Source organism: Scomber scombrus, chromosome 3 (genome assembly GCF_963691925.1).
Source record: "Scomber scombrus chromosome 3, fScoSco1.1, whole genome shotgun sequence".
NCBI lineage: Eukaryota > Metazoa > Chordata > Actinopteri > Scombriformes > Scombridae > Scomber > Scomber scombrus.
In genome coordinates this window covers 34,007,293-34,079,381 of record NC_084972.1, presented here as the reverse complement: position 1 = coordinate 34,079,381, position 72,089 = coordinate 34,007,293, and the positions used below count along the sequence as shown (strand labels likewise).

Here is a 72,089-nt window from a genome sequence, read left to right as displayed (position 1 = left end):
CTATATGAAGCTCAGCACACAGACCCTCGTTCCCTCTCTGCAGGCTGAAAACATGGCTGCTGTTATTAGTGTGTGGAGCAGGATTAATAAAGCCAGAAGATCATGTAACAGCATGTTGTACATACATTACATGAGGCTGCACCCTGAAGCAGAGCCTGTGATGTCACACAGTGGCTCTTATACAAGGCCTGAAATCAGCAGCAGGCAGCAGCCGAATATACAGGTAATATATGTGAGAAGCTGATAGACCAACAAACAGTGTTTATCTAATGAATGGACATTTGGCTGGTGGACAAACAATGTTCATTTTGCATCAGTATCTTAAATATAGAGCCTTTACCTGATGTGTATAAAGGTCAGTGATAAATAAGGGTCGGCAAGATGATCAATTAATAAATCAGTTAAACTAGTTTTAAAAGCAGCATCAGGTTTGTTAAAATGTACATTTAGTACTTTTGTTGGTTTTATATCATTTGAAATGACATTTGCACCATTTTTTACCAAAAGTAAGACCGAATGCTCCTGAAAATGTCAAATGGTGTAACCACAAAAGAATGATAAATATTACATATTTTATCACCTACAGTGTATTTAAGTGGACTTATACAAATAAAGACTTCATTTAAAACATGTAAATGAAAAGAAACATTTTGGGAGTATTTCTACGTTTAAAATTTCAAGCATTTTGTCAATATTGACACTGGGTTACATCACGTCATTGACCCATAAACCAGTATCATGTAACTATTTACAGAGCTGCAGAAACACAATCAGCCTCAGAGTCTGTTTGTCTGATCTGTTCATGTTTCATCTTTTAATACAAAGAATACAATAGAAAAGTTTGTCATTGAACAGGTATACAATGAACTCAGCTCATTTACATTTGAGTTAAGATCACACAGACAGGAGCTCAATATACAATAACATATAAACAGCTCTCAGCACCTGTTTATACACCCCGATGCTGCTTGTATTGCACATAATGAAAAATAAGTAATAATATTGCACATCATAGTACAGGATAGTCTGAGGCCTTAGCTGCAGTGTTTTTCACTTTTAGAAGCATTTCATCCCCAAAGAAATCTAACCTCAGCTGATCATTGAAACGTCCTTAAAGGTTTCACATGGAGTGAAAACATGAAACAAACCTTTCTGGGATTTAAATGTTTTTGTTCTTATGAACACAACAGCATTATTATTATTAATGTTTCTTTCTTCTATAAAGCCGACTGACCTATGACTATGAGAGAAGTTATTCTCCGTCTCCTCCCAGTCACAGTCCAGTCAGCACACCTGCATGAGTCTCATGTTTTACCTGAAAGACTCGTCTTTTATTTATTTATTTAAGATTAATTTGGCAGCAACACTTAGTTCCCACCACAGTGTAAGTGTGTCAAAGTTTATATCTGTAGTCCTCAGGCAGGTAAACAACTTAACCAAGCACTGATAAAAGAAGAAGAGAACAGAAGAGGTGACATAAACAGAAACTGTATATTTAGTTATACCATAGACTGTATGTAAAATGGACATAACAACCGTGACGTCACCCATTGGTTTGTGGACTGCTGCTCGGAGGCCAATAGTATCGGATCTGAGCAGCGCCATCTTGAACATTTCAGGTGCATGCTGGGAAAAATAAAAACACGGATTCTACTTATATGGGCATCAGGAGGAGCATGAGGGGCCCTCCTGAACCTGTGAACCAATCAACCTGTCAATCACGACGTAGCCACGCCCTAATGCATACCCTGCTTTATCGTCACATATAAAATCAGGGAGGCCAAAATGTCCCAAATGAACATCATACTGCATTGAAGAAGGCTTTAAACTAGCGATTGAGACCATAAACACATTTTGAAAACGTTTACTGAGGTTAGAAATCAAGTGAGAAGTTGGTGAATTCTCCATTGACTTGTATAGAGACGGAAGTCCTTTTGACACCAAAACGGTCGCCCCCCTGGTGGCCTTTTTATAGAATGCAGTTTTAAGTTACTTCCGCGTTGGCCTCATTTCAGAGGACCGGAACTCCCCGCCTGGTCTGAACTGGGCTTCACAGAAGTAGAAGGATATGTTGAAATGTGTGACTTACATTAGTAAGTACAGAGTGTGACTGCAGCAGTAAAAGAGTCCAGCTTGGTTTTTTATTCTCAGTTTTCTCTCGTGTTGCACTGTGACAATAAATATAAAAACTTCCACACTGTTAACGACTAAATGTCACTCAGCTAAATCAATATTCACTCATTCATATTCAACAGTGCATTAAGTTTTTATCCGTGGCGTTGCGTGCTACAGAGGATGCAGGTCGTGTTTATTTAAAAGTTTTACATCTGCATAATTGTGCCAACAGTTCTGAACCAGAAAGAGCAGCCGGAGTCCCCGGAGAGTCGGCTCGGGGCTTCGGGGCGCCGGCCGCCACAGAGTCGTTGCTCTATTCTTTCTCAGTGGAGCAGCTCCAGGAAGTGTCGCTCATTGACATCACAGACTTAAATCTTTGGCTCCCAGAAAGAGTTTCTCATACGCTCAAATTATACCAGAATTAACTCCCACAGGTCAGAGGGCAGAGAGCTACTGGAGGGTTCGTTTTTTAACATGCTGGGTCTTATAGACGGATGGATAGATGGATAGATGGATGGATGGATGGATGGATAGATAGATAGATAGATAGATAGATAGATAGATAGATAGATAGATAGATAGATAGATAGATAGATAGATAGATAGATAGATAGATAGATAGATAGATAGATAGATAGATAGAAGGATAGATAGGTAGGTAGGTAGATGGATGGATGGATATACAAGAGTGTACTTGTGCTATACTTTAACCTTCATGTCGTCCTGCCGGGTCAAATTGACCCCGTCTATTTGACTGTTCCTTCCTTCCGTCTGTCCTCCCTCCTACTCTATTTCTTTCCTTCCTCCTCCTTTCCTCCATCCTTCCTTCTTTCCTCCCTCCCTCCTACCTTCCTTGCTTCCTTCTTTCCTCCGTCCTTCCTCCTTTCCTTCCTTCTTCCTTTCTTCCTTCCTCCCTTCCTTCCTTCCTCCCTCCCTCCTTTCCTTCCTTCTTCCTCCTTTCCTTCCTTGCTTCCTTCTTTCCTCCGTCCTTCCTTCCTTCCTCCTTTCCTTCCTTCTTCCTTCCTCCCTCCCTTCCTTCCTCCCTCCCTCCTTTCCTTCCTTCTTCCTCCCTTCCGTTCTCCTTTACTTCCTTCTTCCTCCCTTCCTTCCTCCTTTCCTTCCTTCCTCCCTCCTTTCCTTCTTTCCTTCCTTCCTCCCTCCCTTACTTCCTTCCTTCCTTCCTTCTTTCCTCCCTCCCTCTTACCTTCCTTGCTTCCTTCTTTCCTCCGTCCTTCCTTCCTTCCTCCTTTCCTTCCTTCTTTCCTCCCTCCCTCTTACCTTCCTTGCTTCCTTATTTCCTCCGTCCTGCCTTCCTTCCTCCTTTCCTTCCTTCTTCCTTCCTCCCTTCCTTCCTCCCTCCCTCCTTTCCTTCCTTCTTCCTCCCTTCCTTTCTCCTTTCCTTCCTTCTTCCTCCCTTCCTTCCTCCTTTCCTTCCTTCCTCCTTCTTCCTCCTTCTTCCTCCTTTCCTTCCTTCCTCCCTCCCTTCCTTCCTTCCTCCCTCCTTCCTTCTTTCCTCCCTCCCTCTTACCTTCCTTGCTTCCTTCTTTCCTCCGTCCTTCCTTCCTTCCTCCTTTCCTTCCTTCTTTCCTCCCTCCCTCTTACCTTCCTTGCTTCCTTCTTTCCTCCTTTCCTTCCTTCTTCCTTCCTCCCTTCCTTCCTTCCTTCCTTCCTTCCTCCCTCCCTCCTTTCCTTCCTTCTTCCTCCCTTCCTTCCTCCTTTCCTTCCTTCCTCCTTCTTCCTCCTTTCCTTCCTTCCTCCCTCCTTTCCTTCTTCCCTCCCTCCCTTCCTTCCTTCCTCCCTCCCTCCCTCCTTTCCTTCCTTCTTCCTCCCTTCCTTCCTCCTTTCCTTCCTCCCTCCCTCCCTCCCTTCCTTCCTTCCTTCCTCCCTCCCTCCCTTCCTTCCCTTCTTCCCTCCCTCCCTTCCTTCCTTCCTTCCTCCCTCCCTCCTTTCCTTCCTTCTTCATCCCTTCCTCCTTTCCTTCCTCCCTCCCTCCTTCCCTTCCTCCCTCCCTCCCTCCCTTCCTCCCTCCCTCCCTCCCTTCCTTCCTTGACTCGAGGACAACAGGAGGGTTAAGTATACTTCAATAAACTAACATGTGGACTAGAAGTATAAACCTAGTACACTAGTAGTATATAGATGAGTGGACTTGTTGTTTACTTTTATAAACTTAAAAATGTTCCAATTTAGTCCGAAGAGATATTAAATTAGTAAACTTTCTAATACACTACAAGTACATGTTCCGTAATATACTTGTTATACTTATACTTACACTCAAGCATACTTAATAAAATGAACTTCAAGTATACTACTTCTTGCTAAAGGATGATATGACACAACGCTTCTTTGGATACACACACACTGAAGTTTCTTCCTAGTGTAACTAACATCTACCCATAAAAAACAGATTTGTGTTCAGCTCAACACTAAAAAAAAAAAAAAGATCACATGTAAATGATCCGTGATGTTAACGGTGAGCGAGGTTCTGAACCGGAGCCGAGGTTCAGCTTCATGGTGTGAGCTGCTTTAAGTTTTTATACCCGTTGTTTTGCGTCATGTGACAGAAAGAGGTCAGAGATGAGAAATTACACTGTGTGTGTGTGTGTGTGTGTGTGTGTGTGTGTGTGTGTGTGTGTGTGTGTGTGTGTGTGTGTGTGTGTGTGTGTGATGGGCGGAGCACGAGGGGGAAAAAAGTGTGTGTGCTAAGGGGGGGGGGGGGGGGTGTTGGGGGGGTGCTGCAGGTGTTTTCACAGCTGCATATATGAACTTTTGTCAGCGTGTGTACATACTCGCTGACGTACGTCCTTAATGTGTCGACACACACTCGTACACACGTGACTGAGGATTTTAAAAAATCATCAGTTTCACCCAAAACTCAAATTTATAGTCTAAAAACTAACAAATCAAAACATTTCTTTATTAGATTAAATGTAAAAACTTTAATCTGAGACTAATTCTGACACTAGATGGATAGATGGATAGAAATAAGATGGATGGATGAATAGAGATAGATAGAAACTTTATTCATCCCTTTAGGTAAATTAAATACAATTAAATAAATAAGTAAAAGAGAAAAGCCAAAAAACAAAATGTAATAATAACCTCTTAACTCCTTGAGGGCATAAAGACAGAAGAATGTCTTTACTGAGCAAACTGACTGAAAACACACATCCTGCCTCACGCTTCTCATCTTATTCTGAAAGCTGAACCATGAAGATCATGTTTTTACTACTTTTACTGTGTGTGTGTGTGTGTCTGTGTGTGTGTCTGTGTGTCTCTGTCTCTCTGTGTGTGTGTGTGTGTTCCTCTGTCTGTGTGTGTGTGTGTGTGTTCCTCTGTCTGTGTGTGTGTGTGTGTCTCTGTGTGTGTGTCTCTGTGTGTGTGTCTCTGTGTGTGTGTCTCTGTGTGTGTCTCTGTGTGTGTGTCTCTGTGTGTGTGTGTGTGTGTGTGTGTGTGTGTGTGTGTAATACCCTTGATGAAGCTCTACATCAGCAGTATTTTTACAGGCCGGTGATTGGAGCCGCTCTCAGGTTTCATGCTAATTGTAGTAAAGAGCAGTGAAAACATGGCTCAGGTTCTCCGTGTTGAGACTTAACAACGACGCTGCTGTCACTCGTCTCACTGCGAGCTTCATCCTGATGGTTACACCATATTTATTAAAGTCACTTCCAATGCTCGTCTCAGGTGTCACTATGAACAGTAAAGATGTTTTCCTCTCTGTAATCATTCCTCCTGTTCATACTGACTATTAAAACCTTCAAATGTGCTTCAATGTAAAGTGATGGAGGACAAAATCCACAGTGTTTCCACACAGTCATTATAAAGTAGATGATCAGCTTCTATTGAGCTTCATCAGTGTGAGTTAGTCATATCAAATGATATCTGACACATTTACAGTGTTTTTAGCATCAGATTCCCTCTTAGTGTTTCCTGTTGAGCTGTGGTGGAAGTATAGTAACAAAAAGACTTTATACTAAAAACACTGGAACGTTGAAACATAGAAGATGAAGATTTGACTCATTCAGACGACTGAAGCTTCATATTAGCTTCAGATCAACTTTTAAATCCATGTTTCCACAGAAGGAGGACTGTGGGTTTAGTCCTCCATCACTTCCATTGTAAACATTATGAAGGGATCTTCTAATGGTCAGTATGAACGATAGACTGTATATTAGAAATGGACGTAACATCCGTGACGTCACCCATTGGTTTGTGGACTGCTGCTCGGAGGCCAATAGTATCGGATCTGAGCAGCGCCATCTTGAACATTTCCGGTGCATGCTGGGTAAAATAAAAACAGGGATTCTACTTATATGGGCATCAGGAGGAGCATGAGGCGCCCTCCTGAACCTGTGAACCAATCAACCTGTCAATCACGACGTAGCCACGCCCTAATGCATACCCTGCTTTATCGTCACATATAAAATCAGGGAGGCCAAAATGTCCCAAATGAACATCATACTGCATTGAAGAAGGCTTTAAACTAGCGATTGAGACCATAAACACATTTTGAAAACGTTTACTGAGGTTAGAAATCAAGTGAGAAGTTGGTGAATTCTCCATTGACTTGTATAGAGACGGAAGTCCTTTTGACACCAAAACGGTCGCCCCCTGGTGGCCTTTTGATAGAATGCAGTTTTAAGTTACTTCCTCGTTGGCCTCATTTCAGAGGACCAGAACTCCCCGCCTGGTATGAACAGGAGGGATCATTACAGCAAGATAAACACACTAAATGATCATTTGGGCTGCTGATTGACGTTGAGTGTGTCATCAGATTGTAACTATGACAACAACACCTGGACTGATGTGTGTTTTTTCTGTGTTGCAGATCGATGCCACGCATAGAAAGGAAGGAATGAAAGCCATGACGGAGACTTTCTATGCTGCTATATTTGGATACGATGAGGTGAGAAACAGTTTGACTCGCTTTACTGAACTAATAACAGAAATAATAATAAATATTAAGGAATCTCACTTTTAAACAGTTCAAACATCTGTCAGTAAATGTGAGTTTGTTGGTTGTTTTAAGAGCTTCCAGATGTTATCTTCACACTGCAGTCAGACACCACAAACTGTTAATAATGTGTGTGTGTGTGTGTGTGTGTGTGTGTGTGTGTGTGTGTGTGTGTGTGTGTGTGTGTGTGTGTGTGTGTGTGTGTGTGTGTGTGTGTGTGTGTGTGTGTGTGTGTGTGTGTGTGTGTGTGTGTGTGTGTGTGTGTGTGTGTGTGTAGGGGATCCTGGCTGATGACACTGTGCTGGCAGCAGCTCTTTGGAGAAACCTGTTCAACTATCAGTGTGATGACCCCAAACAGCTGGAGGACATGGTGGAGTACGTTCGCAAGCAGGTGCGTTTGTTTTCGTCTGGACTCGCATATCGATACATGTGATATATGTTTCCTCTTTTATAAGAACTTGTCTTCAGAAACGTTCTTCTTCTGCTTCTTTGTCGTCGTTCTCTCTGCTGCAGATCAGGGCTGGTTTATTTTCACTGTCAAATAGTGAAATCTGAACAAGAGAAGAAGATAAAAGATTTAAACTGTAGATAAAAACAAACCTCAAATCACAACTTAAGTTTATAATTTAGACAAGGGCAGAAAAACAAAACAATATAGATCTTTTTGAAGAAGAAAGATCGACTCACATCAACATGTTGTGTAGATGTAAAGTCCCGAAGTGCATTTACCAAATTTTAAGGTGCTTTTACTTTATTTCAGTATTTCCACCTTCTGCTACCTTGTAGTTCTACTCCTCTATGAACTTTTTAGTTTACTACATTTATTTGAAAGATAGTTTATTTAACATATTCTTCACATCCATCAGCTCACATGCCTGAGTAACACATAATGCTATAAACGTAAAATAAAGGAAATATTAAAAGTGTAATGTTAAAGCTGTTTTACCCGTTTCCAGTTCACCCACCTGCTGACCTCCTCACCTCCTCCTCTCTCTGCTCGCTGTGTATTTTCTTTCCCTCCGTGAGACTAAAAACACTCTGAAACACCTGCAGGCCTCCATCTGCTGCCGGGGGACAGTTTCACAACATGTGTACTTTGTGCTCAAGTTATTCGGAAGAAATTTACAATGAAAAACAAATATAGAAAATCAACCTTATCCTTTTAAAGGAAAGCTTCACAGTTTTTTCCAGAGTGTCTTAAAGCAGCAGTCAGGTGGTTTCCTCTCTGTAATCATTCCTCCTGTTCATACTGACTATTAAAAGATCTCCTTAAATGTGCTTTCAATGGAAATGGTGGAGGAATAAATCCACAGTGTGTCCACACAGTCATTTTACCTTTATGTTTACCTGTGTCATCCTCCCGGGTCAAATTGACCCCGTCTGTTTTGACTGTTCCTTCTTTCCTCCCTTCCTTCCGTTTGTCCTTCCTCCCTTCCTTCCTTTCCTTCTTACCTTCCTCCCTCCATTCCTTCCTCCCTCCCTCCTTTCCTTCCTTCTTCCTTCCTTCCATCTTTCCTCCCTTCCTTCTTTCCATTCCTCCCTTCCTCCTTTTCTTCCTTCCTTCTTTCCTTTCCTTCCTTCCTTCTTTCCTTTGCTCCCTTCTTCCCTTCCTCCTTCCTTCCATCTTTCCTTCCTTCCTTCCTTCCTTCCTTCCTTCCTTTCTTCCATCTTTCCTTCCTTCCTTGACTCGAGGACAACAGGAATGTTAAAGTAGATGATCAGCTTCTATTGAGCTTCATCAGTGTGAGTTAGTCATATCAAGTGATATCTGACACATTTACAGTCTTTTTAGCATCAGATTCCCTCTTAGTGTTTCCCTGCTGAGCTGTGGTGGAAGTATAGTAACAAAAAGACTTTGCTACTAAAAACACTGTAACGTTGAAACATAGAAGATGAAGATTTGACTCATTCAGACGACTGAAGCTTCATATTAGCTTCAGATCAACTTTTAAACATGTTTACACAGAAGGAGGACTGTGGATTTAGTCTAGTTGATTGTAACTGATTATTATATGATTGTTCATTGTGTGTAAATTAAATAACTCCTGTATTGAGGTGTGTGTGTGTGTGTGTGTATTTCGGGGGTCTGACTGTCCCTCTTGTCTCTACAGATGCAGTACATCGACGCTCTGGACGGAGAGGACCTGATGCTGACAGGCGAGGTGAAGTGGCGCCCTCTGGTGGAGGAGAACGCACAGAGCATCCTGAAGGTGGCCACACCCACATACAACGACACCGGACTGTGAGACGAAGACAACCAACGTCCTCTTCTTTCTGTCCTTCTCTATCACCTCTTTATTTCCTTTTTTTTTCTCCTTCTCAGTCCCCTCCTCCTCCTCCTCCCTCCTTTTTTCTCCTTCTTATAATCATGTACTCAGATGGAGCACATTTCTCTCCTCCTCCCTACGTATAAAGTGGGATTTTAAATGCTGTCTTTATATCTCTTTTCTCCTCTTGTTCTCCCTCCTCCTCTCCCAGATGATTTGTCCACCGTCTGTTTCTGAGGAGACAGTTTAGTCAGGATAGAGGTTCAGGATTATTTTTGCAGCCTGATTTTCACACATAAAACCCAACAAACCAGTTTAAAGACTGGAGACGCCATTTATCGTCATCCTGTCGGGTTTGAGAGCCTCCACCGCTTCCTCTCCGCAAACCGCCGAGCGTAAAAAAACACAGAAGAAGAGAAAGAACAAGACGCTCTGTATTTATATTTTTCTTGTTTTCTTTTTCAGTGAACGCCGCTCTGTATTTATATTGTATAACTCCATGTCTACACTCTTCTCCTGCAGAGGGGTTCAGCTCAGACTTCTGTCACCGCTCCTTCACTGTGCGTTTAAATAAAGTTTCAGTCTGAAGAGGTGACGTGAAAATGTAATAAAGGTGTTTCAGGAAACGAATGTGAGCTTTCAGAGGTTTGTAGTTGGACTCCTCTGCTGCTGAATATCTACAGTCTGTTTTAAAATCCCACGACGCTCTCAGACCCGCACAGGAAGCTGGACGACGTCACTGTATTAAAAACAATGAGATTTGTTTTTTGTTTTTAAAAAGTGAATTAATAAAATGTTCTCTGGATGTAAAAAACCAACAACTCTGAGCTTCATTTTGTTCTGGTTCTACTTTTGTGAAAAAATAAAGGAAATCTTCACACCTGAGTCGTGGCAGGTTTCAGAAAATGAAAAAACTCCCGCACACTGTCTCGCTCACTTATGTTTGTTTTAATAAGAAACTGCAACGTTTCAGTCTCTCAGACCTTTAATACATACAATAGAATAAAATAGTCTTTATTGTTATTTTACATGTATAACGAAATTGAAAGCAATCCTTACGGTGCCATGAGTAAAAAAAGAAAGATTACACGATTATAAAAGAATAAAATAAATAAGTAATTGGTACTAAAACTAAAAAGAAGATGAAAACACACACAACACATTTCACTCTCTGCCATCAGTATTACACAATTCCCCTAAATATTACACACTAGCTGTTGCAGTTAAAACAGGATCAGCTTTTTGGAGCATTTAGAGCAGTTATTGCTCTGGGATAAAAACAATTTTTTAACCTGCTTGTCTGAGTTTTTACTTTCCTGTAACAGCCTGATGGCAGCAGTTCAAACAGAGTGTGACCCGGGTGGGAGGGGTCTGTGAGGATGCTGTGGGCCTTATTGAGACATCAGCTGTAGAGATCTTCCAGGGAGGAGAGAGGACAGCTGATGATCTTCTGTGTGGTGGTGACGACCCTCCGGAGCGCTTTCCTCTCTGCTACTGTGCAGCTAGCAAACCACACACAGATACAGACGGTCAGAACACTCTCTATGGAGCAGCGCTAGAAGGACACAAGCAGTTCCTGAGTGAGATGGTTCTTCCTAAGGATCCTCAGGAAGTAGAGTCTCTGCTGCATCTTCTTAACCAACGCTGTAGTGTTAGTGCTCCAGGTCAGGTCCTCCTCTATCTGGATGCTCAGAAAGCAGAAGTCTGAGACTCTCCACACAGACACTGCTGATGTTTAAAGGCTGAATGTCTGGTTTGTTTCCTCCTGTAGTCTATGATCAGCTCCTTGGTCTTGGTGGTGTTGAGGACCAGGTTGTTGTTCTTACACCACACAGAAAGCCGCTCCACCTCATCCCCCCCAGAGATGAGCTCCACCACCGTTGACGATGGTGTTGTTGGAATGGGTGGGGACGAAGTCATGGGTGTAGAGGCTGTACAGGCTGTAGAGTAGGGGGCTAAGCACATAGTCCTGTGGAGGCCTAATCTAACCCTGTGGGAGCGATCCGACAGGAAGTCTTTAATCCAGAGGCAGGTGGATTGTGATCGACCCAGTTCAGCCAGTTTGGTCACCAGTCTTTGGGACGGTGGCGAATGCAGAGCTGAAGTCTACAAAGAGCAGCCGTACGTAGCTCCAGTGCTGCTCTAGGTGGGTCAGAGCAGTGTGGAGAGTCGTATTAATGGCTGTAGACTCTCTCTGTAGACCGGTTAGCTCTGTAGGCAAACTGATGTGAGTCCAGTGTGCGTGGGATGCTAGAGGCGATGTGAGTCCGGACCAGTTTCTCAAAGCACTTCATGACAGCAGATGTAAGTGGCTCAGTCGTCTAATGAGAGGACTGGAAAGATCAATCTGACTAATGGATGAGCACCTGGGTTAATGCTAATAATGTGCGTCACCTGCCAGACAATAGAAAGAACAGAGAAATATTTAAATGGTAAAATACAATAAATAAACAGAAGAATTAAGGACATGATGTCATTTAATAAATATGATCTATAATGTTCAGTTAACCTCTGTGTCTGTTAGGAGAAGGTACATAAATGAGAATACCAGTGCAAAGTTTATGGAGGCTATAGCTATGTCACCAACTGTGAGTGCAGAGTCAGTTGATGAACTCCTGGATAATTTTAACTGGAAAATCTCAAATGTCATGGATGCTGTTGCACCTATTAAAACTAAAACTAAGACGACCTTGATCAGACAGAAAACACCGTGGAGGAACACTATGATGGTAAAGGCTTTGAAAACAGAATGCAGGAAAGCAGAGCGTAAGTGGAGAAAAACTAAACTTCAAATTCACCTTGACCTCTACAAACAAAGTCTTTGTAATTTTAACTATGAGTTACTCAAAGCTAGACAGCGACACTTCTCTGAAATTATTAATAAGAACATCAACAACACTCGCACTCTGTTTGCTATGGTTGATAAGCTTACAAACCCCCCTAAACAGATAGCTCCAGAACTCCTTTCCACAGATAAATGCAATGAATTTGCTTGCTTTTTCAGTGAAAAAATCCAGTCCATAAGGTTAAATATCAACCCAAATCAACAAAACAATAAAAAGACGCAATCCCTAAGACCTCCCAGGAATAACTCAACTGCGATGTCAGAATTTAAAAAAGTTGACCAAAAAACCATAGAGGAAACAGTTCAGCATCTAAAACCATCAACATGCTGTCTTGACAAAATGCCATCAGACTTTTTTAAAACTATTGTGAACTCTGTCCAAACAGATTTGCGACAAATAATAAATAGCTCACTTCAATCAGGCACGTTTCCTAAACCCCTTAAAGTAGCTGCCATTAAGCCACTCTTAAAAAAGAGAACGCTGGATGCTTCCATGTTAACCAACTACAGACCTATCTCAAATCTTCCTTTTATAGCCAAGATCATTGAGAAAGTGGTTTTTAATCAACTCAGCAATTTCTTGAACTCCAGTGGCCTTTTTGACAAATTTCAATCAGGCTTCCGACCTCAACACAGTACAGAAACAGCTCTTATTAGAGTTTTAAATGACATAAGGTTAAACACTGACTCAGGCAAGGTGTCAGTTCTGGTCCTGTTGGATCTCAGTGCTGCGTTTGACATTGTCGATCACAGTATACTGTTGAACAGGTTGGAAACTTGGGCAGGACTCAGCGGAACAGTCCTAGAATGGTTCAGGTCCTACTTGGAGGAGCGGAGTTATTTTGTGACCATTGGAAGTTATGAATCCGATCGAGTTGCTATGACATGTGGAGTTCCTCAGGGGTCAGTTCTTGGACCCCTTCTGTTCAGTCTATATATGCTGCCTTTGGGTCAAATTCTGCAGAACTCTAATGTAGACTATCACAGTTATGCAGATGACACGCAGATATACCTAGCACTGTCCCCGGATGACTACAGTCCAATACAGTCATTGTGTCACTGTTTAGAGCAAGTAACAAATTGGATGAACCAAAATTTCCTTCAATTAAATCAGGACAAAACTGAGGTAATTGTTTTTGGCAATAAAGAGAAGAGGATTGCTGTCAGTAAACATCTCGAGTCACTCTCTCTAAAAACTAGCGACCAAGTCCGAAACCTTGGCGTGCTGATAGACTCAGATCTGACCTTCAGCAGTCATATCAAATCAATCACCAAAACAGCCTTCTATCAGCTTAAGAACATATCCAGAGTGAAGGGTTTTATGTCTCAAACAGACCAGGAGAAGTTGATTCATGCTTTCATCTCCAGTAGACTCGACTACTGTAATGGTCTTCTGACTGGACTCCCACAAAAAAGCATTAAACAACTGCAGCTCATTCAGAACGCTGCAGCTCGAGTTTTAACCAGAACAAAGAGATCAGAGCACATTACTCCAGTTCTAAAGTCTTTACACTGGCTCCCAGTCAGCTATAGAATAGATTTTAAAGTTATGCTACTGGTCTACAAATCACTGAATGGTTTAGGTCCAGAATACATGAATGACATGTTAGTAGAATATAAACCCAGTAGAGCTCTGAGATCTACTGACTCAGGTCAGATAGTGGAGCCCAGAGTTCAGACTAAACATGGTGAAGCAGCTTTTAGCTGTTATGCTGCACACAACTGGAACAAACTACCGGCAGAACTGAAATCAGCCCCAACTGTGAATATTTTTAAATCCAGGTTAAAAACACTTCTTTTCTCCTGTGCTTATGATTGAACTCTTTATTTCAAAGCACTTTAAATTTTAATCTTTCATTTGCACTCTATGTCCTTTTAATGATTTTAAAGCAAATCATTATTTTATGCTGCAATCTTATTTTTAATACTCAATATTATAGTATTTTATTCTCTCTTTCTATGTTTCTGTACTTTGTTTTTATTATTAGTGTGTGTGTGTGTGTGGGGGGGGGGGGGGGTATGTATGTGTTGGATGATTGGGTTTTATTTTTATTTCTCAAATTCCATGTTTTTTCAATTTTTTCTGTTAAATGTTTCTTTTATGTAAAGCACATTGAGTTGCCACTGTGTATGAAATGCGCTATATAAATAAAACTGCCTTGCCTTGCCTATAAATATTGAATCAGTGGTTAAAAATACAACATAGGACAGCTGACCCTTCGCCTTCGTCAAAATGACCCCGTCTGTTTTGACTGTTCCTTCTTTCCTCCCTTCCTTCCTTCTGTCTGTCCTTCCTCCCTCCTTCTCTTTCTTTCCTTCCTCTCTCTTTCCTCCCTTCCTTCCTTCTGTCCTTCCTCCCTCCTTCTCTTTCTTTCCTTCCTCTCTCTTTCCTCCCTTCCTTCTTCCTTCCTCCATCCCCCTTTCTTCCTTGCTTCTGTCCTTCCTCCCTCCCTCCCTCCTTCTCTTTCTTTCCTCCCCCCTACCTTCGTCCCTTCCTTCCTTCATCTTTTCCTTTCTCCCTCCCTCCATCCTTACTTCTTTCCTCACTCCCTCCTACCTTTCTTCTTTCCTCCGTCCTTCCTTTCTTTCCTCCCTCCTTTCCTCCCTTCCTTCCTCCCTCTTTTCCTTCCTTCTTCCTTCCTCCCTTCCTTCCTCCCTGCCCCTTTTCCTTCCTTCCTCCCTTCCTTCCTCCCTCCTTTCATTCCTTCTTTCTCCCTTCCATCCTTCCTTCCTCCCTCCCTCTTTTCCTTTCTTCTTCATTCCTCATTTCCTTCCTTCTTTCTCCCTTCCATCCTTCCTTCCTCCCTCCCTTCCCTATTTCTGCCTCCCTTCCTTACTTGACTCGAGGACAACAGGAGGGTTAAAATCCATTCCATGTTTGTTTTAAGATAAATACAAACATAAGTCTTACAATTTCATGTTCTCTCTATTTTTCATTTCAGAAGTTTAATTACTGGTTTCCACATCACACCTGTGTAAGATGAACTCTGGACGATGATTGGCTCCTAACTAATTCTAATGTCACAAAATCATCTCATATAAACACAAAGAATATTTACACAATGTCCAAAATGTGTAAATGAAAAATAACAGCACACGAGCAGAAGTAGCATCAAATAGTCAGAATTCATTGATGTCCTTTAATGCTCACATAAATATGTTGACCTCATTTTACTTTCCACAACTACTATGATTTATGCTGTTTATCTCAAATTAGAAGCGCCAGTTTTTTAGTTTTTCTTTCCATGAACGAGGCACTGCAGCATGTTAAGAAGACACTTTTTGTTTTAGCTCCCATTTTTCATGAGCTGAACTCTAAGATCTAAAACATTGTCTATATACACAAAATACCTATTTCTCTCCAATATTGTTCACAAATCTGTCTAAATGTGTGTTAGTGAGCACGAGATAATCCATCCCACCTCACAGGTGTGGCATATCAAGATGCTGATTAGACACCATGAATACTGCACAGGTGTGCCTTAGGCTGGCCACAATAAAAGGCCACTCTGAAATGTGCAGTTTGGCTTTATTGAAGGGGTCAGAAAACCAGTCAGTATCTGGTGTGACCACCATTTGCCTAACCCTAACCATTGCTTTACTTAAAAGGAAACTTCATTATTAATTAACTTGGACTTGGATGTAGAAAGTAAAGTATCACATGGAAATACTACAGTAAAGTACAAGTACCTCAAACTGTACTACAGTAAAGTAAAAGTACCTCAAACTGTGACCACCATTTGCCTAACCCTGCTAACCCTAACCTTCTCCTTCGCATAGAGTTGATCAGGTTGTTGATTGTTGGTCAACTCTTCTTCAATGGCTGTGCGAAGTTGCTGGATATTGTTAACTGGCCACAATCAACAACCTGATCAACTCTATGTGAAGGAGATGGGTTGCACTGTGTGAGGCAAATGGTGAGTGGCCTTTTATTGTGGCCAGCCTAAGGCACACCTGTGCAATATTCATGCTGTCTAATCAGCATCTTGATCTTTGATCTTTGAGTTCAGTTCAAAAACAAAACTGTTGCGTTTATATTTTTCTTTCAGTGTATGTAAGAGTGAGACTATTGAGGGGTTGTATAAACAATTAGAAGAATTTTAATGTTATCCTGTAATGAACGGGGAGCCGATGTAAGGATAGTGATGATGTGGTCTTGTTTCTTGGATCTTGTTAAAAACCAGGCAGCAGCGTTTAGGATCAGCTGTAAATCAAGGAATGCGTGGATAGAGCGAGTTACAGTAATCCAGTCTGGATGATATTAATGCATGAATGAGTCTTTCTAGGTTAGAGACAGACTGAGAGGAAATGCCTGATTGTGGAGATCTGAGTTGTAGTTGTAAACACTCCCACAAATATTCCTACAACACAACATTCAGATCAGGTTTCAAACCAGTTAGACCAGCTACTGTAGTTCAGAGTAGAACAGATATAATGTAGATATAAAGCTGCGTCATGATGCAATATCTGCTCTTTACTGATAGGACGCATCACATACATGATATAAACTTACAGCATAACTAAATCTAGAGCTGCAACTAACAGTTATTTTCATTATTGATGAAACCTGCAGACCTATTTTATGTTTACACTGAGGTTGTAGTGGGTGCTGGTGGTGTATTGGAGTGCATTATATTGTATTGTTACTAATATTTTATCAACCTCATTTATGTTAATGCACTACTAGTTTAACCTGAGTCACTGAGGGTGAGTTAATTTTATGAACTCTGTCGCTTTGATCAGTTTTGTTGATAAATAAAAACACAGATTCTACTTATATAGGCATCAGGAGGAGCATGAGGCGCCCTCCTGAACCTGTGAACCAATCAACCTGTCAATCACCACGTAGCCACGCCCTAATGCATACCCTGCTTTATCATCACATATAAAATCAGGGAGGCCAAAATGTCCCAAATGAACATCATACTGCATTGAAGAAGGCTTTAAACTAGCGATTGAGACCATAAACACATTTTGAAAACGTTTATTGAGGTTAGAAATCAAGTGAGAAGTTGATGAATTCTCCATTGACTTGTATAGAGACAGAAGTCCTTTTGACACCAAAACGGTCGCCCCCTGGTGGCCTTTTGATAGAATGCAGTTTTAAGTTACTTCGCGTTGGCATCATTTCAGAGGACCGGAACTCCCCACCTGCTTTTTTCACAGGACTTTTATTATTTTTATTGCAGCTGCTTCTTTCTCTTCCTCTTTTTAATTTTTCTGGCTTCCCCACTGGGCTTTTAGTTACAGCTGGCACTGTTCCTCTAAGTGATTCATTTTCCCCTCACACCAGATGCTGACCAATCATCACCCGCCCAGCCGTCAAAATGAGAAATGAAACAGTCAATCATGAGACTGAGAGCGACAATAATAATCAACATCCAAGAGAGTCAGGGTCAGATTCCCTGTATGGTAGATCCGGGCCAGGTTATGTGAACTGTGGCCTTTTAATGTGTTCATGATACTGAACATCATTATATCTGCAATAAGACATTTCAGTCATTAAGTTTTAAGGTGCTGACTATGAAACTCATCGTCCTCATTTCACTCCAGCGGAGGACATTTGTTTCCTGTCAGTCCACATCTCTGTCCAACCTCATTTCTAATGCATCATGTTTTTATAGCTGACTATCAAATATATCCTACATCTGGAATTATAGTACTACATTTACTTTGAGTAAAATACAGTAAATCAATAAAAAGTCTTCAGAAGTAATTTCAGGATTAGATTATGAGTAATAAAGTGAAAGACGATCAATATTAACAAATGAAGTTAAAAGTTATATATGAGTTATAAATTGTGGCAGTAAGCTCTTTACTTACTTACTTTACAGCAGCTGACCTCTGACTGACTGTGTTTAATGCAGAAGTTGATTCAGCCTCTAATCTCAACTATGTGGCGCCCTCTGCTGTCATGAAACTAACTTTTCTTTTCACTGTGTCAAACTCACAAAACTCTGACATATAGCGGCTCATTTACACACAGCCCTTATTATTAAACTCTGATTTCCTGGCTGTGTGTAGTAGGGTTATGAGTTATTTGCTGCTCTCAGGATCCGATTTTGTGTGATTATGAGATGTTTGTCAAAAAAGTCTATTATTTAATATATTGTTTTTTTTTAGAGCTTTAATGTATAAAACTCAAACATGACCAAACACAAGCATGAACAACACATCTGGCAGCTGCTAGTATCAAACCTGTGATCACACAGCAATGAAGGAACATAACTAAGTACTGTATGAAGGTACTGTATCAAAATGTTAGAGACTGCATGTATGTTGCTTAAGTAAAGGCCTGTGTGGCATAAAGGATATTTATGTGTATTTGCCATATAAAATGTGTTTGTATGTGTGCAGATACTCCGCTTTAATGTAATACTGCTTTGAGTAAATGCAGAGAGCAGCTGAGTATATAAACTGTGGTTTGCTGCGTTCTTCAGTTGGCAGTTACAGAGTAAAGCTACTGAAGAGCAGTCAAATCACCATTTGTGTTCATTTATTCAGGATAAAAAACATCTTCCTGAGTCTGGTGTGATTCCTGGGTGCAAATGTCGTGGAATTGCTGCTAAAACACTGAACACAGACACAAGAAAGAAAACACGGACACTGATTGATCTGATGATTAAGTGAAGTTATTATTCATCAATATGGAGACAGAAATCACACAAAGAAAAGCATTCTTCTATCTTGCTATACAAAGTCAAACTATCATCTTTTATAGTGTTTATAAGACATAGAAACATTCTGTGATTGGTCAAACGTATCACCCTATATGATTTTACCCAATAGTAGATGACCACAGAGCAGAACATGTATGAATATGCACATCCTACACTGGTCATACAACCCCAAAACAAGAGCATCCTGTCATAAATGATTTGTTGACATTTTAATCAGGTTCCCACACCCAAGACTCTAAGCTTCTACCTGATTTAGATATAAGCCAAAACAAAAGAAAAGCAATTGGCCTCCTAATGATAACCAAACACATTCCACAAGACACACAATGATGAGGCAAAAGCAGTGATCCTACATCCACAATGTTAGATTAAAATGATCAAACCAATCATTGATCCTTCTTCACTTTTACACAACACCTGCAACAGTGTGATGACATGTTGTGCATTATCTGTAAAAGATCACCTGCCTGGTTTACACTGCTGTGTATGATTGATAGTTAAAGATTATCCATTATCTGATTATCATCTTGTAGTTTTCTGGAGCCAATCCCAGCACACATTGGGGGAGAGAGGGTCCATCCTGGACAGATGACCAGCTGATGTTTCAAATTCAACGTATTTCTGGACAGTGACAGAAAGAAGGACCCAGCAATGCAAACATGGAAGATCAGGTGATGTCCTCATATCAGACGGACAGCTGGTTGTAGCTTTTGAATCCAGGATTTTCTTGCTGTGAGGTGACAGTATCAAACATAAAGCCTTGTATAAAACAATCAGCTTGTTTCAAGGACTTGAAAGAGTCTTTATAGAAACTGAAACAGGCAAGTTATGAACACCAAATATATTACAACTGTGAGGCTGCACTTTTCTGCTTCCTGTCTAGATTTATGGAGAAACATATTTTTACTGTAGAAACCAAACTGAAAAGGTTTAGTTTCTGTTGATAAAGTCCAGGTCCATCAAATCAATCAATCAATCAGTCAGGACTGCCCTGTGGTGCGTTCAGGGGCCTGGCTCTGTGTTTCTGTAACAGGTTGAAAGTGTTAAATAAAATACTCAGCGGGTATTTTGACGTTTAACGCTTTATTTTGAAGGATGTGCGCTGGTGTCGTGTTGCTGCTTCCGGAATGAAACCGAAAGTATTTCGGGTCCGTTCAGTCAGCAGTCGGAAGGTTTTGATCAGTAACGGTAAAGTGACTTTGAATCTCCATAATCGATAACTATGGAGCTTCTTCTTCTGGTGTTTTTCTGTCTCCTGACTGGCTCTGAAGTAACGTTTGGTGCTGAAAACGGTAAGAAAACTATTTATTTATATTGATGATCAAACTGATTATAAACATACGCACATTTGTCGCTTTCACTAAACAAGGAAACGGAGTTTTTATCTCGTCATTTTGACTTCCTCATCTCTAAATTCCGACTTAGTGTCTGATAATGAGGAGAAAACAGGTGTTACACATTATTCTGTAACACACTCACTCTGTGAGCAGCTTTTACATGTTTTTATATTTTATTTTATTACATACGTTTCGTTTCTGACACCAAATGACAGTTTGACGCATTTCAGATGTGACTTCCGGCTTCAGGTCAGACACGCCTGCGTGTGTTTCATATACTTGTTATGTTTCTTTTATCGTCACTTAGTGTCTAATAAACTAAACAATTTATAGTAAATTAAATATATAACAGAGCTACTCAGAGCTGATGTAGGTTTGGAGCAGAGTGCAGGGCGGTGTCTGTTTCCTTCCGTTATTTCTGACAAACTTCGTGACAAACATGTCTGACCAGGGGCGGGAGGGAAGTTAAGATTACTCAACAAGAAATATTACATTCAGTGGTGATTTAACTTGTTCAAAGATTATTATTTAAATAAATATCATGTTAATTACTCTCAAATCATTCTAATACCGCATTTCTGTAATGAATAAAATCCAACTGATGTTTGCTGGAGACATTTTAATCCAGAAGTAATACAATACTACAAGTATAATTGTATTTGAAATCTAAAATTGACCATTGGTTAATTGCAAATCATTAGTTGTGTTCGATGGATGGATGGATGGATGGATGGATGGATGGATGGATGGATGGATAGATAGATAGATAGATAGATAGATAGATAGATAGATAGATAGATAGATAGATAGATAGATAGATAGATAGATAGATATAAACTTTATTGATCCCCTTGGTGAAATTTAGGGTCCAGCAGCTTAATACACAAAGACATCAAAGAACAATATACTAAAAAATGATATACTAAATACAATATACTAAATACTAAATAAGAAAAACCGCAGGTCTGAGGCTGAGGCTGTGTGATAAAGTGCAAAAAATAAAATAAAATAGAAATAAAAATAAAAATATATGTTATGAAGTCAACGCTAATATATCTGCAGCTCTACTAACCGACCATAGTGTTATTTATTAACATATTAAATCTAAAAACAGAAAAACACACTCAAATAAATATTCATAATTAGACATTATAATCAATTGAATATATACTGCAGCTGAAGACGATAAGCGAAAAACACTGAGCCTGCAAACTAGTCTAGATGAAATTTCTACTCACAGAGCCAGAGGAGCTTATATTAGATCCAGAGATAAGTGGATAGAAGAAGAGGAGAAAAACTCAGCATGTTTTTGTGGTCCAGAAAAAAGAAGACAAGAAATAAATAGCTTCAGGTAACTTATGGTTAATAATATGGAAGTCACAGATGGAAAAAATATTGTCCTCAGAAATCTTTCTATTCTATATTCAGCTTCATAGTTTTACTTCCTGGATCGAATCTATCCAGGATGGAAAGTTTGTCCAGGTTTATTTACCCAATTTACTCTAATCCCATCCTAAATAAATTAATAAAATCTATTAACCACATTGTTCTAGATTTCATTTAATGAAACAGACCACATTAAAGAAATAAACGATGGTGGTCTGAAAGTTATTGACTTTGATTGTCTTAATGGAACCTTGAAGATAAACTGGCGGTCGTCCTCCAATTGGAAGATTGGCGGTTCGATTCCCGGCTCCTCCAGTCCACATGTCAATGTGTCCTTGGGCAAGACACTTAACCCCAAATGGCTCCCGTTGCTGCGCCAACGGTGTATGAATGTGTGTAAATGGTTAGCAGGTTGGCACCCTGCGTGGTAGCCCCTGCCATCAGTGTATGAATGTGTGTGAATGGGGTGAATGAGTTGTAGGGTAAAGCGCTTTGAGTGGTCGTAAAGACTAGAAAGGCGCTATATAAATACAGTCCATTTAAGTTTCCTGTTTATTTTTGATATAAATAACCTTCCCTTAAGATGAAGGAACATTTATTTTTCTAAAGAATTACTTTTATTTTATTTTAATTATGTTTTTATTATTATTGTTGTTGTATGAGTTGTTGTTTAAGATCTTCCTTGTGTTTCCTCTAAAGCTGATAATTTCTCACACTGTCAGTGCTTGCTTAAAAATGTTGCTAATGTCATTGTTGCTAAATACATGTATGTCTGTACCATAGACTGTATATAAAATGGACGTAACATCCGTGACGTCACCCATTGGTTTGTGGACTGCTGCTCGGAGGCCAATAGTATTGGATCTGAGCAGCGCCATCTTGAACATTTCAGGTGCATGCTGGGTAAAAAACACTGATTCTATCAGAGGAGCAAGAGGCGCTCTCCTGAACCTGTGAACCAATCAACCTGTCAATCACCACGTAGCCACGCCCTAATGCATACCCTGCTTTATCGTCACATATAAAATCAGGGAGGCCAAAATGTCCCAAATGAACATCATACTGCATTGAAGAAGGCTTTAAACTAGCGATTGAGACCATAAACACATTTTGAAAACGTTTACTGAGGTTAGAAATCAAGTGAGAAGTTGGTGAATTCTCCATTGACTTGTATAGAGACGGAAGTCCTTTTGACACCAAAACGGTCGCCCCCTGGTGGCCTTTTGATAGAATGCAGTTTTAAGTTACTTCCACGTTGGCCTCATTTCAGAGGACCAGAACTCCCCGCCCGGTCTGTACAATAAAGAAGAAAAAAGAAAAGTTAGGATGATTCTAAGGTCATGACTGAGAGGAGCCCAAAATAATGATTAGAACACAAGTTATTTTTTTTACTAACCTGTAATCATTCATCATTAATAGACATTAAATGAATATTTTTTTACATTTAAATATTAAAATTTTTTTATTTTCCTTGTTTTTGGCACAACAAATAATAACCATCCAAAGCATCTGTGCTGCTCAAACACCCCCCTCTATTAACATGAAATGGTTCAGTCTAGGGTTGGGCGATGTCCAGGAATTGGACGATCGACAATGTTCAAAGCAAAACGTCATGATGGCCGATGGCATCGGCAGCGGCGGGGGTGCGGGGGGGTGCGATCGATCTAATAAGCGGCAACACAGAGCTTTGCTCTCGCACGCGCTGCATTTATAGTCACACAAACACACATGCGCTGTCACTCCAGTGCGCGCTCTTGCTCGTTCACTCCAGATTCCGGGAGAATACGTCTAATTTGCGGGCGTCATGGAGACGCTATCAATATGCGGAAGACTGCCGCTGTCAGGCATCGCCGATGGACGATGGCACCGTCCATCGGACCAACCCTAGTTCAGTCCTGTCTCCAAACCAGGCAGCACTGCTAGCAGTGAGTTGTGAGTGAGGAGGAGCTACAAGAGCAAAATGTCCCAACAGCTTCATCAAATAAAATCAGGGCTCCAAATTAAAACAAAGAAAAGAAAGACAAGAGAGAAGTGAGAGGGCCACAATATGTCAGCCAATGTTTCTTAAAGGTGGGTTTAGTCCATGAGTGGAAATGAACCTGTTAGTTAAACTTAGTCCACAGTGAAACATTAATGTAACATTTGCTCCCCAAATATTAGTTACTGCTAATATCTTCACAGAAGATTCAGAGTGTTTGCATTTCTCTCCTCTTTTATCTGACATTTAATCAATGCAGGTCAACTTTTAGCAGATATTCATACTAACTCAGTTCTTCCTTCTCCTGCTGCCAGAACCAACAGCCCTGAACCCATATTAATAATAAGCAGCCTTACTGCAGACTGAGCAGCATTGTGTTGATGACATGTCACTTAATGTAACTGAAGGTTGTCTCTGGGAATTTCTTCATTGTCTTCTTCTATTGATTGAATCCTTTTCAGTGATAAGAATTAGTAATATAGCTTCTTACTTCAAAATGTGCAGCTGATTTTTATCATTTTGGTCATTATATCATTTTATTCGAAGAGGTTAATTTATATTGTTTATTATATAGTATTCATTCATATTCATTTTTCAAAGATTTTGTCTAGCATAGACGTCTTTATTTAGCAGTAGACAGACAGGAAACATGGGAGAGAGGGGTGGGGGTGACATGCAGCAAAGGGATTCGAACCAGGGTTGGCTGCATATATGGTATGTGCTCTAACCACTCGACCACATGCGTGCCTTCATTTAGGAATTTTACCGTTAAGATTTCATTTAGACTGTGAATGTAGATCTAAAGCACATTATTTATAGAGGATATCAGCTTGCATCATGTAGTGAATTCCACTGTTTTGCAGAATGTTGTATTAATGTCTGCACAGTATTATATTTTCACTAAGTGCTGCTCATGTGTGAATGTTGGGTCTCTTTAAATTAAATTAAATTAAATTAAAGAGAATGGTCTAGACCTGCTCTGTGTGAGAAGTGCCTTTAGATGACTGTTGTTGTGATTTGGTACTATATCAATAAAGATTGATTGAAATACGCAGAAGTGCACAAAACGTACATCACATTATAATAAAGTGCATCAGAAACAAAAATACTTCATAGCTCCATTATCTATGAGTTCAGTTGTAAATTGAGGAACTTGCCACACTGATGAGCACAAGAGCAGAAACATGAGCAGCACTTCTCTGAAGCTGCAGAGCGATGCTGCAACAGTCGGTGCAGACAGTGCAGGAATATGACAGCAGCAGCAAGACTCCTCCATACCAACACATGCTGTGCACTGTGCACAGTTTACAGAGTCAGTCTGTGACAGTGGTTTAGAGTCAGTGAGTCAGTGAGCAGCACGATTAACGCCTTTAAAATAATAACACGTCATGCTCGTCCCTTAATCACATTGTGATTAACACGTTAACACTGACAGCCCTAAAATAAATAAATATCAGCTCCGTAACTGATGATCTGATTAATTACAGTCCTGTAACAGAGCTACTCAGAGCTGATGTAGGGTTGGACCGGATGTGCAGGGCGGTGTCTGTTTCCTGCCGTTATTTCTGAGGAACTGCGTATCAAACATGTGTGACAGCTGCATCACATCATCTACTTTGTAACTTTATGATGATATTTCTCATCAAATATAAAATCTGAGTGTGCCCGCTGCCTGAGGGCCACTGGGAGTTTTATTGATAGTTTTTTATTTCTTTTTCCAAATGAACCTCAATGAACCACAGAAAGTAGTTTGACGTTGTTTGCTCTCACTTCCTCCTTTCACGTGCGCTCAGAGCTTCATCTTTCAAATGTCAAATTGAAAGATGTTAATAGATGTGACTCAGAGAAGGTCTATAAAGTAATGTCTATGATCATATTCACACCATGTTCATTTCTCTCTCAGTAGTTTCTTCAGTTGGGTTTATTTCAGCAGCAGCTTGTTTGTGTGTTTACTGTGGAGACAAATTCATCTGAATGAGAAATGTGATAGTTCAGGAAGTGAACGGCATTCATCCAGGTTATCCATCAGAATACTAATAATACTAATAATTAATCACCTGATCAGTATCCGTTATTTGGATCATTCAGCACACAGTAAAAATTCAAATCTCTTGTTTAACAATCTTAACGACAGTAATCAATAATACTGTGAAACAGTAGTTATCTAATAATATATATTTAGTACCAGTCAAAAGTTTAAACACACCTACTTATTCAAGTTTTTTCTTTATTTTCACAGTTTTCTACATAAATAGAAAAGAGGAAATAAATGTTTTAGCCCTTCATGCTGGTCAGTTCCTCACCAGTCCCAACCAGACAGAAACCAGTATGAGTGTGCTGGTGATGGACTGAGGCTCTGCTGAGGTCTAATGCTGCCTGTGTCCTGCTGATAAGCTGCAGTCCAACTAACCTCTGGCAGGTCCGTGCCCCTCAGCCAATCAGGAGTCAGAGCTCTAATGAGACAGCAGTTTAGTCTAAAGTGTCCTCTGATAAAACCAGTGAAATCTTTACCACTATAATGAAGCCATACATTGTTACTGGGATAGAGTTGACATGGAGCCTTTTCTACAGTATCTATAATGATCCGTCATAGCTAGAAACAGGTGGGGGCGTGGTCCTCATGGTGGAGCAGCTGTGTCTTCTGTATCAAACATGCTTTATATTTGTGGACAGTGATATTTCTGCAGTATAGTAGATGAAATCCGGGTGTGCTCGCTGTCTGAGTGGAGTTCAGAGCTTCGTCCTTACTGTCTTTTTATTTAGCTCGTAGTTATCAGGATGAATTCTGGGAAATGAAGTTTGAATTTGTTTAGTTCAGTTTTCCTCTTCCATCTGCAGCGCTCTCTCCTGCTTCTCTTTCTTTCTCTCACTCATTTGTTCAACCAGGTGTAATATTTATTAGTGTGTTGGATGTGCTGACAGAGATAGTCTGATGACTTAGTCACTGCTGAAGATCATCATCATTTAGTTAAATGTTATTATTTATTAATGGGTGTGGTGTTCTCCTCAGGTTGTGATAAAAGACTAGAATAATATAATAATGTGAAAAATAAGAATCAGAGAAAACTAAAAAGATAAAAACAGATAAAACATAAATAGATGTAAAAAAGTGAAATCTGAACAAGTGTAAGTATGATATGTGCAGGACAGAGCAAAGGATTTGTTGAAGACAATGTGCCAGATGACAAGAAACAAGAAAAAAGTTTCTTGTTATAACATAAGTTGATATGTTGCTATGACAACAAACTTCCATATGTCTGTCTTAACCTGATTATTCTGCATGTAAACATACTGATTAATACGTGTTTCTGTCTTCCAGAGCCAGAAGTCATCACAGTGGACGAAGGAAGTGATGTCATTTTACCCTGTTCATTCAACACAACGGACATTACTAACAAGAAGTTTGAGTGGAAGAAAGATGGTCGTCAGGTGTTCCTGTATGATGAGGGCTATCATTCTAATATCGTCAATACAGTTCAAGATCAGCAGTTCAAAGGACGAGTCGAACATTTTCCAGATAAACTGAAGTCAGGCAACGCCTCCATAATCATCAGTAATATAAAGGTGACTGACAGTGGAGAATACACCTGTGAATTTCCAAATCTTCAGCCAAGTCAAATATTCTACATACAGCTTCGTGTTCTTGGTGAGTACTTTGATAAAACACTTATTTAGTGATGTGACTGGTTTCAGAGTCCCAGATGGACTCAAGTCAAATAGTCAGAAACACATCTGGCAGGGCCTCGTCCCCACAGCGCTGCAACCATGTATGGAGTGATTCCCTCTTTATCAAACATACTGGATATTTGTGACACATTGCAGATTGTGTCACTGCGTCTGAAACATTTTGTCACTTTCCAAAACCTGTTAAATACGTCCAGCTTCATGCAGTGATTGTTCAGATGTGTGGAGGTAAGAAAGAGAAACTTCTCTCTCTAACTCCTGATTTTAACATCATGGATGTCTTATTATAATAATAATAATAATAATAATAATAATAATAATAATAATAATAATAATAATAATAATAATGATAATAATAATAATAATAATAATAATAATAGTAATAATAATGATAATAACATTCAAATAAAGATGAAATACTAAGAGCCTGATGACAAAGGTTACCCAAACGCCTGCCTAAACAGATCCTCCTCAAACATTTTATAATATTATTGTGACAGTTAATCTGTTTTTTTTGTGCTAAACTTGCAGAATTTCAGCTGATCTGAGTGTTAGTCAGTGTCTCAAACCTGAATATGAGATCTGAGGATCATGACACAGTTTAATATTATTTTAATGTATTGATCAAACAGATTTCTGAAGCATTGGATCAGTTGTGTTAAAAATGGTTCACTGTTCATTTAATACAGTTAAAATAGCGACATCTGCAGAGCAGCTGTTGGTGTTGTATTTGCATGAATGGATCAAATCTGACTGTGATGAAACAGAATATATAAATATAAAACATAGTACAAAAAGTAAGGACATTTGTGTTTGGTAGATTATTTCTTTGTAGTAACAATGCTTCTTGGCAATAAATCTTATACGGTTGGAAAGCCTGTTTATTTCCTTTTTAAATGGAGCCACATTAGTAAGGAACATGCATTTGTGGGATGAGCAGCAGAGCTGAAATATGTGAAAAATGTGTCAAGGAAATATATAGTGTATAATCTGAATGACACATAAGATAAAATAGATTTTATTAATTCAGATGGTAAAACACAAACTACCTTGTAGTTTTAAGTGAAATATAATAATGCTCTCCTTCCTCTGTGAGAAGATAAAAGCTCCAGTTAAATGTTTGATCAGCTGCTGTCGGCTACTAAAGAAGAACTACGACACATTTGATGGTCAGTTTTTCATTCTGGCAGCTTGAGACTGTTGATCAAATGTTTCTCACTGACACAATGAAACTGTGATAACACAAAGGCTCAGACATGCTGCACAAGAAGCTATGATTCACATTTTATATTACTTTAGTGGAACAGAAACTACTGTCTACATCTCAGACAACAAATTACATGATTTACTTTTTATTTTTGTGGTTCAAGAAACTTCAGAAATTGAAGGTTTGTCCAAACGTGTTGACTGTATGTGTCTCTGTCATGATATGAGTCAGAAATAGTGTTTGCAGTGGTGAGAAGTTACCAAATATTTAGTTTGATCAAACATTCCTGAGATGTGTAGTTAAGGCTGATGTGCTTTTCTATTTCACTGTTTCTCTGTTTTTCCTCCTCTGAAATATGATCATATACAAGCAGAGACAGGCTGAACAAAAACATCCCAGTATTACAGTTCATGTCTAATCCTCTAATTGTTCTTTACAACTTATTCTATTCTTTTATACTTTGTTCACAGTTGAAGCTCCACAGCCATCTGTCAAGATACTTGATCAAAGAAAGTTCAGTGCAGAGCTGCAGTGTGAAGTTCGAGGAGCTTTTCCAAAACCTGAATTACACTGGGAGGACGGAGCTGGAAACAAACTTCTTGCCCGAGACCCACAGGAGTCAGAAAGAGGAAGACTCTACGACATCATCCTCCAAACTATTGTGACCAAGACCGACATCTATCACTGTGTTGCTACACAGGAGGAAATCAACCATCAGACTCATGATGACATATACGTGCATATCACTGGTGAGATTCTTCCTGATTATATTTTAATATTGAAATGATTTTAATAGTTAACATGTTTTTAGTTGTGAATAAATGTCAGTGTGCTCAGACTGAACACAAAGTCAATGAACTCAAAGAAACATTTTAAACTGAGTGAAAACTTCACACTGAAGCTCTGTGACTCCACACACACACACACACACACACACACACACACACACACACACACACACACACACACACACATACACAGAAACAGAGAGAAACTCACAGTATTAAAACACAAGTTATTCCAGATCACTCTATATTATACTGTATCAGATCTGAGTAGAAGAGATAAAACATCATTATTTGACCTGAAACTGCTGTAAACTGCTGTAAACTGTTGTAAACTGGAGTTATAGTGTTTGACTAAAAATGACAGAAATTGATGTGATTAACTTGAAGTTAAACTGTATTTTAAAGAAGTTACAGCAATAATAACATTAAAGTGAATGACTCAGTTATGTTTGTTATGTAGCATCATCTGATATTTCACTATCACTCTAAACTGTATTAATGCACATTATTCTTAAATTAAACATTCCTCCATAAATGCATCTAGAAAGATTCTGATGAATCTTTACAGTTAAAACTAGCTGTTAGTCATTAACCTTGTTACAGTTGGCGCTCTCGTTATAGTCAGTGAACTATCATCTCCACCTGCTGAGCAGGAGGAGATGAGAGAGGAGCAGGTTGACCTCAGGTCACTGACAGCCTGAGGTAGGAGGAGCAGCTATTGGAGCCTAATGATGTAAAAAGTAAAATTAGTCACACTAGCAATCTAAAACATAATTTAAGTACTTGTGTAATTGTGTGACATAGGATTTGTGCAATTTACTTTTTTTTGGTTTTTTAGCAATATGTTTATAATTTGTGATAATTTGATTCTTTATTTCATTTAATATTTATATACCAGAATAGTTTCTTTTGTTCAGACTTCATTTTTGGTATGTGATTGTGATTGTATATAATTTTGGTATTTATGGTTGTAATTTCCATAAATACCAAAATTATCTATCTATAAAATATCTACCTATAGGGGGGGGGGGGCTTTTACAGTGCTGCATACTGCATGTGATCATACTACTAATTCTACAGTAAGTAAAACTGAAGTGACATTCATTACAAGATGATTAGTTAAATATTTTAAAATGCACCTGCATTGTTATACGTTTTGTGACTTTCAGTCAAAAAGTCATATATTTAGTCATTGAAGTTTTCCTAAAAATAGGGATAAGCTTTGGGATGGCAGCAGTGTGTAAAGCTGTTAACACTGTGCAGACAGACACCGATTAAAAGAAAAAAATCCTTTTAGTGCTTTTACATGTGTCAGCGACCACATTCACCATCTAATAAAAAACTCATATCATCAGAGTGAGACCTCTGTCCTCTCTCCTGATCTCTGCTCTAAACAGATCTGCAGCCTCTCTACACACTGAGCTACTCAGTAAAGGAGCGATGCTACGAAGAGTTTCCATGGTAACGACACAGAAGTCGACTCATATTTCTGAACTGCGGAGCACAGAGAGGCTCCTAAATGCTGCTTTGAACTGCACAGTTTTAAATGTAACAGTGTGCAGCTCAGTAAAGCATGTAGTACAATTCAACCAATCATAAGAGCTGAATGATAGAAACATACATATAGTTTAGTGTGATACACACCTGTGATTTACAGTCGTGTGTGTGTGTGTGTGTGTGTGTGTGTGTGTGTGTGTGTGTGTGTGTGTGTGTGTGTGTGTGTGTCCTATCAGCAGAAGTAAGAAGTGTAAATTATCTGAACTCACTTTCTTCTTCAGTAAATGAAACAACCTCTCTGTCCTGCTCTCAGTTTCTCTGTAACACACTGAACATTAACACTGAATATAACATCAAATATAACGTTTACACATCACTCAACTCTTTACTTCATTTGTTCTGATTCACAATTATCTTAAAACATTATTTAAAATATTTTCTGTGACAAAGTTAATAAATTATAACATTATAAATCAGTTGTCATTTAAGTTGTAGCTTCAGATTTTAAACATTAATAATAATTGTAGTAATTCTGACTATTAAAGCAGCAAACTGAGGTTTTAGGTTGGAGGATAATTTCAGATTCAGAAATAATGACCTTATCTGTTTCACAGTGAAATAAATGATTGTGATTTTAAATCATTTTACAAAAATGAAATATAGATTCTGCTGTGAGCTTTGTGACTGAAAGGTTATATTATGTGTAAATGTGTGTGGAGAGTAAAACTGTATCTCAGTATACATGTGAACTAAAATATGTGAATGTGCACAAAAATCTAAATATTGATCAGATATGAACATGTGTAAAAGAATCTGAACATATTGACTCATAAACTGAATGTAAATGAGGTAAAGTGTATTAGTGTTGCAGAGCCTCATGCTGTATAGCAGCAGACTGTATGGCTCTGCTTTCATTGTGCTTCAGTAGCTGTAGAGTCGACCCACCAGCCAGAAGCATCTGTTGCTTTAAATCTTCACATTACTGGACAGTAGTTGTGTAAGTGTGTGTTAGTGAGCTAGTGCTACTTAATGTCTCAGTCTGCTCAGTGAAACATAAAGTTTATCAGTAGTAGCCATGACAACAACTATCATAAAGTGAAGATGTGCTCCCAAGAGTGAATCCAGAGTCCATCACAGACTTGTACTTGTGAGCCTCGGCTCAGGATGTAGAAAACCTGGACTATGGACAGATTTCCACACGTGCAGATCTCAGGTACGACAGGAGTGTAGCAAAGGTCAGCTGTAAAAAGCCTAAAGTGGAGTGACAGGACAGTGATTGAAACATCCTTCCTACTGAGGATCAACACGTGTCAGAAACAGCAGGATGCTACAACAACATGAGCCTCCTCACTACTGTGACCAAAAGCAACCTCTGAGCTGTGGAGCCCAGCAGGAGGAAACTGCTCAGAAGATGGATGCTAATATCACTGTGGCTGCTGAGAGTCATCTCACTGCTGTTTGAATCTGTCAATCATTGGAGATTTTAGGAGCATGCACACCTTTAGTTGTTCTCTTTGTGTAGGTTATGATGTCTGAACATGATGGACACTTTGATTCTGACTGTTACTTTACCTTTTTATCTGTTTCAGGGCTCACAGCTGGAGACATTATTCTTATAGTTATCGGTGTTATTGTTGCTGCTGTTCTTGTTTACGTTGTGTACAAATGGAGGTATCGCATCAAAAGCTGTTTTAGGAACGGTGAGTTTAACTAATATTTTGTATCCATATAATCATAATGAGCAGACAACAGATTCTTTAGAAATGTTTGTAATATTATATTATCTTTATAAATATATATTATAAATATAGCATATACATAAATCTATTTCCTGTTGTTCAAGCTGAAGTTTTAATATCATTCATCCATCTGAATCAGTTCATACATTTTAAATAGACGGCTTTTTGTTTCATTTAAGTGATATTTTATTTTATTATAAACACAAAGAAAAACAAACATTAACACTGTAATAAGATAATTATAGCTTGTGTTTTAATTCAAACATCAGTTGGACACAATGCAGTTAATGTTTATTAACTGAAGAACTTGTGTTTCTAAAGTTCAGATTTTCTGTAATATAATTATATTTTCTCTCCTGCTGTTGGAGGTGATAACACAAAGGCTCAGACATGCTGCACAAGAAGCTATGATTCACATTTTATATTACTTTAGTGGAAGAGAAAATACTGTCTACATATCAGACAACACATTACATGATTTACTTTTTATTTTTATGGTTCAAGAAACTTCAGAAATTGAAGGTTTGTCCAAACTTGTTGACTGTATGTGTCTCTGTCATGATATGAGTCAGAAATAGTGTTTGCAGTGGTGAGAAGTTACCAAATATTTAGTTTGATCAAACATTCCTGAGATGTGTAGTTAAGGCTGATGTGCTTTTCTATTTCACTGTTTCTCTGTTTTTCCTCCTCTGAAATATGATCATATACAAGCAGAGACAGGCTGAACAAAAACATCCCAGTATTACAGCTCATGTCTAATCCTCTAACTGTTCTTTACAACGTTTCTGTTATACTTTGTTCACAGTTGAAGCAAAGCCGTCTGTCAGGATACTTAAACAAACACAGCGCGTGGCAGAGCTGCAGTGTGAAGTTCGAGGAGCTTCTCCAAAACCTGAATTACACTGGGAGGACGGTGAGGGATACAGACTTCCTGCCCCAGAACCACTGGTGACAAAAAGAGGAAGACACTACGACATCATCCTCAAAACTATTGTTTACAACACCGACCGCTATCGCTGTGTTGCTACACAGAAGGAAATCAACCATCAGACTCATGCTTACATATACGTGCATTTCACTGGTGAGATTCTTCCTGATTATATTTGAATATTGAAATGATTTTAATAGTTAACATGTTTTTAGTTGTGAATAAATGTCACTGTGTGCTCAGACTGAACACAAAGTGAATGAACTCAAAGAAACATTTTAAACTGAGTGAAATCTTCACACTGAAGCTCTGTGACTGCACACACACACACACTAACACACACACACACACACACACACACACACACACACACACACACATGCTAACACACACACACACACACACACACACACACACACACACACACACAGACTAAACATGACAGAAATTGATGTGATTAACTTGAAGTTAAACTGTATTTTAAAGAAGTTACAGCAATAATAACATTAAAGTGAATGACTCAGTTATGTTTGTTATGTAGCATCATCTGATATTTCACTCTCACTCTAAACTGTATTAATGCACATTTATCTATAAATGACAGGAACGTCTGTCTGTCTGTTATTCCCATATTTCTCGAACCGTTCATCCGATTGATTTAAAACGTGACAGGTGTCTTACTACGGTCACGAGTAAGTGCAGTGCCAAGTTTGACGTTGTTTGGATAAGAAATGTAAAAGATACAGAAAAATATATCGTTAAAAGAAGGACACATTAGCTGTTGGCCACTCCCCCTCTCACACACTGAGCACAGCACAGGACCAGAGTTAGAGAGACTATAAGGCAGCGGAGCTTTGGCTGCTAAAATGTGAATTACACTTCAGACCCTCAAAAAAATGGATGAAACTGAAAACACTTCGAATATCCCAGGCTAATAAATTATTTTTAAAATGATTATTACCAATGTATTTGGGTGTAAATATTTGCACATTAACAAACAATATGGATGTGAAAGCATTTACATTTATGACAATAAATATATTTTTTGTCATTAAAATCAATGAATAATCGTGATATTAATCAGGATCTCTATATTGATCAAAATATAATCGTGATTATCATTTTGGCCATAATCCGTCAGCCCTACTAGTAACCTGTTAAAAAATGGAGTCAGTAACGTAATCCAACTACCACAATATTAAAGTCATGTAACTTGATTACTTTTCCTTACTTTAGGATTACTGCAATACCTCAGATGAAATCCAACAGTTGTAGCTGCCACCAGGGGAACCGTGAGGGGGGGAAAGTTAGGAGGACTCTAAGGGCCAGTAACTGACAGGGGCCCTAAAATATATTAATCAAACTAATAAACTAAATATTTATTAAACTAAAGCTTCACTTTTCTTGTTTCTGGCTAAATGGAACCATCCAAAGCCTCTGTACTGCCCAAACACCCCCCTCTATTGACATGAAATGGTTCAGTCCTGTCTCCAAACCAGGCAGCACTGCTAGCAGTGAGTTGTGAGTGAGGAGGAGCTACAAGAGCAAAATGTCCCAACAGCTTCATCAAATAAAATCAGGGCTCCAAATTAAAACAAAGAAAAGAAAGACAAGAGAGAAGTGAGAGGGCCACAATATGTCAGCCAATGTTTCTTAAAGGTGGGTTTAGTCCATGAGTGGAAATGAACCTGTTAGTTAAACTTAGTCCACAGTGAAACATTAATGTAACATTTGCTCCCCAAATATTAGTTACTGCTAATATCTTCACAGAAGATTCAGAGTGTTTGCATTTCTCTCCTCTTTTATCTGACATTTAATCAATGCAGGTCAACTTTTAGCAGAGTGTAAAGTGTAAAACGCTAGAATAATATAATAATGTGAAAAATAAGAATCAGAGAAAACTAAAAAGATAAAAACAGATAAAACATAAATAGATGTAAAAAAGTGAAATATGAACAAGTGTAAGTATGATATGTGCAGGACAGAGCAAAGGATTTGTTGAAGACAATGTGCCAGATGACAAGAGACAAGAAAAGTTTCTTGTTATAACATAAGTTGATATGTTGCTATGACAACAAACTTCCATATGTCTGTCTTAACCTGATTATTATGCATGTAAACATACTGATTAATATGTGTTTTTGTCTTCCAGAGAAAACAATTATCATAATGGGAGAAGGAGGTGACGTAATTTTACCCTGTTCACTCAACACAAAGGAGGACATTACTAACAACAAGTTTGTGTGGAAGAAAGGAGGTTGTCTTATGTTCCTGTATGATAAAGGCCCTGTTAATGACAACAATCAAACTCAAGATCAGCAGTTCAAAGGACGAGTCTCACATTTTCGAGATGAACTGAAGTCAGGCAACGCCTCCATAATCATCAGAGATATGAAGAAGGCTGACACTGGAAACTACACCTGTGAATTTCCAGATCTTCAGCCAAGTCAAATATTCCACATTAAGCTTGTTCTTGGTGAGTACTTTGATAAAACACTTATTTAGTGATGTGACTGGTTTAAGAGTCCCAGATGGACTCAAGTCAAATAGTCAGAAACACATCTGGCAGGGCCTCGTCCCCACAGCGCTGCAACCATGTATGGAGTGATTCCCTCTTTATCAAACATGCTGGATATTTGTGACACATTGCAGATTGTGCTTCATTTCAAATCCAGCATTACACTGAATTCATGTGTAAATAAAACAACAAGCTCTCTCTTTGTTTCTCTCAGCACAGTAATCACACTGCTAGGTTTATTAATGAATGAGCAGCGCTTTGCTGAAGTATTTGACACAAAATCATCCTAAAATGTTCTTATTAGAAATCTGTAGTCTGAGATCTCAGCAGTGTTTTCTGTTCCACTAAAGTAATAAAGAAAACTGATCAACTTATTTAATATTTAGATCAATGATCAGGAAAAGCTGATCACTGCTTTTCTTTCCATCACACTCGTACCTGAGCTGCTGTCGGCTACTAAAGAAGAACTACAACACATTTGATGGTCAGTTTTTCATTCTGGCAGCTTGAGACTGTTGATCAAATGTTTCTCACTGACACAATGAAACTGTGATAACACAAAGGCTCAGACATGCTGCACAAGAAGCTATGATTCACATTTTATATTACTTTAGTGGAACAGAAAATACTGTCTACATCTCAGACAACTACTGCAGAGATAAGAAGGAGAGAAGCTGGAGGAAATAAAGAGCTGCAACACACACACAGACACACGAGCAGTCAACTTTGAAAATATGAATTAAACTAATTAACTAAATATTTATTAAACTAAAGCTTCACTTTTCTTGTTTCTGGCTAAATGGAACCATCCAAAGCCTCTGTACTGCCCAAACACCCCCCTCTATTGACATGAAATGGTTCAGTCCTGTCTCCAAACCAGGCAGCACTGCTAGCAGTGAGTTGTGAGTGAGGAGGAGCTACAAGAGCAAAATGTCCCAACAGCTTCATCAAATAAAATCAGGGCTCCAAATTAAAACAACGAAAAGAAAGACAAGAGAGAAGTGAGAGGGCCACAATATGTCAGCCAATGTTTCTTAAAGGTGGGTTTAGTCCATGAGTGGAAATGAACCTGTTAGTTAAACTTAGTCCACAGTGAAACATTAATGTAACATTTGCTCCCCAAATATTAGTTACTGCTAATATCTTCACAGAAGATTCAGAGTGTTTGCATTTCTCTCCTCTTTTATCTGACATTTAATCAATGCAGGTCAACTTTTAGCAGATATTCATACTAACTCAGTTCTTCCTTCTCCTGCTGCCAGGAACAACACATGAAAATAATTTAAAGTGTAAAACATTAGAATAATATAATAATGTGAAAAATAAGAATCAGAGAAAACTTAAAAGATAAAAACAGATCAAACATAAATAGATGTGAAAAAGTGAAATATGAACAAGTGTAAGTATGATATGTGCAGGACAGAGCAAAGGATTTGTTAAAGACAATGTGCCAGATGACAAGAAACAAGAAAAGTTTCTTGTTATAACATAAGTTGATATGTTGCTATGACAACAAACTTCCATATGTCTGTCTTAACCTGATTATTCTGCATGTAAACATACTGATTAATATGTGTTTTTGTTTTCCAGAGCCAACAATCATCAGAGTGGAAGAAGGAAGAGACGCCACTTTACCCTGTTCACTCAGCAGCAGACAGGACATTACCTCAGAGAAGTTTGAGTGGAAGAAAGATGGTCGTCAGGTGTTCCTGTATGATAACGGCCCTGTTAATGACAACAGTCAAACTCAAGATAAGCAGTTCAAAGGACGAGTCAAACATTTTCCAGATGAACTGAAGTCAGGCAAGACCTCCATAACCATCAGAGATATGAAGAAGGCTGACACTGGAAACTACACCTGTGAATTTCCAGATCTTCAGCCAAGTCAAATATTCCACATTAAGCTTGTTTTTGGTGAGTACTTTGATAAAACTTAGTGTTTAGTGATGTGACTGGTTTCAGAGTCCCAGATGGACTCAAGTCAAATAGTCAGAAACACATCTGGCAGGGCCTCGTCCCCACAGCGCTGCAACCATGTATGGAGTGATCAGGGGCGGATCTAGAAAATATTTGATGGGGGGGCCAGGCTGAGGCACAGTCTCAGGAAGGGTGGCACATATAAAGAACATGTAAAAAGTAAAACAAAGTTTAAAAAAAATACAGATCTAGACTAAATAAACAGTATGGCAGACAGTATTCATAAGTTGTGGAAAAAAATAAGGGAACAATTAGGGGTGTGTAATAATTTGGTTTCTCGCCGAAGTGAATTCTGTCTCGTGAAGCTATAATTAAGGGACGCACCAAAAGGAAAAAAAAGACGGTCAGTTTTCTATCGCTCATTCGCACTTCATGTCTTCTTTTTATAATGTCACGTGTGGATCATTAACCTTGTTGTAGCTTCTACCTGCTGAGAAGATCTCAGTCAGCAGTAGGAGATGAGGAGAGGAGCAGGTTGACCTCAGGTCTCTACACTGAGAGCCTGAGGTAGGAGGATCAGGGAATCTAGCGCAGCTATGGAAGCCTAATGATGCAAAAAGTAAAATGAGTCACACTACTAAATTATAACACAATTTATATGTTGTTATACTTGTGTATTTATGTGATACAGGATTTATGCAATTTACTTTTATTTCTGTGTTTTTTTTATTAGCAATATGTTATAATTTGTGATAATAGGATTCTTTATTTAATTTATATGTATATATTATATATATTTATATATTTGGTATTTGTGATTGTATCTAACTTTTGTATTTATGGTTATGGTTTATGTTGTTTCCATAAATACCAAAATGATCCATCTATAAAATATCTATATGAGGAAACCTTTTACAGTGCTGCATACTGCATATGATAATTATATATTTAGAAAGTAGAAAAAAGTGATTCATTACAAGATGATTAGTTCAAACATTTCAATTCAATTTCCATTTTGTGAATTTCAAATGAAAGAACAGTCATGTATTTCCTCATTGAAGTTTTCTTAAAAATATAGTTAAAATCTCGTCTTGATCTCGTGAACCCAATATCGTGTCTCGTCTCCTGAGCTGAGTGTATCGTCACACCCCTAGTAACAATCTTCAATCCTGCCTGATATTAGTGCTTACAGTGTCTCTTAAATTCTGAATGGGTGATGAAAATCATACATATTTATATTACACTTAAAGATTAAACAGTTGTCAGACATTGTCCAAAAAAAGAAAAACCTTCAATCTTGTCTAACATCAGTGCCTAGAACGTCTCCTATTTTAATACAACTAGATTGTCATTAATGTTTGCTGAGGCTTTCCTTGTTAATCTTAAAACAATAATTAGGTTAAAAACCCTGCGGTTGGCACAGTGTGGAGCCTCTTCTGTGTCACTGCTGCTACACCTTGGGGCAAACTCCTGTTGGTCCACATCTTCATGATCTGACTGGTCAGCAGGTGCAATGCAATGGAATATAACATTAATGCAACAGTTTGTCACATACACGAGCAGTCAACTTTGAAAATATGAATTAAACTAATAAACTAAATATTTATTAAACTAAAGCTTCACTTTTCTTGTTTCTGGCTAAATGGAACCATCCAAAGCCTCTGTACTGCCCAAACACCCCCCTCTATTGACATGAAATGGTTCAGTCCTGTCTCCAAACCGGGCAGCACTGCTAGCAGTGAGTTGTGAGTGAGGAGGAGCTACAAGAGCAAAATGTCCAAACAGCTTCATCAAATAAAATCAGGGCTCCAAATTAAAACAAAGAAAAGAAAGACAAGAGAGAAGTGAGAGGGCCACAATATGTCAGCCAATGTTTCTTAAAGGTGGGTTTAGTCCATGAGTGGAAATGAACCTGTTAGTTAAACTTAGTCCACAGTGAAACATTAATGTAACATTTGCTCCCCAAATATTAGTTACTGCTAATATCTTCACAGAAGATTCAGAGTGTTTGCATTTCTCTCTTTTATCTGACATTTAATCAATGCAGGTCAACTTTTAGCAGATATTCATACTAACTCAGTTCTTCCTTCTCCTGCTGCCTGGAACAACAGCCCCGAACCCCCGTGATGATGAAACAGCCGGACTGCTAGCTAATGAAACAGGTGAGCAGCATTGTGTTGAATGAGATGTTACTTGGTGTAACTGAAGGAGGTCTGTGGGAATTTCTTGTTTCTTACTATTATGAATAAAAGAAGAATAATGATTAAAAACTTTTAAATGATAAAAGAAAAAGGTTGTATACTTGGTTAAAAAAAATATACTGCTGATTTTTGTTCATCATATCATTATATTGAATTTTCCATTAAAGAATTATATTTAGACTATAAAAGCTGAGTAGCAGGTAATAACGTAATAATTTTGCCTGTTTTTTAATGTAATAATCCAATAACATAATAAAAGTACTGAACCAATAATGTAATACTTTTTTTCGCCAATAATCTATTAAGTTATTACGTTATTGGCCTGGTAAAACATATCCAATAAATAAAACTTAAATAAAGTGATATTAATATATTACGTTATTGGCTCCAGTTTTTACCAGGCCAATAACATAATAACCAACTTATTACGTGATTGGCTGCTACAAGCTGGCCTTCAGCACATTATTTATAGAGGATGTCAGTCTTAATCAATGAATTCCACTGTTTCCAGAATGTTGCATTAATGTCTGCACAGTGTTATATTTTCATAGTTCAGTAAATATTACTAAATATACAGTTAGTGTTGGACTACAAGAGAGCTGCTTCACAGGCAGAACTGTGGTTTACTGCAATGGTGCATGGTTGGTGTGATCTGTGTGTGGTAGTGGGGCCCAATGTGATATCTTTACATGGGGCCCAATGTGATGTCTTTACATGGGGCCCAATGTGATATCTTTTCATGGGGGCCCAATGTGATGTCTTTACATGGGGCCCAATGTGATATCTTTACATGGGACCCAATGTGATGTCTTTACATGGGGCCCAATGTGATATCTTTACATGGGGCCCAATGTGATGTCTTTACATGGGGGCCCATTGTGATATCTTTACATGGGGCCCAATGTGATGTCTTTACATGGGGGCCCATTGTGATATCTTTACATGGGGCCCAATGTGATATCTTTACATGGGGCCCAATGTGATGTCTTTACATGGGGCCCAATGTGATGTCTTTACATGGGGTCCAATGTGTTATCTTTACATGGGGGCCCAAAGTGATATCTTTACATGGGGCCCAATGTGATGTCTTTACATGGGGTCCAATGTGTTATCTTTACATGGGGCCTAATGTGATATCTTTACATGGGGCCCCATGTGATATCTTTACATGGGGCCCAATGTGATGTCTTCATATGGGCCCTGTCAGTGCCAGTTGAGATTTTCTTTAATATGATTGTGTTTTCTCTCCTGCAGACGGAGGTGCTGTTAAAGACTCTGGAGTCTAACAACGTGCCTTGAAGTTGACTGTTGAAGTGTGTGTGCTCTTGTATCTTTTGATTTTTGTGAGGATCAGTTTGAGTTTTAGACCAAAACAGTGAAAACACTTTTGGAGCAGTTGGAGCATTTTGTCTTCATTTATCCAAAGGCTGGTTTTTAAGTTGAGGTCTGGTTTTAGAGTTAAAGATAGAAACACACGACTGTATAAACCTGTTAACTTTAAGATGAAGCTTCCTGTCTTACTGCAACAGGACCAGGAGGGGGCAGTGTAGATCACAACATGATGTCAAATAGAAAACACTGAAATGCCCAAAAAACAGAGAACAGAACAGTTTCAGCTGCCTCAACCTTAAATTTGAGTTTTCATAAATACAATCCCACACATTTACCCTCATTAACTCAAATTATAGTAACTTCACAAACATTTAGTTTCAAGAATTAATTAAAAAACTATCAAACACTGATAGAAAAAAAGAAAACTAACCTTTTAAATGTTCGAAAATGTCATAATGCATTTTAATGTGAGTATTGGCAGAATTTCAGTGTTCATCACAGGAGATTTTGAGGTTGTTTCTGTTTATTTCATTTATTGGTTTATTTACCTTGATAAACATTGTTGTAAATATGCTGAGTCAGCCAGAAGTCTGGTTTTCATCCACAGTCCCTCAACAGATGTTACATAGTCGCCCTAAAATAATACATTCAAAAATATAAAACAATAAAACAGAAGACAAACACATGTAGAGACCATGAAACTCTCCACTGGACTGTTGTTGAGAACATTATAGTTCATGGATAAATGACGTGAACCTGCAGAAACACAATCAAACTCACCTGAGGCCGTTTATCATTTATAATTTGGAACTTGGAAAATGTGACAATGAGGTAGTAAAGCAGGATAATCAAACAATCATTTAAAATAAATCAATAAAATACCAAATACAGCAGAATTAAAAAGGGTTAAGTTAAAAGCAGAAAACTAGGAGAAGATCCTCTGATGAAAGTGAGTTTTTTTAGGAAGGATTTCAAAGATCAAACTTATTGATGTTCTGATTTTTAAGAGTCTCAGACCAGAAACAGTCCAGTGACTCTGAACAATCAGCTGGAAACGACCAGGAGACTCTGACTGAGGATTTCAGGCTGCAGCTCAGAACACATTAAACCAGTGGTCTCCAACCCTGCTCCTGGAGAGCTACTGCCCTGCATGTTTTAGGTGTCTCCTCACTCTAACTCGTTATCAAGCAGCTGAGGCTCGTCAAAGGGCTTGATAACGAGTTGATTATTAGAATCAGGTGTGTTAGAGTGAGGAGATACCTAAAACATGCAGGGAAGTAGCTCTCCAGGAGCAGGGTTGGAGACCACTGCATTAAACCCTTTATAATGTGCCTTGTAGCTTGATCATTATCAACAAAAACATTATTAATGTTTGATTAATCTTATAGAAAAAGACATTCACAATCACTGTTTTATGATCCAGGAGAATGTTTTATAGAATATGATGAATACAACATGTTTTAATTTTTTTTTTTAAATTAGCACAGGTCAAACTTGTACATTTTGCTTATATAAGATATGTATCAGCTGCTTTTGTAAACTTTGGGTCATGTTAGGAAAAGTTCAGCTAAAATAAATGTATATATGGTGTTTTTTCAGCTCTCAAATGAAACAATGGGTCAAATTTGATGCTGAACAGTTTGTACAGGTTAAGAAACCTCAATGAATACTGAGAACTGTTGTAGTTGTGATGGACTACATTTGATCTCTGATCCTCAGCTGAAATAAACAACCATCGTAGTCACCCAGACTTTAAAAGATAAAGTAGAAATGTGTGCCAGTGGTCGTGCTCCTGTCATCATGTCATGTTACTACACATGACAGGTAAAGGCAGCGTCCCTGGTTCGATTCCAGCAGGGGACCTATGCTGTTTCCTGTCGGCCTCTCTGCCAGTTACTATCAAAATAAAGGCAAAAAGCCCAAAAATAAATCTAAAAAAAAAAAAAAAAAAGATCCTCACTGAGTCTGACTGCACTGAAATAAAACTTGCTGTTACGCTTTGAATCAATGTAAATATTTAGCAGCTTAAATCATATAAAATGTGATCTTTTAATATTATGAATAATTGTGTGTTAACCACAGAAAGTAGATTAGTTATCTGCAGGAACTTCATCAATCAGAGTTTGGAGCTGTATAAACTGCAGTCACAATATTTACTTTCTGTATTTGTGATTTTAACTTTTATTTTATTTTTTGTTAACAAATATGTTTTCTTTATATAATCTGTAATGAACTGCTGTTACTTCATTTAAAAATTGAGCTTGAGAAGAATTTAAGTGGTAAATAATGAACAGAGCTAATTAGTTTTCAGGTGTACAAAGTAAGCATCATCTTTTTACTCGGGCTAAATGCCTCGTAAACCTGAAACTTCCACGTTCTGTACCACTGAAATTCATCCTATATTATTATATCATGTTACAGTTATTGAGCCATTATTCTGTGTGCTTTTTAAAATAAAATATATGTTACAATAATTGGTCTTTGTGTTTGTGAATTAGGTGAGAGATAAGGCTTATATAAAACATGTATTAATAACAGTGTGAAACATGTTGGTTTTAAACATATTTATGACAGTGTGTTATGTGTAGTTGTCAAAGTTCACATTTAAAAATGAAATGTGGAAGATGTAAATAATTAGTATTATGTAAATCTGTAAGGAAAGAGGATGAAGCTCTACATCTGTGGTCACCAACCCTTCTCCTGTCGAGCTGCTGTCCTGCTTGTTTTAGTTATATCTCCACTCTGACACACCTGATTCTAATAATTAACTCGTTATCAACCTTTTACAAGCTTCAGCTGCTTGATAACGAGTTAGTAATTGGTGGAGTTGGTGACTACTGCTCTATATGGACACAGACAGCGCTGGACATCATTTGAAAGACGTCTCTACTCTGGATTCTCAGATTCTTTAACTGGAGTCAGCGTCCTTATTGTCCTTCTCAACCAAGGTAACCTCTGCACTGAAACCGCTTTACCTGAACACTGAATACTTTTACCTTTTAAAGTCTCCTTCCACTCAAACATGTTTTTTTCTTCTTGTTCCTTTAGTCGGATGTTTGAGCTTCTCTGAGCAGATTGATGTTTGTGCAGAGTTTGTTTCACATTCATCTGCTGAAAGTTAAAGTTTCTCTGAAAATCTTTAAAGTTTAAATTGTGAACCTGTGAGTGGGATCTGTGACATCACAACAAGTTTGGAGCCAATCGTGGTTTAATATTCAGCTAACACAAGTGTGATGTGGAAACTTGAATCCTCCAGAGCTCAAACACTGAGAATGCACTTTACAGTGAAGGAGGAGACATCTGCTGTCCAACAGGAGAGCTTCTTTCATTCATAGACTGGATTTTTAATGAGAGGAGGAGGAGATGCAATTTTAAGGATACTACACTACTAAACTCAAAATCAAACAGCCATTGAGGCCCCTCGGGAATTGATCTTACACAGGGGGGGAAAGTCCTTTGTCCAGGCAAGTATGAAGTTTCTTTTGGTTTATTTTAACTCTTTCTGCTAGCAAAGAAAGAACAATGCCATCTGTCACCTCCCTTGCCCTTTTAGAAAACCATAAAACCCTTTCAGATGCCCGCTGGTCCAATACCTGTCTACCTATAGAAATAGATTCACCTCTGTACCTTCAAAATAACAATGAATTAACCAGCACTAACTAAAATGATAATAATATTAAAATCAAACTAATTCAACTATATTAAAAAAAAAAAAAATGAACGTTTAGTTATTAAATCTAAGAACAACAAATAGCTCCAACACGTTTACTTGTAATGAAGTATTTTAACACTGAGTATTGCTTATTTAAGTGGATATGAATATTTCCTCCACCACTGCAGTGCTGACAGTAATTGTGCATTTAATGTGTATCTGTCTATGTAATCAATTATATTACGTTTTTAAATATATGAAAGCAGAAATTTAAAAAGCAATAAATATTAAAATCTCTGTATTAAAATGATCACAGTTGTTGATCGATTTGAGAGTTTCATAACCATCATAACATGACAACATCAGAAACAGTCGGCCGGTGAAGTCAAACCTGCAGATTGTTTTCTATCTCTTCAGGTCAGCTCTGTAAACAAATCCACTCAGGACAGAATTCACTTGGTTTACAACTAAAATCTGCAGTTCTACATTCTGCCTGCAGATGGCGCCAAACTCCACACTTCTTTATTACAGTTTACCAGCTGATCCTGAACATAGACTGTATATAAGAAATGGACGTAACATCCGTGACGTCACCCATTGGTTTGTGGACTGCTGCTCCACAAAGGAACATCATACTGCATTGAAGAAGGCTTTAAACTAGCGATTGAGACCATAAACACATTTTGAAAACGTTTACTGAGGTTAGAAATCAAGTGAGAAGTTGGTGAATTCTCTATTGACTTGTATAGAGACGGAAGTCCTTTTGACACAAACGGTCGCCCCCTGGTGGCCTTTTTATAGAATGCAGTTTTAAGTTACTTCCGCGTTGGCCTCATTTCAGAGGACCGGACTCCCCCCGCCTGATCCTGACTCAGGATCTGCAAGGTTTCCATATTTCTAATGTTTATTGTTCAGCTCAAACACACACACACACACACACACACACACAAAGCACTCAGATGTCACAGTTTGCTCAGCTACATTAGTGGAGAAAATGATCAGAAATTAAGAGCAGTGAGTATTTAGTTTGATTCTCTGCGCGAGTAAAACCACAAACCAAGACTAACGGCCACAAACACGTGTGTGAAGTGACTGAGACATGAAATGAAGTTAAAGGAGCAAAGGTGGAAAAAAATCCTCTGATCATTTACATGGAATTAATACTCCATTATGAGTTAAATTGTGCATTAATGATCATGTATTATCAACTAAAGTATTAAACTTAAAGTATTAAAATTACTTGTTTTGTAGAAAATTGGCCTCTGTGACATAAATAATCCTTTATTAGTCTCACGATGGGGACATTTACAGAATTACAGCAGCAAAAATAGAAAGAGCATCAATAAAAAAATAAAGAACCATAAATAATAAGTAAAAACAAGTTATATGAACAATAAGAAATAAGAAACAGAGGCAGTATGTTGAGAGGAATATTGGTATAATGATTTTCATAGTACAATGTGTAGGAGTGCTGGACATTTTATGAGTAAAGATTGTTTCCAGAATTGTTTTTATATTAGTTTCTGTTATTAACTTGCCCCTATACTTGGGTAAATAGGGGAAACTCACCTGATTACAGTTATACTACTTTTTCACCAATAGATGGCGGTAGCAGCCTTGTTATCTGAATGACTGCCGCTGTAATCCTTCGTTAAGGGAAGTCTGCTCAGTCATATCAAAGACAGTCACAGTAGCAGCAGCGTGATTGAAAACTCACAGTAGAGTGTCTTTCTGTTTTGTTGCAGTGTGTCTGAGTATAAATAAAATCATCTAAAGTCAAGAACTTAAGATAACTGACTTGATTCAGATATAAGACAAATTCACCTCGGTGGGTTTGGGCACATTTTATCAGTATCTGTTACCAGGGTAACCCCAGATTAACACACCTGGCTGCAAAAATGTTTGTGCATGTTTGGGAAGACGTATCTGTTGTGAACAAGCCTTTTCTGTGATCAATAAAACTGAACTGTGATCCAGGTTCAAACACAGCTGCTCAGGATTGAACTCCTAATATTGCATATGCATTTGTGAAGTCTGAGGTTGTTGAAATTTCACTCATTTTTCTTGCGACATCTTAGGTTGTTCATCTGTTTTCCTAAGTAGAAGGTTTCTTATGCTAAAGTTATCATATCTGTTATACTATTATCGGTTGTTGTGCAATGGTTTTACTGGTTTGGCCCACTTTGAATTCCTGATACTATATACAAGTGTGTAATGTTCCTGGGATTCAACAGTAAGGACAGATGTAGAGTGAGTTAACAGAGTGTAGAAACATTAATAACAACACTGAGTCTGCTCAGTTTAAATGTGACAATCTGTTCTTTGTAACTCATGGAAACATTTTTCCAAAGTCTGGAGCTCAACGTGTGAAAATGACGTAAAGAAACAAGAAAAAACAACTATTGGCTTCTTTCATTTGGTCTCTCTCTCTCTCTCTCTCTCTCTCTCTCTCTCTCTCTCTCTCTCTCTCTCTCTCTCTGTCTGTCTGTCTCTGTCAGTGGAAAAAACCTCCGACCTTCATCAGTGTCTCAGGACATCAAAGCTCCTCTCTGAAGAGGAAACGGTCGGACTGAGTCATCTCTTCACATGACGAGCTGTCAGAGAGCAGATTCTTTGTTTTCATGTTCAGTAAAACACAAAGTCGACAGTCGGTCTGTTCTTTCCCACCCATTTATCCTCACGTCGCTCAGCCTCTCTGGACATTTTCTTTACTTTACTCCCACCTCTTTGTTGTCTGTCTTCATGCTTTAAAAGGAACACTGTGTAAGATTTAGTGGCATCTAGCAGTGAGGTTGCACACCCCTCCCCCTTCAAGCATGTAGGGAACATACAGTGGCTGCAAAACTCATGAAACACCCTGAAAGGCCCTCTGTAGATCCAGTTTGGTTTGTCTGTTCTAGGCTACTGTAAAAAAACATGGTGGTGCAACATGAACCTGTTCCCTATGTAGATTTAAAAGGTTCATTCTAAGGTAACAGAAACAATCAATCAATCAATCTTTATTTGTGTAGCGCCAAATCACAACAAAGTCATCTCAAGGCACTTTACACAGAGCAGGTTCTAAACCGAACTTCGGTTTAATTTAAAGAGACCCAACATTCCCACATGAGCAGCACTTGGCGACAGTGGCAAGAAAAAAAATAAATTTTAACACGAAGAAACCTCAGAACCAGACTCAAAGTGGGAGAACATCTGCCTCGACTGGTTGGAAACACAACAGATCTTAATTTCAGGTGATTATTTATACTTATGATACTTATTATTATTATGTTCCCTATATATAAGTCCAGTCCACTAGATGCCACTAAATCGGTCATATATTAAATCCTTACCTCAAAGAATCTGGTATTCTACGGTGGCACAAACTTGGTTAACCGACTAAAACATTTAAAAGCTTAAAATACTTTTTTAACCTCACTAGTAGCACACCTCAAAGGAAACCACGAGGTCGACATTTTATGAGTTTTAGTGAAATGTTTTGACAGCTGCTGTCGTTTATTACAAACATTCATCCCTCAGGGTGAAGTGTAAAAATGTTCTTCTCTCTCTTATCTGTCATCAGGTAGAAGTTCAGTCTGCAAAACAAACAGGATTCCCATTAAGAAGCATCGAGGCAGACATTCCCACAACATAGCAGTTTAACATTGTACTGGTTTCAGGTTTACTGTAGAGTCAGATGGTCTGCACGCTGCATTCAAGGCCCATTTTTTACTTTTATTGTGCTTCTATTCTGTGTTTTTTGCTGTGAAGCGGTGAAAGGAGGACAGTTAGTGGGTTAACTGTCCGACTGTTGTATCCATACAGTTTTTCCAAAGTGTGTGTGTGTGTGTGTGTGTGTGCGTGTCCAGATTCTGGTGTGTGACATTAAATATGGGAGTTTTAATCTGATAGGCCTCCAAGTTCTTCCTGCTCTTAACCGAGATCAAGTTTAATCCCATCAGAGCACCAATAAATGTTCTTCTACTGAATACACACACACACACACACACATATTAATCATCTAGTTGTTTATGCACATGACACGATGATGTCGCTGGCTGACTAACTGGTGTCATACGGAGACAGAGAAGACTGCAGCCGTGCGGGAGGTTAAAACTTCTCTGTGACCCAGATGTCAGCAGCTGGCTGTCACACTGGGATCCTCCATAATGAAACCTTGTTAGGGACCCAGTTTAGATCCTGACACATTAACGGAGAAAGCATCTCCTACTGGGACAAAAGCTTTTTAGCTCTGAATGCAAACTTAGTGAAGTCACATCAGACATGACTTTTCAGCCATAGTAACAGTGTCACAGTGTAGAGGGAAATGATGGAGAGTCAGCTGCTCCAGACGGAAATATCTCAACATTTGTTGGATGAATAGACACAAAATTTGATACAGACATTCATCTTCCTCAGAGGATGAATCCTACAGACTGACCCTCTATCGCCACCATCTGGTCAAAATGTATTTCTATAACAGCTTTCATTCAGGTTCATGTAGTTCAAAGTGCTTCACAGTTGATTGACAAGCTGATAATAAGACAAAACAAGTGACAACATAAAGAAAAGGAATAAAAATGATGAGAGAATTAATTAAAAGACAAAAATTGAGACCAATGCACGCATGAGAAAATAAGGATAATAAAATATTTAGAAATTTTAAATAAATTAAATAAGAAAAAATAAAATAAAAAAGATGAATAAGTACATAAAAATAAGAGAATAAAAGAAAATGTTTATTAAAAGTTTTAGTAAAAAAATGTAAAACATCAAAACAAATACAATAAAATAGATGCTTTAACTTGTGTGAACCTGAGTTATCTCGCACTTCAGCTGATAATAAATAAGAACATTTCTGCTTCAGTTCACACACTGGTAAGACACACACACACACACACACACACACACACACACACACACACACACACACACACACACACACACACACACACACACACACACATAAAGGTATCACTCTCTCTGAAAGCAGAAAGCAGCCGTTGGTCCTCTGCAGAGAAAAATGTTGGCAGACTTTCCGCTTCTGAGCCTGCAGGAACAAACATCCTGCAGGTGACATAATATGTGTCTGTCTCTCTGCACATGATTTATTCTCCGTCTTTCTGTTTTATCTCCTTTTAGTTTTTCAAAACATCCTCTTCTTCTTCTGCTTGAATCTGTTCTTACATGCTGCATTCTTCAGTTTTTTTTTTCATTTTAAGTTTTCATAAAAAAAAGAAAAGTCAAAATTTTCTGATTCTAGCTTCTTAAATGTGAATATAAACTTAATATCTTAATATCGTTGGGTTGTAGAAAAAGAGACATTTAAAGACAGTCAAAGCAATTTTCTAACAGACCAAACAACTGATTGATTGATCGATAAAATTATCAGCAGACATATCTATGAGGAAAATATTCGTTAATTGCAGCTCTATTAATATTCTCTCCTACATGCATCAATATTTAGCCATTTAATGACAGGCGGTCCATCGTAGATTTCCATTAGCTTTGGTACAGATATGCATGTTCCCTAGAATTCAGTCTTGTTACCACTGGCATTTGCTCTGCAGCATGTTTACACCCTGCAGCAGGTGTACTCCCTGTCCATGCCCTCCCTGCAGGCCTTCTCCTCCGCTGCTCACCTGCCAACCTTCACACCCACAGTATGTTTTCAGAGATAAACTTCTTTCCATATCATTAAACAGCTCTCTCATGCATCAGGCGGCTGAAAAACTGATTTATTCTACTTAATACTTTATTTTTAAAATATTATTTGATTGAATTTAACATGTATTCAGATTCAAAGAAAATGCTTACTGTGTGTGCATGCTTATATAACAAAGGTAATCAGCTCTGTGCAGGTGTTCTTACATAATTTAGATTTTTACATGAATCACTGCTCAGTGTAGATGTCAAACCTAAAAAGAAAAAAAACAACTCTTAAACTGTCCAAAGTTTTTATTGCTCTCAGTGCCCCCGAGTCACACTGAGATCTGTTCTTACAGGCTCTGAGTTAGTTGGAACATTTTCATCTTCAATCATTTTTTGTCAACAAGAGATGAATTGAGCTGATGGTGCTGCATTTAACATTTAAGCAGTGTGGGAAAAGACAAGGTACCAATAACCAAAACTGTGCTGAGATATTGCAAAGATAAAGAAAAAACTGCAAAGACAAAATGGTGCAAAACATTAAAAAAAAAAAAAGACAAGACAAACAGTGCAGAGACAAAATGTCCCAGAACGTCTCTCCTGTCATAGATTCGCTCTACCTGAACATGATCACCTGCAGGACTCCTCTGTAAGATAGTTGCTGTAAATTGTTCTGTAACCTTGTTTAATAAAGTTTTTATTAATATTATTTCAGGAGGAAAGTCATGGGTGTTGTTTTTTTCCACACAGCCTCTGTAAACAGCTCCATTACAGTTCTGTACATGAAGCTGCTCTGAATCAACCATCTGCTGAATGACATTATAAAATATTATATAACTTTGTCTAAAATACAGTTTTTATTTGACATGACAGCTGTGGAGCAGTGTTTGCTCACAGTGTAATGACTGTTTTAATATTGTAATGATGTTCACACTGACTGGTGCACAGTGTGTTCATAAAGCAGCTCATGACTCAGTCACTGAGCGCGCATCATTTTTTCCACACAGCTCAGTTTTCATGTTTTCTGCTCAGCTGCAGTTTGAGTATTAATGCCGTCCTCTGTTTATTTTATTCTCTTCTTCTTGTTTAGTTTTCTTTCTCGCTGATTTTTGTCCACAGTTTAAACTGGGTGTGAGATTCATAGTTCAGTTTCCTTCCATTAATTCATTTCTTCGTCGTCATCATCACACATTACATAACTTTTACAGCATAGCCTCCATCAGTCGCAGTAAAGTAAAGAAATACGCTTCACTGAATGCAAACCTGCTGCTCCACAAACTAGCTGTTACATAAAGATGAATGGTCTATATATTTACAGCTAGGTTGAAGAATAAAAGCTGGAATATGACATTAAAAAAACACTAAACTTCAAATTACTAAAGTGATAACGTCACTACACTAACAACTAAATTACCAAATAACTTTAACTAGGTTAGCATAATGAGAGATTTCCCTCTACATGAATAAAACACATATATTTCTGCAGGTGTGCAGATAGAATTAAAGCACACCTACATCCACAGAGGATTAGCTTAAAGTTAATTTTGTTTATTTATTTATTTTTTTAGACTTATGTTGCAGCTTGTGAGAGAGGCTCGACACTAATGTTGAAGAAATTAAAGAGGTGACTTTAAATAAATAATAAAATAAATGTCAACCTAAAGCAAAATATTCAGCATACTGTATTATTTCTCTAAACCATCCTGTTGTCTTCCCATTGACCGTGCAATTTTTGTCCTCTTGGGTCAACTTTGACTATTTATAAATATTTGCCCAATTCTGTGTTTAGCCCTTTTAGCCAACTTCATTCCAACTTATTACCAGTGTTTATAAACCATAAGGTACAAATTATCACCCATTAATGAAAGTAGTGATGATTATACTTGCAAAGAACGTAGTGTGAAACCATCCATGTGATTTTCAGGCAATTAGACGAAATAAATTTATATTTCTGATACAAAAACATTTTTTAAATGGGTTAAATTGGACCCGAGGACAACAGGAGGGTTAAAATTCAAATTAACACACATTTCTATTCACTGTCTAACTGAATATTTGGAGTTGGTTCATCAAGATAAACAGCAGGTGGCGCTAATTTTCCAGTCAGTGCCATTAAACTGATGCAGAAGAAGAAACAACACGATGACGTCATTAAAAGAGTCAGTCAAAGCTCAGACGATGGAAAACCAGGCGGGGAGTTCCAGTCATAGACATAATAATTACGTCTATGGTTCCAGTCCTCTGAAATGATGCCAACGTGGAGGTAACTTAAAACTGCATTCTATCAAAAGGCCACCAGGGGGCGACCGTTTTGGTGTCAAAAGGACTTCCGTCTCTATACAAGTCAATGGAGAATTCACCAACTTCTCACTTGATTTCTAACCTCAGTAAACGTTTTCAAAATGTGTTTATGGTCTCAATCGCTAGTTTAAAGCCTTCTTCAATGCAGTATGATGTTCATTTGGGACATTTTGGCCTCCCTGATTTGATTTACAGGTTCAGGAGGGCGCCTCATGCCCCTCCTGATGCCCATATAAGTAGAATCTGTGTTTTTATTTTACCCAGCATGCACCTGAAATTTTCAAGATGGCGCTGCCCAGATCCGAAACTATTCGCTTCCAAGCAGCAGTCCACAAACCAATGGGTGACGTCACGGATGTTACGTCCATTTTTATATACAGTCTATGTGGAAAACATGATGGAAATATGACATTGTTAGTTTCATGTGTTCATTTGGGAGATGTTTCAGTTACATGATTCGTCTGTTTACATCACTCTTTATTACATTTTCCAACTCAGCCAAGTGCTAAAACTAATATTTTAATGCTCCATTATGCACAAATGGAAAATAACAAATAATAACAGGTGGATGGAAACATTAATGTGATGCTCATGACACATTTTGAGGAGTCGGTCTCTTCTGTTTCGGAGCCTCACTGTAAGTTTCTGGATGACTCAACAAAGGATCTTCTGTGAAGCTTTATTATAATTTCAACCTTTAATTTTGGTCTTTGCTTTTGTCTAAGAGAACAAATTGTCTTTTGACAATATTTAGTCTCCCACTCAGCGGTATGAACTGTAACCTTTCATCAGTGCTGCTCAGTAAGAGTGTGACAGCTGTGGTTGGAGAGAGACTGTGAAAGTCTGTGTGTGCTCAAACACAAGAAAAGACTTTAGCTCCAAACTAAAGACATCACAGAGGAGTTCATTTGGAACATCTCAGTTTATATTTATTCATGTGGAAGATTCTTTTGTCCATGAATGAGATACAATACAAGGTTTAAATGAAACTCATAACCTCGCCCGAACTGTTGTGAGTTAATAGCCTTAAACATAAGTATTAGTTAGCCGACCATTAAGTATATTGGAAATGTTTTGCAGTATGTGTTTATAAATGAATATCTACTGGAGCATTCAAATAAACCAGATAGACAGGATTTCATAGTCAGGAAAGGAGTTTGCTGATTGAATCGAACCATGAATATCTGACCCAAATTTGGAAGCGATCCATTCAGTAGATGTTGTAGATATTTCCCTAGATAAGTCAAAACTTTGACCTCATGGTGGCGCTAGAGGAAAAGTCAGAGGATCAGCAACGTCAGCAGGATTCATCCTCTGGGGAACATGAATGTCTGCATCAAATTTCATTGTTAATGCATTTAGTATTAGTAGTTGTGGTATTTTACTCTTAAAATGGGATGAACAGCTTTATATCTAACAAATGTTGATTTCTGTCCAAAATCTTATAAATAACTTGTTTGTTACAAATTCTATAATCCCTTTTTTATAAATCTGTGCTGCCTTCACGGTCTGTAAATGTTTCCTGTTTCCAGCCGACAAAAGACAGAGATCAGTGTGTCTCATGTTCTCACTGCTCCCAGTCTGAGTCGGCTGCCAACACACAGAGTCGACTGGTCATTATGTAACAGAGTCTATTGACTTCACAATGACGTCTTAGTGTTTGTTGTTGTGCTAAGGTGTGCACAGATCCTACATACCATAACACACACACACACACACACACACACACACACACACACACACACACACACACACACACACACACACACACACACACACACACACACACACACACACACACACACACTCACACACAGAGCCTAAAACGCCTGTTTTCTTGTCCGGAACTTGTACACAATGTACTCATTTATCAGCAGAATAGAGTTACACAGAGAGACTGAACAGGAGGCTGTGTGTGTGTGTGTGTGTGTGTGTGTGTGTGTGTGTGTGTGTGTGTGTGTGTGTGTGTGTGTGTGTGTGTACATGTCTCACTATCTCTGTGGGAACCATATTTTAAAACCGGCGTTGGGAGGACGTTTTGATCTTCACAACGTCAAAGTGCAGTTTAAGGCTTCAGACTTTTTTTTAGGTTTTTGAGGTGAAGGTGAAAATTGGCTTTAGGCATTTAGCTGTGATGGTTAAGGCCAGGGTAAGAAGCTAGGGAATGCATTATTTCAACAAGTGTCCTCACAAGGATAAAAAGCCAAGTGTGTGTGTGTGTGTGTGTGTGTGTGTGTGTGTGTGTGTGTGTGTGTGTGTGTGTGTGTGTGTGTGTGTGTGTGTGTGTGTGTGTGTGTGTCTGTGTGTGTGTGTGTGTGTGTGTGTGTGTGTGTGTGTGTAAGACAGGTTTTACTTGATCTGTCAGGTAACACCGGAGGATGTTCCTCTGCTGGCAGTTTGTCTCACACACATTTGCATTGCAGCACTTGTAAGAACACAAACTCTCTTGAACCCGTTAAAGTTTGTTCAGTTTGTTTACATGCACTCTAGTATCCTGGTCTTATATTCAGGATTTGTGACCTGCTTCATCATTTTGAGTTACTTTGACCCAGAAACACATAAACACACATACGCCACCCATAAAACTACATGATGTTTTTACTCTTTGGGTTTCATGCAGGTTTAATAAATGAGATACAACATGTCAATTAGTGAGAGTCTATGAGCTTTTTCCAGTCTAATGCTAAGCTAAAATAACTGTCTGCTGACCGTTGCTTCGTATATATTGTACAGATACGAGGACACTTTCTCATCTGATTCCTATCAAGGAAATAAAACAAGCCAAACTCCCCATAATGTCAAATAAAGTTCTGTTGGTTTGAACAACATGTGCTGCACAGCATCAGAGGTTCACATAAAAGACGTCCATCAATCTGAACCAAAGCCAGAAAAAACATTTAAAACAACACAAAACGTACCAAATCATATTATTCCAGTTCACCTCTTTGTTCATCCTTTCTGTACCTGTCCAAAATGTTATTTTTAAAGATTTGTTTAAACTTGAATTTAATATGAATTCACTTTGTGCTCATCACACACAGGGAGCGTCTCTGAGCTGTTTGCTTGCAGCTGCTCGTCCTCCACAGAAACAGAAAACATGCTGATGCAGCAGCTTCTCAACTGAGTTTAAAACAAAGTGACAGAGGCACCCGGTGGAAGAAAAGACTGGAGCTGCTCCAAAAATATCCAAAAAACATCCTTAATATGCTAAATTTATATAAAAACTTTGTGTACATCTATGCACGTGCAGACAGACTGTTATGTGGAACTGTTGTTTGGGATTTAGGTGATTTTTTAGTTATTTAGGAACAATATGAAGTCTGAGAAATGTAAGATTGCAAATACCTGATGATGCACGTCTGAATGCATCTGACACACCTCATATTCAGTCTTATATAACCTCAGCTGATGTACGAAGCACATTTTTTAAAAAGTAGCCTACATTAAAAAAACTGGTGAGTTTATAGTTATAGCTGCACAACGTAGAGCTAATTTAAACTGCCAAACTGGTTTTGATGCAATAAATCATGCTCATATGTGCACATCTTAAAGGACAGGATCACAAGTTTTCAAGTCTTAAAGCAGCAGTCATGTTTCCATATGAACAGTAAATATGTTTTCCTCTCTGTAATCCTTCCTCCTGTTCATACTGACTATTAAAACCTTCAAATGTGCTTTAATGTAAAGTGATGGAGGACAAAATCCACAGTGAGTCCACACAGTCATTTAAAAGTAGCTGATCAGCTTCTATTGAGCTTCATCAGTGTGAGTTAGTCATATCAAGTGATATCTGACACATTTACAGTGTTTTTAGCATCAGATTCCCTCTTAGTGTTTCCCTGTTGAGCTGTGGTGTAACCATAGTAACAAAAAGACTTTGCTACTAAAAAACACTGTAACGCTGAAACATTTTAAATCCTGTGACTGTGGATTTAGTCCTCCATCACTTCCATTGTAAACATTATGAAGGGATCTTCTAATGGTCAGTATGAACAGGAGGAATCATTACAGCAAGAATAACACACTTAATGTTCATTTGGGCTCCTGACTGTTGGTTTAAGACACACTTAAAAAACTGTGAACTCGTCCTTTAAACTGGATGCCTGCACTCAAATAATCTGTTTCTGACAGCCAGTAACTGTATGAGATAACCTGTATAAATACAAATGTCATGTTTTTTGGCTAAATCGCTCAGCTCTCATTGAACATTACATGAAAACCTTGCATGGATTTACCTTGATTTACCCTCTTCAGCGAATCCACTTGAACTTGAGTTGATTTGTCATAAATTTCTTTGGTGTTACATGTGGGTGTGACCTGGCAAAATCTGACAGAGGCGAAGCTTATCTTCAAATGATCTATAAGCACTTAAACAAGACTGCTGTGTATTCATGCAGCCTTTTTCTTTGCAGCCAAAAGAAGGAGAACAATGCAGTTTGATGCCAGCTCACCTGCTAAACTATGCAGGAATGAAGTGACTCAAACACTTGACTCAGCCTCTGAAAACGTTCTTTGAGTTACAGCTGCAGCTCTTACTAAAGCTGCTCCTGGGTTCATTCAAAGTGGTGATGAATAATTAGAGAGCTGAGGCCTCAGATTGAACAGTTTTATCACACTTTTAGGTGGAGTACATCTGTAAAATATAGCATTTCTTATTTTATGATAATCAACATCAGCTTATCTGTACTTTTTTGCATAAAAGACAAGTAACTTTAGAGGTAACACAACACGTCTCTTCCTTTGATCTTCATCCAAATCAAGCAGCCTCCAAACTGACAGATTTGTTAATGAAATAAATCCTTCTTATCTTTACTGCTTTTCTTTGCTGTCAGTAACTCAGCTGTTACTGTTAAAGCTTCACAGGAAAACCTTATTAAACCTATACCGACATGCCCGATCTTATGTAATAGTTTTTATTGACTGATCCGATAAAAAAGAATTTTCTCAACAGCTTCTTCTCAATTGGCTCTTTCACAGAGTTATTAAACTTGTTTTATTGACTTTGTGCTCGAGTGATAGATTTATGCAACAGGACACATTTAATCTCTGCATGTTTTCTTTGTGTTGTTCTGGTCTTTACATTAATCTGCTGGCTTTCAGTTTAGATTTGTCATCATTTATTCAGACATGAGATTAAGGCAGGGGTCGGCAGTTAGGTTAAGTTAATTCCTGTTAATTCATTTAAGGATAAAATAGATTTATAAGACAATAAGAAGAAAAAAACCCTGCTCCTGTAGAGCTACTGTCCTTGCATGTTTAAGTAATCTCTCCACTGTAACACACCTGATTCTAACAATTAACTTTTTGGATGATAACGGAGGTATAAGATATGTCACTTTGATACACACACAGTACTTGTTAGTAGATCAGTTCATTGTTGGTTTGGATCCAAACAATTAGTTGACAATAAGAAAATAAAGAAAATCCTATAAATTAGTACAAAAATGAACTCTGGTCTTTCAGATGACAGGAAATATGTGTCCCACAAATCAAACAAAAAGAAGACATTGAAAACAAAAAATGAAATAACTTTGAAGGCAAACTGTTTTGATGTGCTAATTGAAAAATTGGTTATTAAGTACAAAATGTACATTCATGGTAAAGTTGCAGGGAGGCAGTAAATAATGATAATCTTCAGTGCCGCTGTGCTGCCCTCAGGATAAACCTGCCTTCACCTGTATCATAGTATTCTTAGCATTTCTGCCTCAGGCCTCTCTGTAGTCACTCTCTGCTTTCCCAATCCTCCTTCTCTCTTTCTAATTTCTGCTTTTTTTTCTTCCTAACATGTTGGTCCCATGTGCTTGTTTTTCTGACTGTTGTACACTCATTTATATAAGCCTGGAAGTTGTTTTCCATTATAAGTCTGTGTCACTGTGCCTCGAGGAAGGTGACTTCCCCTCATCATGACAGCTGACTCACATCGAACATGTGATGTGTGAATATTAGACCTGCAAACAGGACACTATACTCACATGTATGTATTGTTTGCCAGATGAATCAGCTGCTTCTAAATCAGCTGCTGCTATTCCTCAAATAGTAGAAATGCAACCAAAATCCATAACACGTTATATGTTTTTGACTATATGTTGGTGCAGGTGTTCAGTTGATTCTCCCCATGAAAGAAATGTACCAGTTATGTTTTGTGTTTGTTTGAATAGAGTTAGTTTGAATGAGCAGAGTAAGTCAACAATGAAAAGCACTTCACTGACAGAAAAGTTAAAGAAAAAGATGTTAACATACGAAGTGCAGTGCTGACAGATGTGTGTAAGTGTTGTAAAACAAAGGTACTTAAAAAAACCTGAAGAACCGCTTCCACTGACTGTCTTACAAATATGACAATGAAGTACACTATTTTAATGAGTTCAGAGAATTTTACCTTTCAGTGACATTGAAGTTTGGAGCAATTCATTAAAAATAATAACTTTATTTATGTATGTTTATTATATACACCAAGTCTTCACATTAAAAGGACGTAAAAGGAGCATAAAGCAATGTTATGCCTTCTGTTGTCCTCGGGTCAATTTTGACCTGCGAGGACAACCGGCGTTAACTCAACAATGAAGTGTGGTTTCATTTCAGTGAGGCCTATTGACCATAATTTCCCAAAAACTAAGTTGGCTCAAAAGGTCTAACACAGAATAAGGTGGTAATTTAAACCTTATGCTTTCTAAACAGTCAAACCAAACTGGGTCAATTTTGACCTGGGAGGACAAAAGTTACAGTCAACGGGAAGCCAACAGGAGGGTTAGCAACAATAAAAAATATATAGAAAAATAGAATAACTACAATATATACAATCAAGTAAAATACAACATTTTAAAAGAAGTTCAGTAGTGCATCAGTGTGAAGACGATTGATAGAAAAAACTAGTTAAAGTCAATAATTAATTAAGTTAATAATGGAGTTAGTCATGTAACTTGTTCCTGGCCCATTAAAGGCTTTGTATGTATGGAGGAAATCTAAAACTGGACTGATGTGTTCTCTCCTCTTGTTTCTGGTTAATAGCTGAGCTGCAGAGTTTTGAATGATCTGAAGTGCATTACAGTAATCGAGTCGGCTTGAGATAAAGGCATGAGTCAGTCTTTCTGCATTAATGGTCGTACTTTTGCACTTTATGTTTCTAAGGTGAAAAATAATAAGTGTGTCAATCCAGTCACTTTGAATAGATGTTTTATTCATATGAACTCCTTCTGTGCCATTTAAATTAAGCTGTGACCTACTATTTCAGCATGCAGACACAATGCCAACTAAAGGTTTGGCAGCAGCTTTATAGCATTACTTTATCATAAGTAGATCACAATTGATTTAGTATAAGTTGTCCATCTAGTGCGACTACTTTCTCTCCTTCCACCTATCTCATGACTTAGACAGACAACATGTGAACGAAATGCTTTTACAATGACTGTCACCCTTTGCTCTGCACACAGCCGATTTACTTATTCAAACCGATGATGTCAAACATGACTTGTGTTCTGTGTTTTTACACCTCACCCTGCTGGATAAATATTAAGTCACACATTCACATGAAGTCCTCACGGATGTTTACGACCATCGCGGACATAAAGTGGCTTCCTGTTCCACTTATTGCTTATCAAAAGTAAAGTCATCCCTTCGTCGAACCTCTTCTTTGTTATCTTTTGCAGGACGTTTGTATTGTTAAGAAATTGTTTTAAGTGTGAGGACATAATGTGAGCACTCCCCATTAACACAGAAAAACCATTTAGGACAGCCAAGATCAGATATCTGCTCCATTCATTTGTTAATTTAGTCATGTGGCCCGAGGGAACGGAGCCAGAGATGATGAATCCTTCTCAGTCTCCTTCAAATGCTCTCTGTTTCTGCTTCTCTGACTTTAATACAGGAAATTCACTGCAGATAATACAGCAACACTTTATTTTATAGGTCCCAGGCTTTTCTTATAATTTCCTTGAAAGGAACTGGACCTGTGGCTGCAAATTCAAAGGAAACACAATTTGGTACTAATTATAGTGATAGCTAAATTTATCTTAGTTACTGTTGCTACACCTGATTCTGACAGTTTACCAACATATTTTTTAAACAATAGTGTTACGAAGTGGTTTTAAAGGTAAAAGTGACTCACAGTTTAAGTACTTCTACAGTTTGGATCAACCAAGCAGAAACCTGCGGGGCTGCAAAAATGAAGTCAACATGGAACTTGAGGCTGGCTCCAAAAGCAAGTCAGTCCCCATAGATGTTAAAATGTCTAACTTTACAGCAGAAACATGTTTAAACCTGCTACAAAAGTTGGTTTTAACAAAAGACCCCTTAAGGAGTTGGTTGTATTATTGGTTTTAAGCCTGGTTTTCACTAGCGAAAGTTTTATCACCAATATGGTCACTTCTGGCTCCAAAAATCCAAGAAGGCAACAATAAAAATATAAACTAAAGGCTCCAGAATGGGAATCCACAACGCAAGGAGTGATATCATGGTGGTTATGTCAATTTTTTACACACAATGGGGTCAAAGTGAAATTCTTCTGGTTGAATCATCAGTAGACTACTGTACAAAAGATTAACTGTTAGAAAATATCTGGTTCTTTAGTAAAGGGTTGAAGCTACAAGACTACACGACTGTGGATGTTATGATTTTGGGGTAGAAGTTAACTTCGGCTCAGCAAGAAACAGACAATCATCAACCTTAAAGTTTGGTCCAGTGTGCTGCTAATGGTGGGCAGAGTGAGGTCACTAGTAATTTCTGGGTCACTTTGAGTGAACTACTAGCAACAACATTTTGTTTTTGTTTACATTTTGTTAACTTCAACTGGGGCAATTCATTATGCTCACTATGCTTATTGCCACTCTTATGTGCACCGTGAATGATCGGCACAAAGAAAGAGCCGGCACATTTAAATACTTTAAATACTTCTCTTTGCTCAAAACCAGGAGTTAAAGCTCTCAATCACCATGTGTGCACTGTTTTAAATTCATATAATTCTTCCTGGGTAATTTATCAGGCTCACATATCCTGCCTTTCTTTAATCTCTATTAAAACACCATTGTACAGTATCTGTCAGTCACACTGTAATGGTGCACTGCCTGAATGAAGCTGTCACAACAGCCCTCATCACCTCCCTTTTATGTTTTACTCTGATGTTATCTGCAGAGAGAAACATCATGACCTGCATTTGACATCAGTGTTACGTACTCAAGTCAGTTTTTTTCTCTTTTTTTGGTTTCCAGAGAACAACTCTTCTGTACAATTTCTATGCTCCAGAGATGCTTTTGATATATTCAGTAACAAATGCAAGTGACACCAACACTGAGCAGATTTAATGATCTAGGTGACAAAGCAGAGTAGTAAACAAAAGTAAAAATTAAACCTGAGAATCTCCTGGTTCTTAACACTGTGGGTTCAAATCCGTTGGTGACCCCTGGCTGCATATTTATCCTCCTGCTCCGACTCTCCTGACCCTCTTGTGCATTGTGTATTGTAAAGCTCACAAGGGAAGTAATCATTTCCAGAAGTGGGGGCCAGGATGCTGGAACAAAAGCTCTGGAAGTCTTTAATGCGCACCTGCTGAATGGATCAGCTCACCTCAGACACGCTAGTCGCTATTACGTGATTAGCTGTTAGCCGAGCTTGCGGTGTAGCAGTGTTGGTTCCACTGCTGTGGTTCAGACTGTTCTAGTATTGGATGGGTTCACATGAAATTCCATACAAATATTCATCTGATTTTGGTGATCCTCGCGCTTTCCTTTAGTGCCACCATCAGGTCAAACTTTAATTTCATATACCTGAAAAACTAATAACATTCCCGTTACATACTTTGCATGTTAGCACACCAAACTAAGGTGGTGAACATGATAAATATTATACCGTTACATATATTATTTGATGGATTCTTGGATGATTAGACTTGAGTTAAACGAGATCCTAATAAACAAACATACCTGCTAAACTTCAGCATGTTAGCCTTCTCATAGATTAGACGGACAATCATTCACACCTACAGGCAATTTACCTATTTACCAATTAACCTAACCTGCATGCTTTTTTTTGGGTCTGTGGGAGGAAACTGGAGAACCCGGAGAAAACCCACACAGGCACGGGGAGAACATGCAAACTCCACACAGAAGGGCCCCAGCCAGCCGGCAGGTTTGAACCTAAAATGTTTTTCATTCAAATTTTTCTATCAAAAGGCCACCAGGGGGCGACCGTTTTGGTGTCAAAAGGACTTCCGTCTCTATACAAGTCAATGGAGAATTCACCAACTTCTCACTTGATTTCTAACCTCAGTAAACGTTTTCAAAATGTGTTTATGGTCTCAATCGCTAGTTTAAAGCCTTCTTCAATGCAGTATGATGTTCATTTGGGACATTTTGGCCTCCCTGATTTTATATTTGACAATAAAGCAGGGTATGCATCAGGGCGTGGCTACGTCGTGATTGACAGGTTGATTGGTTCACAGGTTCAGGAGGGCGCCTCATGCTCCTCCTGATGCCCATATAAGTAGAATCTGTGTTTTTATTTTTTTTTTAGATGGCGCTGCCCAGATCCGAAACTATTGGCTTCCGAGCAGCAGTCCACAAACCAATGGGTGACGTCACGGATGTTACGTCCATTTCTTATATACAGTCTATGATAACTACACACTTTCCTGTGGTATGTCAAACTCAGAACACATATTTATTCTTACTTTACACTGACTTTAATAGAAAAGCAGTCACATACTAAAGATACTACAACAATACATAATACATGTGAATATTCTTCCATTGAATTGCATGTTCAAAATATCTTTTGTTGTTTTTGTTGTTTTGTTTTTGTGTTTTGTTTGTTTGAGATCCTTTAGACTCATTTGAAAGGTTATTTAATGAATGTATGAAGGTATGATTTACCTGATAATGCTCATCAGCTGGACTCTGACCACTCTAACATTATTATATGAGATGTTTAGTATGTATGAGGTGGAAGGGAAAGGGGCCAGGACAGCAGTGAGCTTTTAGGTGAATTGTGGTTGTAGTTTACATGTAACATAGTACCGCAGAGACAGAGGGAGAGAGTCCGTCTCAGGGGACGACAGGGAAGGTTTCCATTTCACAGATCATGTGAGCAGAGAGAGACGGCCACAAAAAGATGTCAGTATTTCCCATCAGAGGTGTTTGTTTCCCAAAATGTTGCCACCCAGGCCTATAAACTTTAAGGGACATTAGAAGTTGTGTTTATAGATATTATAATCTATGCAAATCGGTGTTGCAGAAAAGTAGTAATGATTAGTTGACTTTCAACGTTTCATATCAGGTAACTACACTCTAAAAAGTGCTGGGTTGTTTCTGTAAACACATTGTTGGGTTGTTTATGCTGGGTCAAAGGCGTTGGAAGAGGTTAATACATACAACTAGTTAGGTTCTTTTGACCCAGCAGTTCATTAATGTTCCTCTTCTCTGGAACTTTGAGGCTCTCTCAGAGGTAAGTTAACATGAACACTTCAATATTATCAATAAAAAGTGGTAAAAGCATCATCTTAAAATCATTTCACTGTACAAAAAACAAACAAACAAAAACAACAACCTGGGATCTAGCCAGCATTATTTACTGAGTGTTAGCAGAGAGTTTCTAATAGGAGAAGAACTCTGACTCTCAGTACTTCTGGTTGTGTAGGAGGCGCTCATGAGGGAGTCCAGAATGAATGGGGGCCTATGGAGCTGTAGCCCCAAAATGTAACCTTTAAGAGGTAAAAAGACAGTTTTAACCAATTTTCATGATGTTTTCGGTAGACAATAGATTATAAAAGGCATGAATGATAGTCACAGCCAAATGTAATACTCATTTCTGCCACTTGAACTTGAACTGAATATGGCTGAAAATTAAGATTATTTTCATTTATCGGGTCATCTACTGATGATTTTCTCAGTTAAAGGGACTCATTATTTATTATATACAGTATATAATATGTAGTAAAACCCTGATAACAAACCTGTATTCCTCAGTACTGGTTTCTGCTGTTTCTCTGTCTTTATTTTTATTACATTTTTTTGTTTATTGACTTTTTTTCTTTTAATGTGTACCGAGACCTCTGTAACTTTACAGTTTTAATAAACGTATTTATGTCTATAAAATGTAAAGAAAGTGTTCCACAGCCCAAAGTGGCATCTTTTACAAAGCAAGTCCAACCAACAGTCCAAAAAAACAAATTTCTTTAATTTTGTACCATATATTACGTTCTAACAGCTGAGAGTCTGGAACAAGCTGATATTATATTATGTTATCAAATATCTAAATAGTTACAGATCAGGTATTGTTTTGATTAGCTAAATAATTTATTGGATAATTGTTGCTCTACTTTGAAACCTGTTGAACCAGTTTTGATTCTTGGTTAAACACAAAGCATAATAATAACTCATTACTAAACTGGGTCAGTGATTTCTTTTCATTCAAACCTCAAAACTCATTTTCATCACATGGCCGAATTTATTCTGTTTTATTGGTTTTCCTTATTTTTTGATCCTTCGTGTTTTTCATTTAGCATTTTTATTCTTTTAATGTTGTTGTTTTTTAATATGATTGTATGTGAAGCACTTTGCAACCTTGTTTTGATCAGTTATATAAATAAAGACATTATAAAATATATTGTTAGATAATTAAATGATGAATTGTAGTTAATGCTCCTTTGATATGAATTATTCAAATGTGGCATTCAAACAGGTTCAAGTTTACATGATAGTAAACTGAACAGTCATCATGAAATTATAATGAACTATTGAAACAAATGATCGATTTTCAAAATGATTAATCAAGAAAATAGTCGGCAAGTAATTAATCGATAATGAAAATAATCCAATTAGCTGCATGGGGCTTTAGTTTTAAATCCTTAACCGGAAGCAGCAGACCTGTTGTGAGCTGGTTGGCTTGGTAACGGAGAGATAAGGTGGGGGTGGGGTAAAGTGGGGGTGGAGCCACGGCACCTAGGAGACCAATGACGGGCCAGGTAGCAACAGGTGAGCAGGAAACACACACACACACACACACACACACACACAGAGAGAGAGAGAGAGAGAGAGAGAGAGAGAGAGAGACACACACACACACACACACACACACACATACACACACACACACTCAGTGACAGGACGGGAACTGGAGAGCAGAGGACCATTTCACTGTCGCGGAGGATACTGCTGCTGCTGGTCTGGATTATAGAAGTACTCCAGTGTGTATTTATTATAGTATATTATAGTTTATTGTAGTAATCAGTGTGTCTTATTTGCTGTAATGTTTCAGCTGCACCTGTATCGGGGTTTTAAGTTTCATTAAGCCTCATTAGAGGACAGCTGGACGTGTTTTAGTGGCTCTGACTGTAATCCTGCTGAGCGGAGCACCATGATCAGCTCGGAGGGCTTGAGGCCGTCCACGAACGGTAGGAAGCCGCTGGGGAAGCTCGCCTCCCGGGTGGAGGAGGTGAAGAACCCGTGGCGGCAGGTCTCCACGCTGGAGCTCAGCCACAACGAGGCGGCGCGTCTGGCCACGGACGCGCTGCTGGAGCACGGAGAGAAGGAGTACCGGCGGGTGCTGTCCGAGGAGCGGGAGCTGAACTTCCTCTCCCCGCTGGAGATCAACTACATCACCCAGCATGCAGCCAAGACCTGCGGCCCTGAGAGTAACGGCACCGGCCCCAACGACCGGGACTTCGGGGACGGGGACGCCGTGTCCGAGCTCACCTCCGGGACTTACTTCCCGATGATGTCCGACGAGGAGCCGCCGATGCTGGAGCTCGGCTGGCCGGACGCCCCGGTGAGATACGGTCCGTCTGAGACTCAGATCTACTTCCAGAGAGACAAGTCTCACAATGTCAAAGACCTGATCAGATCTCTCATCAACAAGGCCAAAAAGGTAAGAAAACACTCATGACAGCCCCAGTTACATTACAGCAACCGGTTTGTGCACAAAAAGTAATTAAATGTATTTTAAAATAGAATAAAGTTGCATAAAAGAAATGTTTTATGTTCAGAAATGCATGCTGAGAGGTTTGACCTGCAGTTACACATCTGTTCTCTAATTGATTAAATAATTTCAGTGGTGATTCATTACTTAGGCAAAAGTACCTGAATGTAAAAATACTCCATTACAATCACAAGTCTGCTGAAGTCAGAAATACAGAAGTAATGTCTCTTTGGTGGAGCTGTTTACGTCTCTCAGACATGACAATGAGACACATGTTTACTTTGTGAGAGGTCACAAGCCAAAACAGGTTTAATATTTAACAGTGTGTTGTTGTATTTAATGAGCTCAGTATACATGCAACACGTCTTGATCTGCAAAGAAAAGAGTGACTGTAGCTGCCATACAAGAGGAACATGTAATGTTTCTCTCTGAGATGAAGGAGGACAGTTTAAAGTCACATACATTATCACTGTATATGGTTCATGACACCTATATAAAACACTAATCTAAAAGTGAATCAGTGGTAGAATATAGGTCAAGCATCTGGGGTCATAGTAGTGCACATCATATCATTCACTATAGGTTAGACTAAATGATGCATAAATGTGCCTATTTAAATTAAACACACTAGAAGGTTTTAAGGTTTTAGTCCAATTTTAAAAGAGTTAAATAGCCTGTCTACTGTTATTCATCAATCACGATGACACGACTGGACAGAAATAGCAAGATTCAAGTCTGTTTTTCTTCTTCTTCCTGCAGTTGTTCTCTGTGCAGATTGTTTTCACATGTTTCTGCTATAGGAGGAAAGTTTCTCTGAGCTCGCCTCTTCCAGTTTAAAGGACAAGTTCACAGTTTTCCAAGTGTGTCAGTCAGGAGCCTAAATGAACATTACAGCAGTTTATCTGTCTGTAATGATTCCTCCTGTTCATACTGACCATTAGAAGATCCCTTCATAATGTTTACAATGGAAGTGATGGAGGACTAAACCCACAGTCCTCCTTCTGTGTAAACATGGATTTAAAAGTTGATCTGAAGCTAATATGAAGCTTCAGTCGTCTGAATGAGTCAAATCTTCATCTTCTATCCACACTAAGAGGGAATCTGATGCTAAAAAGTAAATGTGTCAGATATCACTTGATATGACTAATTCACACTGATGAAGCTCAATAGAAGCTGATCAGATACTTTTAAATGACTCTGTGTGGAAACACTGTGGATCTTTTAATAGTCAGTATGAACAGGATGAATGATTACAGAGAGGAAAACATCTTTACTGTTCATATTGACACCTGACTGCTGCTTTAAGACTTGAATACTTGAACCTGTCCTTTAAGACGTGGACTTATGATTTATAGCATCAAAACCAGTTTGGCAGTCAGTCATGGTCCAGTGTGAAACTTACACAAGTATAAACTTCAAACCTCCAGCACACACTCACTGAAAAACAATTAATCAATCAACTTTTATTTCATAGAGGTTAGTGTGAAGATGACGCACACAGACACAAGAACAGACTTTCTTTACATGTTAAATTCAATGAAAGAATATTTAAATTCAAATTTAGAAAAAGTAGAATAAATCAGTTTTTCAGCAGCCTGATGCATGAGATAGCTGCTTAATGACACGGAAAGAAGATTGTCTCTGAAAACATACTGTGGGTGTGAAGGTTGAGGAGTAGGCCTGCAGGGAGGGCATGAACAGGGAGTACACCTGCTGTGTACTGCAGTCATGCTAGTGCCACGATGCTAACATGCTGATATTTAACATCTTCAATGAGTATTTCCATGTGATGCTACTTTCTACATCTCAGAGGGAAATATTGTACTTTCTACTCCACTACATTTATTTGACAGCTTTAGTTACTTTTCAGATGCAGATTTGACACAATGGATAATATAACAAGCTTTTAAAATACAACACATTGTTAAAGATGAAACCAAAAAGCAGTGTGTAGTCGGCTCACATTTCAGATGTCTATGAGTTGTTAACAGCTTCACCAAATACTGATTTTTCCCTCTAAACTTCTCACATGCTTTCATTTCAATAAATGTTCAAATGATCCAATATTTCAGCAAAAATCAAAGATTAGAGAAAAAGTCCAGCAGCTACAACAGTAACATGCTGCTCTAACACTGATGCTTCACTATTAATAATCTAATGATGTCATAATAATAATATATCAGTCAGAGGACCAAACCACTACTTTTACTGTAATACTGCATACTACGTCACTCATAATACTGCAGTACTTTTACTGTAATACTGCATACTACATCACTCATAATACTGCAGTACTTTTACTGTAATACTGCATACTACATCACTCATAATACTGCAGTACTTTTACTGTAATACTGCATACTACATCACTCATAATACTGCAGTACTTTTACTGTAATACTGCATACTACATCACTCATAATACTGCAGTACTTTTACTGTAATACTGCATACTACATCACTCATAATACTGCAGTACTTTTACTGTAATACTGCATACTACATCGCTCATAATACTGCAGTACTTTTACTGGTAATGGAGTATTTAACATGGACTATTTTACTGTATTGGTACTTTTACTGCAGTATAGATCTGAGTTTTTTCATCACTGGTCTTTAAACATGTATTGAGTTTATTCTTAATAAACAGAAACATGGTCAGACGGGTGTTTTTGTTTTTCATTGATCTCGTCTGACTGAGTTCATTCCTCTCTCCGTTGGTTTGCTTGCTACCACACGCGGCCTGCCGTCCTGTTTGATCAGCTCTTATCTCCCTCTGAGCCCCGAGGACGACGGCTCGCTCTGTCTCTCACTCAGCAGCTGACCTACGATCGGAAAAAGTTTGATTCCAGTTATGGCGGCTGTGACGGCCATTAAAAAAACAAACAAAACAGAAGCATATGTAATCATTAACTCGTTCTGTTTCAATGTATTGACTAGTTATCAGTACTGAGCAGTCAAATAAGAAGAGTCTGTTGACAGTAAAAATAAAAAACAAGCATACAGTAAATCAGAGGAATTTAAAGCTGTTTAATCCTTATAAATATGCCGAGGCTGGATGAGCAGTTTTCTCTCAGACATTGACCTCTTTGTGGCTCATTTCTGCACAGTCAGCAGCTCTCAGATCAAATGACTGTGGAAGCAGGTCGTCAGCTGGTGGTTAGCAGAGCCGGACATTTGTTTATTTCACTTATCTCAAATTCAGATTAGAACAATAAATGAGCTTCAACTCTGTCTGTGTACATACTGAAAAGTGCTCCTCACATTCTGCCCCCCTCATATATGTTATTTTAGAGGAACTGATCCTTTAGCAGCTTTAAAAACAAGTAAAAACACTTTAATGTGTAGTGGAGAAATAATATTCATTATATACATATGCATTTCAGTATTGTGTTAACCTGTGTTAGGCCTTGTTAGCATGTCCTTGTCTATCTCTCTCATAGTGTGTGGAAGTGCTGTGGACTGGGCTCCACTAAGGCTGATAAGACACCACCTGTGAGGCCTTGTTATGTCTTAGAAGAATGAGCTGATTCTCAGAGAGGTGTGGGATGAGCACGAAAGAGATTATAAATTTGGTTCTGTTTCTTTATACAGGCAGTTCTGTTCTTTGTACAATACCTTACGTGTTGTGTGTTGAACTCATCTTGTACAAGATATATATTAAAATACTAGTTTGTGATTTAAATTCGTTTACTGGACTCATGATTTTCTCTCTCACCCTTAATTAAGGAAATCTCCATAACAAAAGTCAATTCTTAAAGAAACTGGGAGCCGGTGCAGAAAAGAGTGTAGTGATTATCTCTCTCTTCTTTGTCTTTTTTGAGAGTCTGGTGGCTGGTGGATGATTCATAGTGTGGATGTCTTAATTGATTTTTTGTTAAAAGAAAACAAAAGTCCTACAACTGATGAATATTACAATGTCAGTAAAAAAGTCATCATGTTACAAAACATAATGTGAGGAGCTTTCGGTTATTTCATGAGTGTTACTCATGTTCATGCACACAGTATATATGTGTGTGCATATATGTGCCTGTGGGCATGAACATGTCTGCGTGTGTATGTGTGTTTGTAAATTGTACACATACTCACGTGCACATGAATGCACTCTTGCTGTGTGTAACACATATTACACTTTCATTTCATTTCATTTCATTTCAGGTAGGTCTGCCATGATAACTACTTTTATTGGACGATATATTTTCTCAGAAATAATTGCAATTAACGATATTATTGTCATTTGAAGATCATTTTATACCACTGATATAATGATAATATAATAGTATAATAATGTAAGGGGGGGGGGGGGGGGATTGGAGAGTGGGCGCTATGCAGACCTTTTAAAAATGCCTGTTTTTTCCGACCAACAGCCCCAAACCCCACAAATATTTAATTTACAGTGATGTAAAAGAGAGAAAAGAAGCTGAAAACAGAAATGTATTATCCAAATCATGGCTGATTAATTATCTGCCATCTATTGCTTAACTAGTTGATATGGTGTTTTATTGAGAATTTAGTGTTTTTAAGCAAGTTGAATTATTTGGTACGAAGTTTTTATGGTTACACCACTTAGACATTTTTGCCATAATCCTCTAATATATTCTCTCTAAATGGATTAAAAGCAGAAATTTGATGCTGGGTCCACAAAAAAAGAATGTGTGCAAGTTATTCATACGTTTATTTTCACATTTTAACCCTTTAAATTTATACTAAAACAACCTCATTGATCCTTATAAGCAATATGAAACAGTTAAAGCTGTATATCTGTAGATGACGAGGTCCTCCCTCATTAAATCTTCATGTCTCCTGGCCGCTGCAGGTGATCGCGCTGGTGATGGACGTGTTTACGGACGTCGACCTGCTGTGTGACTTGATGGAGGCGTCCAGCAAACGCAAAGTACCCGTCTACATCCTGCTGGACGAGAAGAACCTCAGCTACTTCACAGAGATGTGCTCCCTGCTCGATATTCACAACTCGCACCTGAGTGTAAGTCTCACACACGCTCCAGTTTTACCAGTTTAAACATTTAGTGAACCTGAACCCAGACAGTCTCCACCCTGACTGAGTTATTATTACAGCTCAAACACTGAAGATCTGCTGTGTCTCTGCTTTAACAGCTTCAGGCTGAAAGTTGGAGAAAAGTGCAAAAGTTCACAGAAGGAGGGAAAATTACATGATGGTTTCCTTTTTATGAATGAATTTTAGCCATCAGTGTAGGTTTGATATTCACTTTAGTTC

General features: G+C 38.3%; 3 protein-coding genes across 4 annotated transcripts in view; all 3 read left to right on the top strand.

The window, feature by feature from the left end:
* The window catches only part of LOC133977358 (ubiquinol-cytochrome-c reductase complex assembly factor 1), a 17,089-nt gene extending 6,934 nt beyond the window's left edge, over positions 1 to 10,155 (top strand). The window contains exons 7-9 of the mRNA XM_062415493.1: positions 6,941 to 7,018; positions 7,344 to 7,457; positions 9,178 to 10,155. Of these exons, the coding sequence (XP_062271477.1) occupies positions 6,941 to 7,018; positions 7,344 to 7,457; positions 9,178 to 9,312 (327 nt within the window). The 3' untranslated portion in view covers positions 9,313 to 10,155. The remainder of the gene's footprint in view (positions 1 to 6,940; positions 7,019 to 7,343; positions 7,458 to 9,177) is intronic.
* A 9,862-nt stretch (positions 10,156 to 20,017) lies between these two features.
* Positions 20,018 to 43,844, top strand: LOC133978025 (CD276 antigen-like). Its single transcript, XM_062416350.1, has 7 exons — positions 20,018 to 20,150; positions 26,879 to 27,205; positions 28,921 to 29,199; positions 35,555 to 35,878; positions 37,511 to 37,834; positions 39,949 to 39,999; positions 41,293 to 43,844. Exons 1-7 carry the CDS (start codon positions 20,081 to 20,083, stop codon positions 41,322 to 41,324), a joined length of 1,407 nt encoding a protein of 468 aa, XP_062272334.1. The 5' UTR covers positions 20,018 to 20,080; the 3' UTR covers positions 41,325 to 43,844.
* A 22,093-nt stretch (positions 43,845 to 65,937) lies between these two features.
* fam83c (family with sequence similarity 83 member C) overlaps positions 65,938 to 72,089 on the top strand; it is a 20,154-nt gene continuing 14,002 nt past the window's right edge. Inside the window, exons 1-3 of one of the 2 annotated variants that reach the window (XM_062416344.1) lie at positions 65,938 to 66,099; positions 66,194 to 66,802; positions 71,670 to 71,837. In XM_062416344.1, coding sequence (XP_062272328.1) covers positions 66,293 to 66,802; positions 71,670 to 71,837 — 678 coding nt within the window. In that variant the 5' untranslated portion in view covers positions 65,938 to 66,099; positions 66,194 to 66,292. Of the gene's footprint in view, positions 66,803 to 71,669; positions 71,838 to 72,089 lie in introns of both variants that reach the window. The other variant, XM_062416343.1, reaches the window with a different exon arrangement.

What these genes read in the sequence shown, in the direction of transcription:
- LOC133978025 (XM_062416350.1), top strand. Translation starts at nt 20,081, where the DNA reads ATGGAGCTTCTTCTTCTGGTGTTTTTCTGTCTCCTGACTGGCTCTGAA. An exon ending in AACGTTTGGTGCTGAAAACG is followed by an intron (nt 20,151 to 26,878) that starts GTAAGAAAACTA and finishes TCTGTCTTCCAG; the next exon opens with AGCCAGAAGTCATCACAGTG. An exon ending in CATATACGTGCATATCACTG is followed by an intron (nt 29,200 to 35,554) that starts GTGAGATTCTTC and finishes TTTGTCTTCCAG; the next exon opens with AGAAAACAATTATCATAATG.